Source organism: Salmo salar, chromosome ssa19 (genome assembly GCF_905237065.1).
Source record: "Salmo salar chromosome ssa19, Ssal_v3.1, whole genome shotgun sequence".
Lineage (NCBI taxonomy): Eukaryota > Metazoa > Chordata > Actinopteri > Salmoniformes > Salmonidae > Salmo > Salmo salar.
Genome location: NC_059460.1, coordinates 24,886,923 through 24,959,011, shown reverse-complemented (window position 1 = coordinate 24,959,011; position 72,089 = coordinate 24,886,923). Strand labels below are relative to the sequence as shown.

Below are 72,089 nucleotides of genomic sequence, written 5' to 3'. Positions count from 1 at the left end.
AAAGACACCTGTCCACAGAAGCAATCAATCAATCAATCAGATTCCAAACTCTCCACCATGGCCAAGACCAATGAGCTCTCCAAGGATGTCAGGGACAAGATTGTAGACCTACACAAGGCTGGAATGGGCTTCAAGACCATCGCCAAGCAGCTTGGTGAGAAGGTGACAACAGTTGGTGTGATTAATCGCAAATGGAAGAAACACAAAAGAACTGTCAATCTCCCTCGGCCTGGGGCTCCATGCAAGATCTCACATCGTGGAGTTCCAATGATCATGAGAATGGTGAGGAATCAGCCCAGAACTACACGGGAGGATCTTGTCAATGATCTCAAGGCAGCTGGGACCATAGTCACCAAGAAAACAATTGGTAACACACTATGCCGTGAAGGACTGAAATCCTGCAGCGCCTGCAAGGTCCCCCTGCTCAAGGAAGCACCTTTACATGCCCGTCTGAAGTTTGCCAATGGACATCTGAATGATTCAGAGGACATCTGGGTGACAGTGTTGTGGTCAGATGAGACAAAAATGGAGCTCTTTGGCATCAACTCAACTCGCCGTGTTTGGAGGAGGAGGAATGCTGCCTATGACCCCAAGAACACCATCCCCACCGTCAAACATGGAGGTGGAAACATTATGCTTTGGGGGTGTTTTTCTGCTAAGGGGACAGGACAACTTCACCGCATCAAAGGGACGATGGACGGTGCCATGTACCGTCAAATCTTGGGTGAGAACCTCCTTCCCTCAGTCAGGGCATTGAAAATGGGTCGTGGATGGGTATTTTGCATGACAATGACCCAAAACACACAGCCAAGGCAACATAGGAGTGGCTGAAGAAGAAGCACATTAAGGTCCTGGAATGGCCTAGCCAGTCTCCAGACCTTAATCCCATAGAAAATCTGTGGAGGGAGCTGAAGGTTCGAGTTGCCAAACGTCAGCCTCGAAACCTTAATGACTTGGAGGAGATCTGCAAGAGGAGTGGGACAAAATCTCTCCTGAGATGTGTGCAAACCTGGGGCCGACTACAAGAAACATCTGACCTCTGTGATTGCCAACAAGGGTTTTGCCACCAAGTTTTGCAGAGGGGTCAAATACTTATTTCCCTCATTAAAATGCAAATCATTTTATAACATTTTTGACATCTGTTTTTCTGGATTTTTTTGTTGTTATTCTGTCTCTCACTGTTCAAATAAACCTACCATTAAAATTATAGACTGATCATTTCTTTGCAGTGGGCAAATGTACAAAATCAGCAGTTGATCAAATACCTTTTTCCCTCACTGTACTTATGCCTGCATCAAGGCTACTCTTCTATGAAAATAAAGTTATTGAAGACCAACTTTTAATTAATTACCACATTGTAAATTATAGTGATTTAGAATGCAGCAACATGTGTGATAGAACATTTTAATATCATTATAAAATTAAGTGTCTGTTTCTTTGGTTAAGATAACGACTTCCAAATAATACTAAATCACTCTCCCTACCACATTTCTTTCCAATTCAGATATTGTTTCTTCAGTAGAGTGCAATATGCCACAGTAGAGTGTTATTCGTTGTTCTACAAATAATCTCCACTATCCACACAGCATAGGAAATGCTACTCATAATAGTTTAACCACGAGCACGATAAACATTTGTGCAACTTTGAATAACGTTATTAGAATGTAATATAATTTGATTCAAAATACAACACAATCACAGTTTAGTTTCAAATGTCAAACGTGTAGCCTACAGTTCAGGAATATTTCCTTTCCCCCTCTTGATAAGATTTTTTTTTAGACAAGTAAGGTCTTTAACGGATTACATAAATTGAAAATGAAAAATGTATCGTACACCATGAAAGTATCCAAAAGGGCTACTAGATATATCTTGTGATAAATTACATAAAATTACATAAAAATTCTGGTAGTTCGCTGGGAAACTTAGAAAGATAACCCCTGACATTCGTGTTATGGAGTGGTAAATCGGTGGTGGATGATGGTTGCCAGTGAGATCAGCTGTTCCAGTGATTTTAGCGCGTATTGATGGTTTAATGAGAACTCAGTTGGCGATAACCTAGTGGCCATCAGTGGTTGCAATTGGCTCAATATACTTTAGGGAGTGCCAGATGAAATCTACAGGGTTATTAATCTTCAAAAGTACTTTACAGTTACTGCGTAGTTAATTACTACAACAGAAGTAATTTATCTTTTGTACCTGCATTGGGTTTGGTTTTATTTGAATTAATTACACAGGTTAGATAAACTATGGAAGTCCGAATTTAGTTTCTCTTTTAAAAAAACACTCATTGGAGCCAGGAAATGTGCTTACATCTACACACAATCTACAGAAAATAAATTTTCTCTGTACAATAAAGAATACTAGGGATCTCAACACATAATGTACGGAAAATACTCACATAAGAAATGTCTTGACGTTTGAGGTGCTCCCCCTCAAAAAGGTGAAGGTTTCTCATTACTGTGTCTGATGAAATCACTCTCAACTCTCGTAAGCTTCCTTACTCTCCAAACTCTCATAGGCTTTCCTTATCTGTCAATTCAAGAGCTATAATTCAGAAACTTAAGTAAGCAAAGTAAGCATCCGAAAGATGACATTATACAAAGATTACAGTATACATGTCAGGAGATTCTCTACCACCTCAGATTCTTTGTCGACCTACAGTAGGATGTAAAACGTGCTTCATGAAATACATTTGATTGATTGATTGTCTGTCTGAACGTGTCCTGTTTGCTATTCAGCTTTTGAAGACCTTGCAGGCCTGGCTGAAGAGCAGCGGAGTGGTGGTACGCTCCAAGGACAGGAAAGTGGAGCTGGTGTCAAAGGTCATGCGTTGCCTGAGTGAATCTTGAGTGGTGAGGGTCACCTTCCAGACAGACACAGAGACGGTCATATTACACTCTGCAACATCACTGAGAACGAGCTGGTTTTAAGATCATTGATAGTGAGCTTTGTATTGCTATCATCAGGTTTCACCATGTACCTGTATGGTGTTCTTGTCATGGAGTTAGTAAGATGTTTCTGGCCTTGAGTTTAAGGTAAGAAAAAATGCTTTTAACTAATATATTTAGTTAACATATAAAGAGTAAGATATCTCTTATTTATATAGTTTTGTTTTGTATATGCGTGTTTTTATGAATACCCATTGCTTGCTTTTGTTATTGTTCAATAGATCATTTTATGTAGTATGTCTGAGCTTTATTCCAGAAAAGGTAAAAGCTAATGTTTGTTGGTGGACTTTTAATTTGCAGAGTTGTAATGCTTAGTCAGTATTTACTCAGATCCTTTGAAATTGTGCATACACATTGATTGCCATAATAAAACAAAGATGTTGTTTTACATTAAATAGACAGAAGAATTCCCCATCATATGATGCATTGCACTTTCTGTTTTCTGCAAAGTGAATGTTCTCTGACCAGACCTGAGTTCCATTACTATTAGAAATCTTTCAAAGACTTTGAGTATTTGCTTTAACGTGCATGGAGTGCTAGGTGGGTGGGGTTTGCACTTTGGGGACATTTCTATTGGTTCCATTGCAACAGGCAAGCTCAATAAAGCACAGATAAAGTATTTAAAATGATATCAAATAGAATTTTAACCCAGGTCTGCCATTGTCCACATTGAAGTGTGCTATGTTTACTGAGCCAGCAAGGCAACTCACATATTCTGTTCAATGCCTCTCTCAAAGACAGAATTCTAGAGTGTGATGGCTGCTGTGACAGCAGAAAAGTGTGGTCTAACTAAGTATGATGGAAAGCGCTGCGATGGTTGTTTGAGCCAGCTGTAATGATACCCTCAGTATGGATTGACGGCAGCAGAAAAATAAGCATTTGAGTGAAATGTAAATGAAGGATGCCAACTTTGATGGCGAGCGTCAGAAGCCAAACTGCATCACTTTCAAAGAGGAGACTTTAAGCTCTTTCTTTATGGTTTATTCAGACAAAAGCTTAATGATCCGTACAAATCTGACAGCTATGCATTTAGTTAGGGTTCACGACATGGCAAGATGCTACTTTTCTTTCAAGGTTTTTTAAAGCCATTATTTTTGAGGGCTGCTGGTTCATACATCAACATTTTTAATGTGAAACAGACTGGATTCATTTTTCCTCTTCCCTTTCTTGGCTTTAAGGGCAACTGTTAGTTATTAGAGTATATGGCCCCATGCATCATGGCCCTTTTATGGATGCATGTGCTCTTTGTGACAGTAACGTGATATTACTTTGATAATTAGCCTGTTAGTCATTACCAGCAGTACTGTAGTTTTGTTTCAATCTTCTTCTTAATCAATCCATTAGTCCAACATATCTTTTGTCAAATATGGGTTGCATATCTAATTTCCAATGCCTACCGGTACACAAAATGCAATATGGTGTGATTGGAGGCCAAAATCACGTCAAGCCTATTAGTCTTAAAGGTCCAATGCAGCCATTTTTATCTCAATATCAAATAACTTCTGGGTAACAATTCAGTATCTTATTGTGATTGTTTTCGATGAAATGGTCAAAAAGAAACAAATATAGCTTCTTAGTAAAGAACAATTTCTCAAGCAAGAATTTTGATAAGACTGTCTGGGGAAAACTGAATACTAGCTGTTTACATTTTAGTCATTTCGCAGACACTTTTATCCAGGAGCAATTAGGGTTAAGTGCCTTGTTCAAGGGCACATTGGTATACTTTTCACCTAGTCTGCTCGGGGATTCAAACCAGCAAACTGTTCCAATGCTCTTAACCGCTAGGCTACACGCTGCCCTTCTGTTACTGGCAGAGAGGTTTGTAAATCTCTTTCTTATTGGTCTAATAATTAATTTACTGCATGGTAACATCACCAGGCACCCCAAAACTCCATCTCACCAGAACAGGCAGACATTTTCAAACAGTTCTTATACTAAAAGGGAATTATTGTACTTTTCACAATTTCACAGTATTATTCAAAATTCATAATGTGGGAATATATATTACAGACAGGAATTCAGGTTTTTGATTGCGCTGGGCCTTTTAACAAAGCTGAGATTTACTTTGAAGTCCAAAATCTAGGAATACAGGTGAAATCAGTTATTGACATTGACATGGTGGCGTTGCAGAAAGATTGCAATGCCATGAATCAAGAGATTATGAATTCAAATCCCAGGTAAGAACATGTTTATTAATAATTACTGTATAAATAAGCATACAAAGTGTGTCAAATATCTAGGTTGCAACGCCTGCGACTGTGTGATGTTCCGGGTACATCCTTTTTATTTTATTTTATTTAACCTTCATTTAACTAGGCAAGTCAGTTTTAAGAACAAATTCTTATTTACAGTACAATGACACCCTACCCCGGCCAAACCCGGACGGTGCTGGGCCAATTGTGTGCCGCACTATGGGACTCCCAATCACGGCCGGATGTGAAACAGCCTGGATTCGAACCAGGTACTGTAGTGAAGCCTCTTGCACTGAGATGCAGTGCCTTAGACTGCTGCGCCACTCGGGAGCAAAATTACACACTTTTGTTTGCAGGGAATTACCTGTGAAATGTCATGTGAAAAATATCCACGTGAAACTTCCTGTGAAGTAACATCATATGTGAAGTATTCCAAAACCACATGGATGGATTCACATGATTTCAAATGTGAAAGGTTATTTTTGATCACGTGAATATCCACGTGAAACTTCATGTGAAACATCATCACATGTGAAGTGTTCCAAAACGTCATGGTTTCACATAATTTCACAAAATAGAATGTTACATGTGTAAAGCGTGTGAAATCATGTGACATAATGTAATTTCCATATGTAAAATCATGTGGATTTTTCCATAAGGGACTGCTTATTTAATGTTTACCTGTATATGCTTGGAGAAAAACTAGGACATGTCGACATGTTTTTACAAGGTCTTTCTCAAGACCAGTCTCAATGAAAAGTGCACTGTTTTCATTGAGACTGGTCTTGAGAAAGGCCTTGTTGTTTTTCTATATAGCCCCAGGGGATTCACATCCATTGTGTAGCACATATCTTTCTTATTTCTACCCATATACTGTATTCGGCCATTTCTATCCAGCCATTGATTTGAGAATAACTCACTCGGACAGCTCAGTAAGCTTTCTCTCACGGGTGGTTTTCCATGTGGTGGGAATTGCTAATCAGTTTAGAAGCAGTCTAGCTGCTCTCTGCTTAGCTGACACAGTTAGCAGGATATGCTCCTCGTGCTTCCTGCATGTCAGTATGGGTAACACCACCACAGGAAGATAAGCATTACCACGCTTTAGTCAGGCTGTGTTAGCGCTGTAGCAGGTGTCAGCTGGCTTCGTTCACCCACCCCGCTCCATCCAAATACATCTGATTAACCCTTTCTCTGGACCCTGAGTCTAGATGCAAGCTGGTAACAACAAGTTGGTCTTATGGGATACACAGTCTACCCTGAGGGAATTTTTCCAAAATGTGTCACCCAAAACATTCCCCCCTCACAGGTTGATCGATAATGTTGGAAGTCTTTTACTGAATCAAATCAAATCAAATCAAATGTATTTATATAGCCCTTCTTACATCAGCTGATATCACAAAGTGCTGTACAGAAACCCAGCCTAAAACCCCAAACAGCAAGCAATGCAGGTGTAGAAGCACGATGGCTAGGAAAAACTCCCTAGAAAGGCCAAAACCTAGGAAGAAACCTAGAGAGGAACCAGGCTATGAGGGGTGGCCAGTCCTCTTCTGGCTGTGCCGGGTGGAAATTATAACAGCACATGGCCTAGATTTTCAAATGTTCATAAATGACCAGCATTGTCAAATAATAATAATCATAGTAGTTGTTAAGTGTGCAACAAGTCAGTAACACAAGAGTAAGTGTCAGATGGCTTTTTCATAGCCGATCTTTGAGAGTATCTCTACCGCTCCTGCTGTCTCTAGAGAGTTGAAAACAGCAGGTCTGGGACAGGTAGCACGTCCGGTGAATAGGTCAGGGTTCCAGCAGGTCTGGGACAACAGGTCTGGGACAGCTGCAGGCAGAACAGTTGGAACTGGAGCAGCAGCACGGCCAGGTGAACTGGGGACAGCAAGGAGTCATCAAGCTAGGTAGTCCTGAGGCATGGTCCTAGGGCTCAGGTCCTCCGAGAGAGAGAAAGAAAGAAAGAAAGAAAGAGAGAATTAGAGAGAGCATATTTAAATTCACACAGGACACTGGAAAAGACAAGAGAAATACTCCAGATGTGACAGACTGACCCTAGCCCCCCGACACATAAACTACTGCAGCATAAATACTGGGGCTGAGACAGGAGGGGTCAGGAGACACTGTGGCCCCATCCGATGAAATCCCCGGACAGGGCCAAACAGGTAGGATATAACCCCACCCACTTTGCCAAAGCATAGCCTCCACACCACTGGAGGGATATCTCCAACCACCAACATACCATCCCGGGACAAGGCCGAGTATAGCCCACAAAGATCTCCGCCACGGCACAGCCCAAGGGGGGTGCCAACCCAGACAGGAAGACCATGTCAGTGACTCAACCCACTCAAGTGACGCACCCCTCCCAGGGACGGCATGGAAGAACACCAGTAAGCCAGTGACTCAGCCCCCGTAATAGGGGTAGAGGCAGAGAATCCCAGTGGGAAGAGGGGAAACCGGCCAGGCAGAGACAGCAAGGGCGGTTCGTTGCTCCAGCCTTTCCGTTCACCTTCACACCCCTGGGCCAGACTACACTTAACCTCTATGGGCTAGGTGGGACGCTTGCAATATTCTCAGTAGATAGCCCGGCATCACAGGGCTAGCTATTTAGACACCCAGCAAGTTTAGCACTCACCAAAGTCAGATTTACTATAAGAAAAATGTTATTACCTTTGCTGTTCTTCGTCAGAATGCACTCCCAGGACTTCTACTTCAATAACAAATGTTGGTTTGGTCCCAAATAATCCATTGTTATATCCAAATAGCGGCGTTTTGTTCGTGCGTTCAAGACACTATCCGAAAGGGTAAATAAGGGTGACGAGCATGGCGCATTTCGTGACAAAAAAAATTCTAAATATTCGTACCGTACCGTACTTCGAAGCATGTCAACCGCTGTTAAAAATCAATTTTTATGCCATTTTTCTCGTAAAAAAGCGATAATATTCCGACCGGGAAAGCCTGTATACGTACAAAGAGAGAGAAAATAAATACATCTCGTGCCCTCGTGCACGAGCGTGAGTCTCAGAGTACTCTGACCAGCCACTATCCAAACGTGATAATGTGTTTCAGCCAGAGGCTGCCTCGATATCATTCAGCTTTTTCCCGGGTTCTGAGAGCCTATGGGAGCCGTAGGAAGTGTCACGTTATGGCAAAGATCCTCAGTCTTCAATAAAAAGAGCCAAGATGAACAACAACTTGTCAGAGAGGGCGCTTCCTGTTTGGAATCTTCTCAGGTTTTTGCCTGCCATATGAGTTCTGTTATACTCACAGACACCATTCAAACAGTTTTAGAAACTTTAGGGTGTTTTCTATCCAAAGCCAATAATTATATGCATATTCTAGTTACTGGGCAGGAGTAGTAACCAGATTAAATCGGGTACGTTTTTTATCCGGCCGTGCAAATACTGCCCCCTAGCCCTAACAGGTTAATGGGGAGAACCGGTTGAAAGTTTCTGTCGGCTGAATAAGCGACACCGGTTGAGCATTCCTACAGCGTTTCCCTCCAGAAGCCATGAGAAAGTTGTCCGGCTACGGGGACCGTGCGAGGGGGTTTATACTAACGTTACTATCTGTACTTACTGGTGGCACAGACGCTGTTTCATCCTTTCCTACACTGAAATTACCCTTGCCTAACGATTGCGTCTGAAGCTGGGCTTGCAGCACAGCTATCCTTGCCGTAAGGCGATCGTTCTCCTGTATATTATGAGTACAGCGACTGCAATTAGAAGGCATCATGTTAATGTTACTTAGCATCAGCTGTTTGAAGTCCTGACGTACCATGTCCAGATAAAACCTCCGGGGTGAAAAAGTTGAATGAAAAAAGTTGAGTGAGGGAAAAACTAAAAATATACAGTAATGAAAAAGTAAAAACCGTGAAGTAGTCAGGTAGCAAAGTAACCGGTCTTGCTTGCAAAATAGATTTTATCTAAATGAGAATACATTTTATTAATAAAGGTTCAACAAAAACTAAGTAGTGACCATAATACTCACTGCATTTCTGTGGCTCTAGAACAAAAGGGTTGGACTTGAGACGATCATGAGGTTGCACTCATTGGGCAGTAGAGGGGAAAATAATAGATGGAGAAGGCTAGCCTAACATAAAGGACTCGAGTGTAACAAGCTTCTGCTCCTCTGTCCATTAAAACTGTTGCGCTCCCATGGTTTATGATGGGGATTTCACAGTGACTTGAATTATGTTATATTGTTGGGGAGAGAGCAGTTCATGTAATGTACTAGTTTTTGTTGTGTTAGCTGGAGAGTCCATTTCCACACTGCCATGGGAAGATAGTTGGATGTTGATAAAGGCCAGCTGCATAGGCTATGGAACAATTTTTCTGGTGCAAAAATAAATCCCTCAACAACAAAACACTGTCAAAACTGGTACTTATTTAGTTTTCTTAGGACTCAAATTATCGATGAGAAAAGATTTGTTACAGAATATTAATATCATTTTGTGACCTATAAATTCAGATTTTCATAGACAAATGTAACAATATTACTGTCATGATGGATTAATGTTAGTGTTCTGGGCTTTTCATTTGGGAAGTCCATACAGTACATTTACTAACCAAGTATCTGTTTTGCATTTACATCCAGCAATGCTGAATTTCTCAAACAAATAATGTAAAGAAAGACCGTTGCCAGTTTACCGCCTTTTTCAATTACGATCTTGTATCATCACTCCCCAATGGGCTCGGGAGAGCCTAAGGTCAATTCCTGCATCCTCCAAAACATGACCCGCCAAACCACGCTCCTTAACCCGGAAGCACCAATGTGCCAGAGGAAACACTGTTCAACTGACGACCAAAGTGAGCCTGCAGGCGCTTGGCCCACCACAAGGAGTTGCTAGAATGCAATGAGCCAAGTCAAGCCACCCCGGCCAAACCCTCCCCTAATCTGGACAATTGTGCGCCACCCTATGGGACTCCCAGTCAAGGGCAGTTGTGACACAGCCTGGGATCAAACCCGGTCTGTGGTGATGCTTCAAGCACTGCGATGCAGTGCCTTTGACCGCTGTGCCACTCATGAGGCCCAAATGCTGCCAAATCTGATTGTACAATAGTAAATTGGGTTTTTATGGCCCAAGTCACTGTGACAAAGAATCATCTATGGCCTTTAGAAATATTCCAGAATATTATGATAATGTTCCCTCTTAAGTAATGTTTCCAAATGAATGTTACGTTAAGGTTTGGATTCAATCGAAATCACAAAGGTCTTGCTCTGCAGCTCACAAAAGGATTCACGTGGCATAAATATTTCCATGATTTGTCTCATGGGGATATTGGCATTGTTCATTCAAGAGGTGGTTATGTCAATTCAACTTTAAAATACATTTAAATTACTCCTCTGCCCTCCCATTAATTACAAACATGTAAGTGCTCCCCGATCCCGGCTTACATTTCACTAGATCTTGTCGGCTTGTCTTTAGGCGACCACTCCCTCTCTTAAACCATCCTCGCTGTACTTTCAATGGAGATGGCTCAGCTAAATGTTGGGGCGTAGCCAAGAGGTACTTCCCCTAATCGTGTTATTTTCCCTGTGTGACATTCTTTGCTTCCTGACCTGGCTTTCCTCACCGGGAGATGAAGACCGTCCTGCCTCCTGAGATACTTCCCCTAATCGTGTTATTTCCCCTGTGTGACATTCTTTTCTTCCTGACCTGGCTTTCCTCACCGGGGGACGAAGACCGTCCTGCCTCCTGAAATAAAACAGTTCCCACCAGGGATGGGAATCTGTCCTTCATGGATACATGCTATCACTTGGATACATCTGACTGTACTGTAGAGGGACAATGTTTTACTGTGAAACGGATATGGAAGATGTCTCGGAAGCAAGGCATCATCGCAAGACAGCCTCACACCCTCTCTGATGTCTCAATGTCAGCTCACGGTTTACAAAGGCTTGGAACAGATAATCTCAAATGCTTGAAGGGAAGGAGTCACAGCTCTTTTGTCCTCCACAGACTGTGCAGACTCATTCTGTCTCTCCACACTGAAAAATAGCAGAACGATTTAGCTGCATTTTCCCTGTCAGAGTCACCCCATGGCCAGTTGTTCTACTCACAGCTGTAGATGAGGCTCTGTCATAAATGTGACTAATTTAGGGCCAGTGGGATTAGGCGGACCCTCAGGGCAAATAATCTGAGAGCTGAAAAGATAGTAGAGAAAGAGCACAACTCATAACACAACCTCTTTGAAGTCCTCTTCAAGCGGTTCTGCTTTATAAGCTAAACTTTTCACCTCAACCTAATCTAACATACTTGTCCCCTGAATGTACGGTCATTGGGTCTGACATTACTGATATTCATAATAATTAGCATTTCTGTATTTTCCTGAAGGGTTCAAACTATGATGATAAGGATGACAGACACAGTACCATTCAGAATACATGTTGTGACTTAGTATGTGACATTATTGGATATTGTCTGTTATCTACTGTGGAGACTACTACTGGGTTTCACGTTACTTGATCTAAAGACCTTTAACCGATTTTGAGAGCCAAAACCTGGACTCTTGGCTGCTTCCAAATCTCTTTAAAGACATGCTATGGAACATTGGCGACTACTAAGTATTTTTAAAACGTCCGGATTTGGGCTGGATGTGTCAATGTGTAGTTCATACATGCATAATCTATGAGCACAATTACTGTTTTACCTCAGTTAGCAACACAATTCCTAGTTTGAAAGTGAAAGTTTTTATGGATGCTGTGCAGTGACACTTTCCTAAATTTCCCCCCACATGGGCCAGCCCACCTAACAATTTCAGTTCAACTATTGAGCTTCAGCCCCTCGCCAAATGAGTGACAGATAGCAAGAGGCACATCAAGCACACAAAGCATATCGAGAGAGAGAGAGAGAGAGAGAGAGAGAGAGAGAGAGAGAGAGAGAGAGAGAGAGAGAGAGAGAGAGAGAGAGAGAGAGAGAGAGAGAGAGAGAGCAATGATCTGGTGCACAAATCTGCACATATGTGATGTAGTACTTAATTTTCGGGGACAACTTTTGGCTCGTGAGCACTACTTTCAGAATTACTGGCTAAAAACTACCGGAGAATCTGTTTAAGCGCCAGGCCTTGGAGCAAGTGGAAACTTGTCATCCCAAAAGCCTGCTCCTAAACTCAAAGCATTATATTGAATGCATGCTATTTATTTTAATTTCCCAAGAAGCTGACACCACGCCAGACACCACATTGACACCACAAACCTTTGTTTTTGTGAGATGGAAACTAGATCGTTGCAAGCCAAGTCTGATATTAATCGGAATATCCTTGTTAACCCTGATTGCCACCACACTGAAAAGGCTTTATACAAGCTGGTAAACAGAAGGATTGTGGGAAATCCTCTAATTGAGTAGAGCTTCAGAATCGCGGAGATGGCAGGACAGGTGGGGACAGGCATGGAGCTTCTGCAAACTTAATCCAGCCCCTGGGGAGTGATCAGCCAGGTGTTGAGAGAGCCCTGCCTCAACACAGGTGCAAAACATTGCCAGGGAACTGAAGAATTCGACACTGCTGTACTAAACACAAGAAATTGGATCAACTTTGGAGGAAATTATAACATTTTTCATTTTAAGAGTGTGCAGATGGAGATATAAGTGAGCTCACGCTTTCTTTAGCAAGTCGTGCACTGTGGCCTTCCTGCAAGATCTGAAGAAACAATGTTCCTTTTTTGGTAGGTCACTACCATTCAACATACTCAGGCATGGCTCATGTGGTTGTAGATTTTTTATTTTTATGCCAACTTTATTGTCTTCAAATGAGGTTAATGATAATAAATGAGGATGATACATACTGTATAACAAATGTATCAAATGAACACAATATATATATATTTTTTATTTAGCTACTGTAAATTGCCCATCTATCATCTATCAAGCTTTTTCCCTTCTTTTATTTGACTTTACAAAGGTTACACCGAGAAAGGACTCATTTGGTGTGTGGCTGACCTAGAAAGTAAAAAGGTATTGGCAAGCATACAAAAGTTTCACTCTGTCTGAGCTCACAGAGTCCAACTCCTGCCTTTGTTTGGTGACATTTCTCACACGTTGCTCCAATGGGTTGCCCTGGAAACTTACTGTTTTCACAGTTTTTGTGAGGCCAAGCTGTCCCTTTGGAGGAATCAGTTCACCTTTTATACTGAACAAACAAATATCCTCAAATTGCAACAATTTCTAAGTTTTTACTGAGTTACAGTTCATATAAGGAAATCAGTCAATTGAAATAAATGTGCTAGGCCCTAATCTATTGATGTCACATGACGGGGCAGGGGCACAGCCATGGGTGGGCTTGGGAGAGCATAGGCCTAACCACTTGGGAGCCAGGCCCACCCTCTGGGGAGCCAGACCCAGCCAATAGGAATTCGTTTTCCCCACAAAAAGGCTTTATTACAGACAGAAATACTCCCCAGTTTCATCAACTGTCCGGGTGGCTGGTCTCAGACGATCCCGCAGATGAAGAAGCCGGATGTGGAGGTCCTGGGCTGGCGTGGTTATACGTGGTCTGCGGTTGTGAGGCTGGTTGGACTGCCAAATTCTCTAAAACAAGATTTATGTTAGAGAAATTAACATGAAATTCTCTGGCAACAGCTCTGTTGGACATTCCTGCAGTCAGCATGCCAATTACACGCTCCCTCAAAACTTGAGACATCTGTGGCATTGTACTGTTTGACAAAACTGCACATTTTAGAGTGGCCTTTTATTGTCCCCAGCACAAGTTGCAACTGTGTAATGCGTAATGATCATGCTGTTTAATCAGCTTCTTGATATGCCACACCTGTCAGGTGGATGGATTTTCTTGGCAAAGTAGAAATGCTCACTAACAGGGATGTAAACAAATTTGTGTACAACATTTGTGAGAAATAAACTTTTTGTTATTCTGAAAAATGTCTGTGATCTTTTATTTCAGCTCATGAAACATGGGACCAACACTTGCATTTCTATTTTTTTGTTCAGTGTAGTTTGATTCTTCAACCTATTTCTCCCTGTGATGATAGTCAATGCCCTTTATCTCTGACTTTGAACATTGGTGCATAAGGTGCGCATTACCGGAGCAGTGAATATGGCCTCTTGCTTATCTATATTGGAATGTCAGTAGAGATTTCCCGGATACCCATCAAAGGTGTGTGTCTATGTTAACAGGCTTTTTGAGGTTCTTCTGTGCTGAGTACCCCATAATTTTATGGTGTTCGACTACACCTTTAATAAATTCCATTTAGAAATGCCTTTGGAAAGTATTCACACCCCTTTACTTTTTCCCCGTTTTGTTGTGTTACAAAATGGGATTAAAATGGATTTACTTGTCATTTTTTTGGTCAACAATCAACACAAAATACTCTGTGATGTCAAAGTGGAAGAAAAACTAATATAAAATAAAAAAACACTATCTTGCTTAGATAAGTATATAGCCCCCTGAGTCAATACATGTTAGAATCACCTTTGGCAGCAATTAGAGCTGTAAGTCTTTGTGGGTAAGTCTTTCTGGGTAAGCTTTGCACACCTGGATTGTACAATAGTGGCACATTATTATTTTTTAAATTCTTCAAGTTCTGTTAAGTTGGTTGTTGATAATCGCTAGACAGCAATTTTCAAGTCTTGCCATAAATGTTCATGCCGATTTAAGTCAAACCTGTAAATAGGCCACGGAAGAACATTCAATGTCATCTTGGTAAGCAACTCCAGTGAATATTTTGCCATGTGTTTTAGGTTATTGTCCTGTTGAAATGTGAATTGTCCCCCAGTTTCTGATGGAAAGCAGGGTGAACCAGGTCTTCCTCTAGGATTTTGCCTATGCTTAGCTCTATTCTGTTTATTTTTATCATAGAAAACTCCCTTGCTGATGACAAGCATACCCATAATGATGCAGCCACCACCATGCTTGAAAATATGAAGTGGTACTCAGTGATGTGTTGTGTTGGATTTGCCCCAAACATAACACTTTGTATTCAGGACATAAAGTTAATTTATTAGCCAAATGTTTTGCAGTTTTACTTAAGCGCCTTATTGCAAACAGGATGCATGTTTTGGAATATTTGTATTCTGTACAGGCTTCCTTGTTTTCACTCTGTCAATTAGTTTAGTATTGTGGAGTAACTACAATGTTGTTGATCCATTCTTAGTTTTCTCCAATCACAGCCATTGAACTCTGTAACTGTTTTAAAGTCACCATTGGCCTCTTGGTGAAATCCCTGAGCGGTTTCCTTCCTCTCCAGCAACTAAGTTAGGAAGGACGTCTGTATCTTTGTAGTGATGGGGTGTATTGATACACCATCCAAAGTGTAATTAATAACTTCACCATGCTCAAAGGGATATTTGATGTCAGCTTTTTTATCTTATTTTTTTTACCCATCTACCAATAGGTGCCCTTCTTTGCGAGGCATTGGGAAACCTCTCTGGTCTTTGTGGTTGAATCTGTGTTTGAAATGCACCACTCGACTGAGGGACCTTACATATAATTGTATGTGTGGGGTACAGAGATGAGGTAGTATTTAAAAAATAATGTTAAACAATATTATTGTTTACTCCTGAAGTCATTTAGGCTTGCCATAACAAAGGGGTTGAATACAATACTTATTGACTCAAGACATTTCAGCTTTTCATTTTCAATTAATTTGAAAACATTTGCGAAAAACACCATTCCACTTATAGGGTATTGTGTCTAGGCCAGTGACAAAACAATATATTGAATCCATTTTAAATTCAGGCAGTAAGTATATTTTTTGTTGTTGAAAATGTCAAGGGGTGTGAATACTTTCTGAAGGCACTACTATATTTTATTTTATTTTATTTAAAACCTCTTAAGGATCGGACCCTTTAAAAAAAGAAAGAAATCGCAGCAGTGTATGTGCAAAGTTTTAGACTGATCCAACCATTGTATTACTGTTCAAAATGTTGTATCAAGTCTGCCCAAATGTGCCTAATTGGTTTATTGATACATTTTCAAGTACATAACTGTGCACTCTCCTCAAACAATAGCATGGTATTAGCTACTATAAAGTGGACAGTGCAGTTAGATTAACAATAATTTAAGCTTTCTGCCCATATCATATATGTCTATGTCCTGGAAAATGTTATTTAAAAAGTCATGCTAATCACATTAGCGCACATTAGCTCAACCGTCCCGTGGGAGGACACCGATCCCGTAGAGGTTTTTAACCTTTATTTAACTAGGCAAGTCAGTTAAGAATACATTCTTATTTACAATGACGGCCTACACCGGCCAAACCTAGACGATAATTGGCCAATTGTGCACCGCCCTATGGGACCCCCAATCACGCCCGGTTGTGATACAGCCTGGATTCAAACCAGGGTGTCTGTAGTGATGCCTCAAGCACTGAGATGCGGTGCCTTAGACTTCTGTGCCACTCCGGAGCCTCAATCACCTTGCCAACAGTGAGTGACATGATCACAATGGACAGTGTTGGCAGTTGTGAGGAGCATCAACATCTGTGACAAGTTAGAGAAGTGTATCCATGGATCCCATGGATAATGTTTCATGTTCCACTGCTTTTCCCATCCAGACTATGCCAATGAGGTGATGTATAATTTGTGTACGCCTCTCCTCTCCTCCTCATATCCTGTACTGCACCACAGACAGACTGGCTGGCCTGTGGCAACAGAAGTGGGTTTGTCAATGAGGTCCAATATTTTCAACTTAATTTGCGGTATGTACAGTAGTGTGATTGACTGTGATAGAAGCTGGGTCTGCTGCACACCACAGGAATGTAATAATCTGCTGAGCTAAAGCTTAGGCAAGTCTCCAGGTCTACTCATTACATTAGTGTGGTTCACTGTTCCACCTACAGTAGCATAATGCGCATAATAAGATTTATAAACATTGGAAGGTATTTTTCTATGAAAATGTTATGAACTTGCATTCGCATCTGGGAAACCTACATCTGGGAAACCTACTGTAACAGCCACTGTTTGGGATCCATGGATATAGTTCTCTAACTTGTCACAGATGTTGACGCTCCTCACAACTGCCAGCGCTGTTCACAGTCACTCACTTTTGGCCAGGTGATTCCCATCATGGCAGGAGGCCAGTGAACTTTCCAAACCTAACCCTGGGAAAATACATGGAAGCTCGTGGTAACAGACTCTCAGACATTTTCCAAGAAAGTTGTGAGTTCTGTGGTTCCTGTTTTCCACTGAAATGTCAACATGCTTTCACTTACTGGTATGTGGGTGGTAAATGCCTCCATTGAGAGGGTTGTTGGTCAGTGATACAGGTCATTGGTTATTTGTAGTCTGGGTTAGTACTGCAATTCCTTGGCCTCCATATTGTCACATTTTGCAGGAACACTTCGTATAAGTACATTTCAGCTTTGGACCCTTTTGTAATTGTACCCCTGTTGTGCAATCACAAAATATTGTTTGCTGAGATGCCACATGATTGCATTGACCCTTTGATGTGAGCATGATCCCTTTGTAGTACAGAACATTTATAATTTGTGGGATTCCACACAAACACAACGGCAGTGTGTTTTCCCATGAAACACTCTGGATATTATGCCTTGCTTGGGAAAATGGACTGAATCTACACCTGATTTCACATATGGAAAATCACATGATTTCATTTCAAATTTCCACGTTTTGCACATGTGAAATTGTATTTGTGTTTTTGGTACACTTTACGTGATGATATTTCACAAGGAGTTTCAAGTGGATTTTCACATGATCACATAACCTTTCATATGTGAATTAAAATGTTCACATGTGAATATTTTTCACATGAGATTTCACAGGTGACGCCCAGCAAACAAAACTGAGATGTTAGGATACACACACAAACAGTGCTTTTAACATAGTGTTTTCAAGTTACATATTTGTCACTTTGACATAAACTATTATATTGTGCATGTGTATACTGTAATTATTATTCAAAATGTTGTCCTCACCTGGGATTTGAACTTACAAATTATTGGTTCAAGGTATTCAGATGTTCCTGCCACGCCACCATGTCTGTGTTGAAGACTGATTTCACTTGTATTCCTGCACTTTGGACTTAGGTAAAGTAAATAGCTGCTTTGTTAAAAATACACAGAAGAAAAACGATTACATTTATCATAATGATTCAGGAGTAACATTAAAACTGAATAATATGCCCTACCAACATTAGACAACTATACAGAAAACCCTCAAATTGCTGAAATAACTAAATTAAATCAATGATGAGAGAATAGTCAGATCAACTGATAACAAAAATAGCAGTGCAGATGGCACTCTTTTGCTAAGTGCAGAGATGTATTGTAGGTAATTAATGTGTAGAGGAATGCTACAGACTTGGCAGCACAACAGAAAGATCAGCGTACATGTTGAGCTGAAATTTACACATAAAAAAAGAGTCACGTGAGGTCAAATCTAACTAGCACATGTATTTTGTGAAAAGCTTTCTTGAAATTTTGCATCCCCATAATGTAACATATATTTCACGTTATCCCATGTTGCTTTCACATGTTGACACATGTTATCACATTAACTTCACATGCGATCACATGTTTTCCCATGCAAAATGTGTGTTTTTTTTTCTATAAGGGTAGACCTAATTCATCACCATCTCTCACTCAGCTCCTCTTAAGAAAAAAAACCATAAGTGCTTTAAGGTATATGTTCTCCCCCTCAAAGAATGCATGCTACTGATCATTTTACTCTGGCAAGGGTACATGTAGCGAATGACACAGTGGCAACCGATGAGATGATGACTGAGAAATTATCAGATTTTAAATGTTTACTTCAGCCAATTATTCACACTTACTATGGAATGCGAGTCTTTTGGCCAAGAATGTCATACATGAGCACTGCCTGGCTGCTGATATCCCTCCAATCGGATGTTATTATGCACTTTCCGTTGTCATTACTCATGTGGAATCTAATTCAGGGCCTTACAAACTATTTAAAGGAGCACTGCCTTTATTCTTTTATAACTCATTGCTGTTTTCATTGTTGAAAACTTCATCAAATTCAGTCAGGCTTGAGTGGAGGGCAGACCGTATGCATCAAATATTTGATCTATTTATGAATTTTGATTGACAATATTATTGTTAATTTTGTGACTACGAGTTAACTTCAACCAGATTCAATATCCTTCGATGACTAGGATCGTTAACTTTGCTCTTTACCGTTAATGTTTATGGTGGGTCCAAAATATTTTTTTTACACCCCATTTTGAAGCTCAATCCCAAAGTAGTGTTCTTGATTTCAGATGAATAATGTTGAAGAAGGTGAAAGATTTCTGGGCAGTTTTAGTTTCCCAGCAGTGGTGATCCTCTTTTTTTTTATACCTTGGACAGCTTCTCCGCTGTAGGGAAATGGTTGAGATAATGTGAGGCATATCCACATCTGTCTTGCACTACTCTTGAAATGGATCCCAGATTTCAATGTTCATACTCTTCTATCTTGTTCAAGAGGATTTGCAAAGATACGATAAGGTGTGATTTATGGTAAACTGGGCTGCATTCTCTCAGAAAATTAATTAAGAACCATGCAGATTAATGAAGTGACTGAAGAATTAACACATTAACATTTAATTTCATTCGCAGGGCTGTCTTATGAGTAAGACCAGACAAATTTGTCTTGCAGACAGCTCATTTTGGGCATCTTGATGAATTAGGGAAAGCTTTTTGACTTGATTACCTGATAAGGAACCATTTTCCTTTCCTGCATTTATGCCTTTCCCAGCTTTATGCCAAAAGGAAAGGGAGACATTCCAGCTAGCACATAACGTTCTGAGAACCATATGCTTCTTAGAGCTTTGCGAGAGTGTGATTGTCCTATGGTTATTTTGCATACAACCTTCCCACAGAGAGGAAATTCAAAAGCTAATTTGACTCATGCACTAACAAGGCGTTTCAGCATAACCAGCGTGACTACTGCTAGAGTACTGTAGCTTTATTGATCTACTGTACTTCAAAAACAGATGTACTCACATTGGATGGTTGATTAGAATTCAAACCTTCTCTCAAACAGCCTAATACAAACTCTTAGAGTAGGTTTACCCCATTAATGTACTTGGTATGGTAAACATGTTTTTACATGTAAGACATTATCCCATTTCACTCATTTAAACATTAAAATCAAATCAAAATTGATTGGTCACATGCAGATGTTAATGTGAGTGTAGCAAAATGCTTGTGCTTCTAGTTCCGACTGCAGTAATATCTAACAAGTAAACTAACAATTCCCCAACAACTACTTAATACATACAAATCTAAAGGGGTGAATGAGAATATGTAAATATACACATATGGATGAGCGATGGCCGAGCGGCATAGGCAAGGGGCAATAGATGGTATAAAATACAGAATATAGATATGATATGAGAAATGTAAGATATGTAAACATTATTAAAGTGGCGTTACTTAAAGTGGCAATGTTTAAAGTGAGATCCATTTATTAAAGTTGCCAGTGATTGGGTCTCAGTGTAGGGTGTGTAGGCAGCAGCCTCTCTGAGTTAGTGATGGCTGTTTTGCAGTCTGATGGCCTTGAGATAGAAGCTGTTTTTCAGTCTCTCGGTCCCAGCTTTGATGCACCTGTACTGACCTCACCTTTTGGATGGTAGGGGTGTGAACAGGCAATGGCTCGGGTGGTTGTTGTCCTTGATGATCTTTTTGGCCTTCCTGTGACATCGGGTGCTGTCATGGAGGGCAGGTAGTTTGCCCCCGGTGATGCGTTGTGCAGACCGTACCACCCTCTGGAGAGCCTTGCGGTTGAGGGCAGTGCAGTTGCCGTAGGCTAGGTCAAATGTGGGGAGGTTTTCCCAGAAACAGATTAAGCCTAGTCCTGGACTAAAAAGCAAGATCAATGGAAAATCTCCATCTAAAATTATTTCTAGTCCAGGACTAGGTCTAATCTGTGTCTGCGAAAACACTCCTTAATAAATCTTCTTCGGGTTCGGTGTCCCTTCCACGGGACAGTTGAGCTAACGTAGGCTAATGCGATTAGCATGAGGTTGTAAGTAACAAGAAAATTTCCCAGGACATAGACATATCTGATATTGGCAGAAAGCTTAAATTCTTGTTAATCTAACTGCACTGTCCAATTTACAGTAGCTATTACAGTGAAATAATACCATACTATTGTTTGAGGAGTGCACAATTTTTAACATGAAAAGTTATTAATTAACAAATTAGGCACATTTGGGCAGTCTTGATACAACATTTGAACCGGAATGCAATGGTTCATTGGATCAGTCTAAAACTTTTCACATACACTGACACCATCTAGTGGCCAAAATATAAATTGCACCTGGGCTGGAATAATACATTATGGTCTTTCTCTTGCATTTCAAAGATGATGGTACAAAAACAATACAGGAGAACGGTTGGTTTTTCTTTGTATTATCTTTTACCAGATCTATTGTGTTATATTCTACTACATTCCTTTCACATTTCCATAAACCTCAAAGTGTTTCCTTTCAAATGGTACCAAGAATATGCATTTCCTTGCTTCAGTGCCTGAGCTACAGGGAGTTAGATTTGGGTATGCCATTTAGGTGAACATTTAAAAAAAGGGGCTAATCCTTAACCCCACATTTTACCTAGCCTTATACATAAGCCTACTCAGACAAGGTAGTTGAGAGCATTTTAACATATTTTGGTTTATGTTCCGGTTATAAACAATGGAGTAATGCAACCTTATATTTTGGGATATGGTAGGGTAAAACAGTTGTGCTATGACTTTTATACATTCTAGTATTTAAAGGGTCAATCTGTGATTACTTCATAAATTTTTCTACTTTTAAATTATGAACACACACCCATTGATTCTTAAAGAATATAACTTACATGAAAAATGCATCATAAGTTTAGTCCAATTGTCATTCCCCATCAGAACCCAAAATATATTATTGTTCTACTCAATGGAGCCCATTTTGCCATTCCCACTGTCTTAAAGCAGCACAGCCGTCCCCTCCTGTACTCACTGTTCACCCACGACTGCATGGCGAGGCACGACTCCAACACCATCATTAAGTTTGCAGACGACACAACAGTGATAGGCCTGATCACCGACAATGACGATACAGCCTATAGGGAGGAGGTCAGAGACCTGGCCGGGTGGTTCCAGAATAAAAACCTAAGGCACTACAGAGGGTAGTGCGTACAGCCCAGTACATCACTGAGGCTAAGCTGCCTGCCATCCAGGACCTCTATACCAGGCGGTGTCAGAGGAAGGCCCTAAAAATTGTCAAAGACCCCAGCCACCCCAGTCATAGACTGTTCTCTCTACTACCGCATGGCAAGTGGTACTGGAGTGCCACGTCTAGGACAAAAAGGCTTCTCAACAGTTTTTACCCCTAAGCCATAAGACTCCTGAACAGGTAATCAAATGGCTACCCGGACTATTTGCATTGTGTGCCCCCCCCCCCCAACCCCTCTTTTACGCTACTGCTACTCTCTGTCCATCATATATGCATAGTCACTTTAACCATATCTACATGTACATACTACCGCAATCAGCCTGACTAACCGGTGTCTGTATGTAGCCTCGCTACTTTTATAGCCTCACTACTGTATATAGCCTCGCTACTGTTTTTCACTGTCTTTTTACTATTATTTTTATTTCTTTACTTACCTATTGTTCACCTACTACCTCTTTTGCCCTATTGGTTAGAGCCTGTAATTAAGCATTTCACTGTAAGGTTGTATTCGGCACATGTGACAAATAAACTTTGATTTGATTTGATGACTGCTGTTTACAAAACTGTTGTGCTGCCACCCTGTAGCACAGCAGTTCCACGTTGCTTTTCTTCTTGTCTCTGCAGACTATAACAGGTGACCTTCCCCAGCTTTTTTCATAGTGGAGAATGCTCAAAGTATGTTTTCAATTCAGTCTAGCAATCATAGGGTGAAGAAACTTCAAAGTGTCACACAGGATAATACGCATTGCAACAAAGGATGGTGCATTTACACCACAGAACCATGACATCAGCGGTTCTAAGCCCACCAACGATGAGGTGGGGAAGCTTCCCACTGGGCACACCACGTCATTTCAGTGTGGAGAATCTGGTAATATTTGGTAGATATGTTGAACAATGAGATTCCATCCTCTTTTTACCCACTCAAAAAGATAGCCAAAAGTTGGTTGAATTCCAATTGCGTCATCACTATGGTTTCAACCATCTAAAAGCACAAGCATATTCCAAATGAAAATCATTATCTGATTTTTGGTTTAGTTGTCACCTAAATGTGTTATCACTGCGCTTTCAACCATTTAAAAGCAAAATAAAGTTCAAATGGGAATACAATGTCAGATATTTTGTTTATTTATACAAAAACTTAATGTGTTAACACTGCTTCATCTAATAGCACAACCAAATGACTTGGATTTCAGTTGAGATTACATTAAAGTACATGGTATAAGTGATCAATGCCGTTTGAGATTCTGTGCAGATTATTCTAGCAATTGTGAAGATTTCCACAGACCTTCGACCCTGAACATGCACACTTTTTATGATTACGTAAGAAGGCATTTGTGTTACAGTAACATCAAAATGTGGCCATGGATGTGTTACTCATTTTAAGGTTGAATAAATACTGTTACATTAGTTTGTAAGACAGCCTTAACATTAGGCTATTTATTTATTATTATTTCAAAAGTATTATTGAATTGTGTATGATCAGTCGCGTGTATTCATGGATGCCAAGGGAAGCCATGCTTCCACCAAAAATTTACCACCAAAAAAACGAACAAAAAAATGTGTCTCTGTGTTTCTTAATTTTCCTCCGATTCGCATGAGGCTGAATAGATCTCACTTGAGAAAGCATTCGAGCGAGCGAAACAGTACCCCTCTGTATGTGTAGGCCATCTATCTGATGCTGTCTGGTCAAAACGAGTATGACATTGTTGCCGCCCCTAGCAATGAATGCAAGGGAAGCCACCGAGCATTTCCCCTCTCTTGATAAAAAAATCTACAAAATAATAGCAAATCAGCATTAAGCTAAACTGAGTGAGCTCAACTGTGAATGGTCCTGGTGCACAAAATAAGTGTCATGTGAAGCCAGTTTGGATTTGGCTTCTCACCAATCACATCAAAAGCCAAACATCATTGACAGAAAAAAATGGAAATGTTGCATCTCATTGTGTCATTATTCTCTGTTGGCTAGCTAAAATTGTCCTTTTCCTAAATTAGCGATGGATGGAGATAGAGATTTGGACTTGATGCTTTACTTAATTATCCGTACTGGCCAATGATTATAACAATGACTCTGATCCAACCAGAGACTCATACATTGTGCCACTGGCCTGAGAGGATGTAATTTCAATATGTATCTAGATGTAGTAGGCTAATGTTAACTAAAAGAAGTTAGGCTAATGAGCAAGCATTTTAGCCAGGTAGTTAAGGACAACAAAAAGTCATTCATCCCCCTTGGTGTTTTTCATATTATGTTGCATTACAACCTGTAATTTAAATAGATTTTTATTTAGATTTCATGTAATGGTCCAAATTGGTGAAGTGAAATTAAAAAAATTACTTGTTTAAAAAAATTCATAAAAATAAAAACAGAAAACTGGTGAGTGCATATATATTCACCCCTTTTGCTATGAAAACCCTAAATAAGATCTGTTGCAACCAATTACCTTCAGAAGTCACATAATTTTTTAAATAAAGTCCACCTGTGTTCAATCTAAGTGTCACATGATCTGTCACATGATCTCAGTATACATACACCTGTTCTGAAAGTCCCCAGAGTCTGCAACACCACTAAGCAAGGGGTACCACCAAGCAAGCGGCACCATGAAGGCCAAGGAGCTCTCCAAACAGGTCAGGGACAAAGTTGTGGAGAAGTACAGATCAGAGTTGGGTTATAAAAAAATATCAGAAACTTTGAACATCCCACGGACCACCATTAAATCCATTATAAAAAAATGGAAAGAATATGGCACCACAACAAACCTTCCAAGAGAGGGCCGCCCACCAAAACTCACAGACCAGGCAAGGAAGGCATTAATCAGAGAGGCAACAAAGAGACCAAAGATAACCCTGAAGGAGCTGCAAATCTGTCCATAGGACCACTTTAAGCCGTACACTCCACAGAGCTTGGATTTACAGAAGAGTGGCCATAAAAAAGTTATTGCTTAAATAAAAAAATAAGCAAACACGTTTGGTGTTCGCCAAAAGGCATGTGGGAGACTCCCCAAACATATGGAAGAAGGTACTCTGGTCAGAAGATACTAAATTTGAGCTTTTGGCCATCAATGAAAACGCTATGTCTGGCGCAAACCCAACACCTTTCATCATCCCGAGAATACCATCCCCACAGTGAAGCATGGTGGCGGCTGCTTCATGCTGTGGGGATGTGTTTCATTGGCAGGGACTGGGAAACTGGTCAGAATTGAAGGAATGATGGATGGAGATAAATACATGGAAAGTCTTGAGGGAAACCTGTTTCAGTCTTCCAGAAATTTGAGACTGGGACGGAGGTTCAACTTCCAGCAGGACAATGACCCTAAGCATACTGCTAAAGCAACACTTGAGTGGTTTAAGGGGAAATATCTAAATATCTTGGAATGGCCTAGCCAAAGCCCAGACCTCAATCTAATTGAGAATGTGTGGTATGACTTAAAGAATGCTGTACACCAGCAGAACCCATCCAACTTGAAGGAGATGGAGCAGTTTTGCCTTGAAGAATGAGCAAAAATCCCAGTGGCTAGATGTGCAAAGCTTATAGAGACGTGACCCAAGAGACTTGCAGCTATAATTGCTGCAAATGGTGGCTCTACAAAGTATTGACTTTGGGGGGGTGAATAGTTATGCACGCTCAAGTTATCAGTTTTTTTGTCTTATTTCTTGTTTGTTTCACAATAAAAAATATTTTTCATCTTCAAAGTGGTAGGCATGTTGTGTAAATCAAATGAAACAAACCCCCCCAAAAATCTATTTTAATTCCAGGTTGTAAGGCAGCAAAATAGGAAAAATGCCAAGGGGGTGAATACTTTCGTAAGCCACTCTACTGTATGGCAGGTTCATAGACCATTTCGTCAACATAAAAGAGAAGAGGATGGCATTGGCATTTTCATAGAAGTAGGGTGAGTCAACGGATGTTTCTCAATATGCATACTATTGTGCTCCACACTCTCATGCTCTGAGTGTATTCTCCTACGACCCTCTCTTTTTCTATTTAAAAAATAAACACATTTATTTAACCTTTATTTAACTAGGCAAGTCCGTTAAGAACACATTCTTAACAATGATGGCCTGCCCCGGCCAAACCTGGGCGACGCTGGGCCAATTGTGCACCGCCCTATGGGACACCCAATCACGGCCGGATGTGATACAGCCTGAGAAGCACTCACACTCCCCCTACTGTATTACCTCACTCTTCACCTCCCCATTCACTGATCCTTCTTCTAGCCAGGACAATGGCAACAATAGACGAAACAAGATGTACACAAAGCAAACATTCTACTTCATAATTATCAGCTAGATGTGTGAACCGTAATAATCTAGCTAGCCAGCTAGTTAAATGGGCACAAATGACCTAAAATGAATGTTACGCAAGGTAGATGTGCATTTTTCGTGGCTAGCTGGCTTGCCAGTTAGCCCTATTGACCTATGAACTTACCCATTCACTGAACCGTCTTTCAAACAGGACAACAGCAACAGAGACGAAACAAGATACACAAAACATCCATTTTACTTCATAATTATCAGCTACAGTAGTTGCAGTGCATTCGGAAAGTATTCAGAGCCCTTTGCTTCTTCCACATTTTGTCACGTAACAGCCTTATTCTTAAATTGATTAAATAAAAAAAATCCTCATCAATCTACACATAAAGCGAAAACACGTTTTTGGAAATGTTGGCACATTTATTACAAATTATAAACAGAAATACATTTTTTACATAAGTATTCAGACCCTTTGCTATGAGACTCAACATTGAGCTCAGGTGCATCCTGTTTCCATTGATCATCCTTGAGATATTTCTACAACTTGATTGGAAAGGCACACACCTGTATTTATACTTGTACGGTCCCACACTTGTCAGTGCATGTCAGAGCAAAAACCAATCCATGAGGTCACAGGAATTGTCAGTAGAGCTCAGAGACAGGATTGTTTCAAGGCACAGATCAGGGGAAGGGTACCAAAAATGTCTGCAGCATTGAAGGTCCCCAAGAACACAGTGGCCTCTATCATTCTTAAATGGAAGCAGTTTGGAACCACCAAGACTCTACCTAAAGCTGGCCGCCCGGCCAAACTGAGCAATCGAGGGAGAAGAGCCTTGGTCAGGGAGGTAACCAAGAACACGATGGTCACTCTGACAGAGCTCTAGAATTTCAGCAAATGTATAAAAATAACAGGAGGCGCCTGACCTCAATTTCTAGTCTCATAGAAAAGGGTCTGAATACTTATGTAAATAAGGTATTTCAGTTTTTAATTTTTAAAAATGTAAAAAATATTTTTGCTTTGTCATTAAGGGGTATTGTGTGTAGATTGATTAGGAAACAAATATATTTAATCCATTTTAGAATAAGGCTGTAACTTAACAAAATTAGGAAAAAGTCAAGGGGTCTGAATTCTTTCCGAATGCACTGTAGGTTGCAATATGGCTTTTTTGGAGGGGGTTCCTCTGTGATTTTACCCACACACCGCTAGTGTGTTTGGGAAAGGGAAAAGGGGATACCTAGTTTGGTTGACATTGTATCCAAATACCAACATTTAAAGGATATGCATCTACTGCTTAGATAGTTAGATCTGAGCCACTGGCTTAATCCTATTATTTTATTTCTTTAACAATTAATTTTGGTTGAGATGGAGACGTGAATCTTCATATAATTTGTTAACTTGTTGACAAATAGACTATTTAACATGCATCGCAATCAAATATCAACATTTGAAGGAGACGTTTCTTTTTCTTGGATATATCCATCTGTGCCACTGAGTCTGGCATTAATTCCAGTTTCTCTACAAATTAATAATTGATATGTTGGATTCAAGTCTCCTTTTCAACCAAAAAAAATGCACCATGTCATTTAGGTTAAAAGTTGGGTGAAAAAAATACAAAATGCCCTTACTTTGATGACATTTTGCAAATACAATTTGTTTTCACGTCCTCACAGATTTTTGGGGTTGAAATTACATGGAAACAATGTTGATTCAACCAGTTTTTCAACCATATCCCCAGTGGGATATCCCTAGGGTTTCAAGCTTTAGATGATTTTAAATGGAATCTACAAGTTAGTAATAATTGTGTTGTATTCACTTCTCTATCTCAACCAAAAATCAAAAGTTAAAGTCAAATCAAACTTTAAACAGTTTCACTTGATTTAATCCGATATTTTTACTTACGTTTTTGGTTGAGATGGAGATTTAGATGTGTTTTGCCCCCCCTCCCTCCCATCCCACCCTCCCTTCCTGTCCAAAGCCTGTTCTTCATCTTATTTCCTCTCCCTGTCTTGTGGTGAACCAGCTGGAGAACCTAGGGAACCAGATTTCTTTGGAAGCTAAGGCCACTGAAGAAAGAAGGGGAGTACTTGCACAGCAGCATCGCCATTTCCATTGGAACAGGCGACCAGGCCGGATGGTGGGAACCAAGCGCAGTTTCTGAAATATGCTTCTCCCCGTCCATTAGCCTGGAAAGTGTTGACATGTTACTTGAAACAAAAGGTGGACCTGACAACAGGCAGCTGTGGTTTCGGCTAGTGGATCACAAGCGGGTGCATGACTACAAACCTTTCGTTCAGACAGACATTGCGAAACATTTTCAAAAAGCTCTAGAGTGATCATGAGATCATAGGCCGACTGTACAAAAGGGTCAAAAGAAAGTTTCTGCATTTATTTGAGGTAAAGATGACTCAAATAGATTGACCACTTGCTTGATAGACCACCAATTATTGGCAGATGCTACAGTACTACCTCTGAAACTGCCATAGTCTGCTTACTATAGGTTCTAAAGGCACATAGTCAGTGCTACCACCATCAGTGCATCTTTTGTCACTTCAACAACCAGTATCATCCAGTCCTCAGGAACCACCTCACAAAATGCAAAACATCAAAACGTTAAATAAGTGTCTCATGAAGCCAATACAGTTGGTTTCTCCACTGTATCGTTTTTGTGAGGGTGAACAGTGCAATGCTTCAGAAGTTAAGAGCTGTGAGGGTGAATGCCCTCGCCATCTTCGCCCCCTTCGCCCCAATGCTCAGAGGATGTCCCCTGGTGGAGGAGGCCCGTGAGGAGGTCCAGCAGCCGCTTCTGGACAGCCCGGTCTTGCTCCTCGTCCTCACCCCCCACAGTCTTGACACACTCCTGCACCACCCGCTGGAGGTCCACCTGGAGGGGGAGGCCCGCCTTGGCGCCCAGCAGCGTGGGAGAGAACCAGGGCCTAAAGATCTTCTCACAGATCACCTGTCCAGAGCAGAAGAGGGGGTGACAGACCAGAATGGAGTGAAGAAAGGAGGAGAGAAGAGGGTGTGACAGTGAGAGACCCAAGAGGAAAGGGGCTAACAGAAAGTAGAGAGAAATGGTTCTTATTTAATTATCACTGGGGTCATTATCAGTCATATTCTTATTACACGCCAATTTGAAGGGGACAAAAGCCACCCAGACACAAATCCCCTCCTTGACCCCTGCAATCGTTAAAAGACAAAGCCTCTATTGTCTCCTGGATGGCAGGCAGTACAATGGAGAGGTAGGGGTCAGCGAGGGTTACGATAAGTGATCAGAAGTGGAGGAAAGGTGTCGCAGCAGCCACCTGTGGCCTTGAGGTGGACCTGGTGTAATCACGTAAACGACATTGTCTGGGAGCTATCCACTTCTCCAGTGCATCCGGCAGTGTGAGTGACAACAGTATGCCCATTTATCAATTGGATGCGCAGTATGTCAAAGACTAGGTATTGACTCAAGGCTGGTATTCAAACAAACTCAGATCTGCGAACTTTGTACTGCATTTACTTTTGGGTTGGGATTCAATCTGATTGCAGATGTGGACAATATGCCATTTAAAGGTAATTTCCGATTGAGCCTGACATGTGCAGCGTTCACCATGAATGTGGTCTCCACGAACACAGAAACATTGCCTTTATAACGTGCATTGCCGGAAGAATGCAATCGGATTGGATCCCGGCCTTAAGGGTGATATGCGTGTGATCTCCGCGAATGTCTGGGAAATTATATTTAAAAATGTATTTCCGTGTGCAAGGCATTAATAATCTGCATTAGATTACATCCTTTACAATTTGTGTTTTATTTGGATCTATGCCCCTTGACGCTAATGATACTTGTAATGTGTAAACGTAACTTGCAACAATTTCAAAGATTTTACTGAGTTACAGTTCATATAAGGAAATCAGTCAATTGAAATAAATTCATTAGGCCGTAATCTATGGATTTTACATGACTGGGAACATAGATATGCATCTGTTGATCACAGATGCCTTTAAAAAAAAAAGTAGTGGCATGGATCAGAAAACCAGTCAGTATCTGGTGTGACCACCATTTGCCGCATGCAGCGCAACACATCTCTTTCGCATAGAGTTGATCAGGCTGTTGAAATTGGCCTGTAGAATGTTGTCCCACTTCTCTTCAATGGCTGTGAGAAGTTGCTTGATAATGGCAGGAACTGGAACAACCTGTCGTACACGTTGATCCAGAGCATCCCAAACATGCTTAATGAGTGACATGGCTGGTGAGTATAAAGGCAATTGAAGAACTGGGACATTTTCAGCTTCTGGGGATTATGTACAGATCCTTGCGACATGGGGCCATTCATTATCATGCTCAGGCGAAGGAATGGCACAACAATGGACCTCAGGATCTCGTCACTGTATCTCTGTGCATTCAAATTGCCATCAATAAAATGCAATTGTGTTCGTTTTCCATCGCTTATGCCTGCCCATACCATAACCCCACCGCCACCATGGGGCACTCTGTTCACAACGTTGACATCAAGAAACCGCTCGCCCACGCAACATCATATACACTGTCTGCCATCTGCCTGGTACAGTTGAAACCGTGATTCATCTGTGAAGAGCACACTTCTCCAGTGTGCCAGTGGCCATTGAAGATGAGCATTTTCCCACTGAAGTTGGTTACGACGCCAAACTGCAATCAGGTCAAGACCCTGGTGAGGATAATGCGCATGCAGATGAGATTCCCTGAGATGGTTTCTGAGTTTGTGCAAAACATTTTGGTTGTGCAAACCCACAGTTGTTTCATCAGCTGTCTGGGTGGTTGGTCTCAGACGATCCCGCAGGTGAAGAAGATGGATGTGGATGTGCTGGGCTGACATGGTTACACGTAGTTTGTGGTTGTGAGGCCGGTAGGACGTACTGCCAAATTCTCTAAAACAACATTGGGGTCGGCTTATGGTATAGAAATTAATATTACATTTTATAGCAACAGGTGGACATTCCTGCAGTCAGCATGCCAATTGCACTCACTGAAAACTTGAGAAATCTGTGGCATTGTGTTGTGTGACAAAACTGCACATTTTAGAATGGCCTTTCATTTCCCCCAGCACAAGGTGCACCTGTCTAATGATCATGCTGTTTAATCAGCTTCTTGTTATTCCACACCTGTCAGATTGATAGATTATCTTGGAGAAGGAGAAGTGCACGCTAACAGGGATGTAAACAAATTTATGCACAAAATTTGAGAGAAATAAGCTACAGTTAAAAGTCAGAAGTTTACATACATACACTTAGGTTGGAGTCATTAAAACTCGATTTTCAACCACTCCACAAATTTCTTGTTAACAAACTATAGTTTTGGCAAGTCGGTTAGGACATCTACTTTGTGCATGACACAAGTCATTTTTCCAACAATTGTTTACAGACAGATTATTTCACTTATAATTCACTGTATCACAATTCCAGTGGGTCAGAAGTTTACATACACTAAGTTGACTGTGCCTTTAAACAGCTTGGAAAATTCCAGAAAATGATGCCATGGCTTTAGAAGCTTCTGATAGGCTAATTGACATCATTTGAGTCAATTGGAGGTGTACACGTGGATGTATTTCAAGGCCTACCTTCAAACTCAGTACTTGACATCATGGGAAAATCAAAAGAAATCAGCCAAGACCTCAGCAAAACAATTGTAGACCTCCACAAGTCTGGTTCATTCTTGGGAGCAATTTCCAAATGCCTGGAGGTACCACGTTTATCTGTACAAACAATAGTATGCAAGTATTGTCACGGCTTTCTTCGTCGGACGACGATATAGCGAAATCGTCGTCTGAAATGGTGGACCAATATGCAGCAGAGTTGGTGTTCATTTTCTTAATTTATTTTACGAACGTTGAACACGAAAAAAACAAGAAAACAATAAGCACGACAAATGACAGTTTTGCAGGCTATACATAAACACGCAATGCAAAAACAATCTCCCACAAATACAAGACAAACACACCCAACTAATATAGGACTTCCAATCAAAGGCAACACCAAACAGCTGCCTTCAATTGGAAGTCCACCCCAATTAACTCAACATAGAAACACACTCACTAGACTACACATAGAAATACATAAACATAGACCATAACTCAAAACCCGGAAATAATACATCAAACGCCCTCATAACTAACACACCACCCTGAACCACATAAAACAAATACCCTCTGCCACGTCCTGACCAAACTACAATAACAATTAACCCTTATACTGGCCAGGACGTGACAAGTATAAACACCGTGGGACCACGCAGCCATCATGCCACTCAGGAAGGAGACGCGTTCTGTCTCCTAGAGATGAACGTACTTTGGTGCGAAAAGTGCAAATCAATCCCAGAACAACAGCAAAGGACCTTGTGAAGATGCTGGAGGAAACAGGTACAAAAGTATCTATATCAACAGTAAAACGAGTCCAATATCGACATAACCTGAAAGGCCGCTCAGCAAGGAAGAATCCACTGCTCCAAAACCGCCATAAAAAAAGCCAGACTACGGTTTGCAACTGCACATGGGGACAAAGATCATACTTTTTGGAGAAATGTCCTCTGGTCTGATAAAAAAAAAAATAGAATGGTTTGGCCATAATGACCATCGTTATGTTTGGAGGAAAAAGGGGGAGGCTTGCAAGACGAAAAACACCATCCCAACAGTGAAGCACGGGGGTGGCAGCATCACAAAATAGATGGCATCATGAGAATGGAAAATTATGTGGATATATTGAAGCAACATCTCAAGACATCAGTCAGGAAGTCAAAGCTTGGTCGCAAATTGGTCTTCCAAATGGACAATGACCCAAAGCATACTTCCAAAGTAGGACAACAAAGGACCACAAAGACAACAAAGTCAAGGTATTGGAATGGCCATCACAAAGCCCTGACCTCAATCCTATATAACATTTGTGGGCAGAACTGAAAAAGTGTGTGCGAGCAAGGAGGCCTACAAACCTGACTCAGTTAAACCAGCTCTGTCAGGAGGAATTGTCAAAATTCACCCAATTTATTGTGGGAAGCTTGTAGAAGGCTACCCGAAACGTTTGACCCAAGTTAAACAATTTAAAGGCAATGCTACCAAATACTAATTGAGTGTATGTAGACTTTTGACCCACTGGGAATGTGAAGCTGAAATACATTTCTCTCTGTACTATTATTCTGACATTTCACATTTTTAAAATAAAGTGGTGATCCTACCTGACCTAAAACAGGGAATTTTTACTAGGATTAAATGTCAGGAATTGTGAAAAACTGAGTTTAAATGGATTTGGCTAAGGTGTATGTACATTTCCAACTGTATTTGTACGTATATATCATTTCTGGGATCTTTAATTTCAGCTCATTAAACATGGGACCAACAATATTTTTTTGTTCATTATAGTATGGAATACCGTTCATATTTCGATGCAACCATACATACCTGCAGGTTGCTATTTCTCCGCTTTGAGCTGCACTTGTTCGTCTTCATGTTGCATTTTGATATGCAGTCAAAGAAGTTGCAGTCATCGTCGTTAGTGCAGTTCTGCTCGAGAATGTCTCGCATTTTGGGCTCGAAGAAAGCCATGTCCACATCTATAGCCACCACCTGCAGAATGGCACAGAGAGAGGTGAGTAAGTGCCGGAGTCTCGTGAAGTTGCATTGCTGCCAACTCCGGAGCTCACACTGACCACAGAGGCAAGGTGTCACGGCTGTCTGAAGAATGGGACCAAAGCACAGTGTGTGTATCGTTCCACATTTTATTAAAACTGTGAAACTATGCAAGACATACTAATAAACAAAAACAACAAACCTTGACAAAGAGGTGCAACATACACTTACTCAAAATAATCTCCCACAAAACCTAGTGGGAAAAACAACAACTTAAATATGATCCCCAATTAGAGACAACGATGACCAGCTGCCTCTAATTGGAGATCATCCAAAAAACAACAACATAGAAATACAGAAACTAGACAAAACCCCATCATAGAAAAAAGAAACTAGAACCAATATAGATATAAATAAACTAGACAAAACCCCCTGTCACGCCCTGACCTACTCTACCATAGAAAATAAAAGCTTTCTATGGTCAGGACGTGACAGTACCCCCCCAAAAGTGCGGACTCCGAACGGACAACCTTAAACAAAAACAAAAACAGGGAGGGTTAGGGTGGGTGTCTGATGTCGGTGGCGGCTCTGGTGCAGGACGAAGAATCTTCACATCCCACGGATCCTCCTGCATCGGAGGCGGTTCTGGTGTGGGACGAAGAACCCTCATATCCTGCTTATCCGCCAGCATAGGAGGCGGCTCCGGTTCGGGGCGTAGCCCCCGCTCTGCCAGCTGATCACTCCGCTTTTGTGTCACCGGACCGTGGATCATCGCCGGAGGCTCCGAACTGCAGACCACCGCTGGAGACTCCGAACTGCGGGCCGCCGCTGAGACTGCGGACTGCGGGCCGACGCTGGAGACTGCGGACTGCGGGCCGCCGCTGGAGACTGCGGACTGCGGGCCGCCGCTGGAGGCTCCGGACCGCCGCTGGAGGCTCCGGACTGCGGGCCACCGTGGGAGGCTCCGGACTGGGAACTGTCGCCGGAAGCTCTGGACTGGGAACTGTCGCCGGAAGCTCTGGACTGGGAACTGTCACCGGAAGCTCTGGACTGGGAATGTGCACTGGAGGCCTGATGCGTGGGGGTGGCACAGGTGGCGCCAGACTGATAACACACACCTCAGGGCGAGTGCGGGGAGCAGGACACCCCGGACTGGGCAGGCGCACTGGAGGCCAGATGCATGGGGCTGGCACAGGTGGCGCAAGACTGGTAACACGCACCTCAGGGCGAGTGTGGGGAGCAGGAACAGGACACACCGGACTGGAGAGGCTCACCGAAGGCCTAGTGCGTGGAGCCGGGACAGGTGGCCCCAGACTGGTGACACGCACTTCAGGGCGAGTGCGAGGAGCAGGCACAGGGCGTACTGGGCTGTGGAGGTGCACTGGAGGTCTGGAGCGTAGGGCTGGCACAATCCGTCCTGGCTGGATGCTCACTTTAGCCCGGCAAGTGCGGGGCGCTGGCACAGGACGCACTGTGCTGTGAATGCGCACTGGAGACACCGTGCGTATCACAGCAAAACATGGTCCCTGACAGGTCACACGCTCCCTAAAGCGAGTGCGTGGAGGAGACACAGGACGTACCAGACTGGGGAGGCGCACTGAAGGCCAGATGCATGAAACTGGTGCATATGACACTTGACTGGTGTCATGCTCCTCAGCATGCCCGCTCTGCAGCGCTCTCAATGCCAACACCTCTCTTTGGAATCTTGCGTCGAGTTCCTCACTCATCTCCCTGACTGGCTCTGGTTCACCCCTCGGCTCTCCACGGTAAGCATGAGGAGTTGGCTCAGGTCCCAAACCTGACTCCACAAAACTCCCCGTGTGCCCCCCCCCAATTTTTTTGGGGGGGGCTGCCTCTCGTACTTGCCTTGATGGTATAACGCCTCGTAATATCGCCGTTCTGCTCTCGCTGCTTCAATCTCCTCCTTTGGACGGCGATACTCCCCTTCCTGCCTCCAGGGTCCTTTCCCGTCCAATATTTCCTCCCATGTCCATTCCTGTTTACCACGCTGCTTGGTCCTTTGGTGGTGGGAGATTCTGTCACAGCTGTCTGAAGAATGGGACCAAAGCACAGCGTGTGTATCGTTCCACATTTGATTAAAACTGTGAAACTACGCAAGACATACAAATAAACTAATTAACAAAAACAACAAACCGTGATGAAGAGGTGCAACATACACTTACTCAAAATAATCTCCCACAAAACCTAGTGGGAAAAACAACAACTTAAATATTATCCCCAATTAGAGACAACGATGACCAGCTGCCTCTATTGGAGATCATCCCCCCCAAAATAAACATAGAAATACAGAAACTAGACAAAACCCCCAACATAGAAAAAAGAAACTAGAACCAACATAGACATAAATAAACTAGACAAAGCCCCCTGTCCCGCCCTGACCTACTCTACCATAGACAATAAAAGCTTTCTATGGTCAGGACGTGACACAAGGATTCAATAGTCAAATGTATTAGGCCTATCCTTGCTTACATCCACTACTTTCAGTCTTGCTTTTGCCCTTTCATCCATCTCCCTATTCCACTGTCTGAAAAACACGTTTTTAAAGGGAGGGTAATAAATCAAGAACAACCAAATTGTAAATTTTCCTGTTGGATATATTTGGAATTTGTCATTGACGTGATCATAGAGAAAAAAACGTCTTAATTTTCTCTCACGTTGCTGTTTAAGGGAGTTGCTGTTTTATATGCATGGCTTGATATGTTCGTCCTCTTTGCAAGAGATGGCTCGTGAAGAATGACTCCACTGCAGCACTTCATGTCAGCTACAGCTGATTTATGGCAGAACACGCCACCAAATAAATAAAACCTGTCACTGTCGAATCTTGGAAGGTCTTAGTGATCAGCAAAAATAAGAGACAATAAGCATACGTAGCGTTTGAAGGAGCTGTAGATCTGACAGACATGATAATAAGTGCTATTCTCAAAGAAGTAAGCCAACCCAATATATACCCCAATATACTTTTAATATATACAATATAGCCCCTAATATACTGTTCACCCCAACATATGTTTAATCCCTCTCAATACCCCCCCCCATATATAACATAGACATTTCACTTCCTCTGTTTATTATCACATGAGAAAACGGAAGCAGGGATCAGCTGTATCCCCTGGAGCTACATACTTAGAAAAACAGAGAAAGGAGGGATTGAAAGTATACTTTGTTTTAATTTACGGAGCAGCTGAAACATAAACAATAACAAGTCTCCTTTGGATTCGTGTCCTTTCTCCTGGTCTTTGTCCACATTATCACATGAGCTCACGGTTTGTGTAAACCATGATAGGTACAATAATATTATGTTTAATTTCAAACAGTGTAATCTTTTGAACTTCGATGCTTTCAAAAAAGTGTAAATTTACCAGCAACTATTCAGGGAAAAAAACATGATGGAAAAAAGGTTTGCAAACCGGTTTTTCTTCCTAACATTCACTAGCAAAATTAAAGCTTGCATGTTACTTTTTATCTTCAAAGGGTAATTTGCATTGGCATTCTGACCAGCATGCACATTACACACTAAATGATGTCCATATAACAATGGTTATCTCATTAAGGGCCTCATCAAAATAATGTTTTCCAGTCACGAATGCCGCTGCAAAAATGGTAATATGGTGTATAACAATGACGTAATTTTCTCCATCCTAAAATAGGAATAATGATTTCCTTTCAAGCTAAATATGCGTCATAGATACATAATCCAAGCCTACAGACCCTGAAAATAATACATATGTTTTCATTGAGCGGACATTTTTGTTCTTGTGGAAAACAATTAAACAGCCTGAAGCCTCGTCATTCTTTAAACACCGTATTGCTCTCATTAAACTGTTTGCACTCTGCGGATGAATGTGTCGCTGTATTGCGTGGATAAATTAACTAATGCGGATGGGGGCAAAATAGGGTCGGTCTGTGTGTCTTAGTGTGAAAAAGGGAGCTAGATTTCCTAACCTTGTCTTGTTTACACAGGATGAATCTGAAATTCTCCACTAAAGAGAAACATATCTCAGATCTGTGACAGTTACCCAGCAGCCGTTTTGGGACTGTTTTAATGACAGCTTTCCCTTCACGCAAGGCTCCCCTGTTGTTTTGTGTGAGGGAGTCAGCAACTCTTTGCTTTGAAGTGTGTGAGTGTTAGTTGAATGTGTGTCTATGGCTCTACTGTGTGTGTGAGTGTGTGTTCCTTTGCATGCTCAAGTGTGTGTGCAAACGTAGTCGGCTCACCGTAAGGTCCTTCCGGATAGCAAAGTTCTCCGGCTTGATGTCACACAGGTGGAGGCGGTGCGAGAAGTCGTTGTCGAAGCGCCACGCCATGTCCAGGAAGCTGAGGGCGATGCGGTGCACCATGTCCCTCGCCGTCCATGGGCCCGCCGATACCTCCTCCAGCGAGAAGATGTTCTGGTCCCAGGCGTGGCCTGCCGACAGGTACTCCACGGCGTAGAAGTGTCCGCAGGAGCCCAACACCTTCGCTAAGTGGCGGCTGAGGTCCTGCAGCACCCTCAGGAAAGTGTACTCCTCCTGCTGGAGCAGGGACCACAGCGATGCCAGCTCGGCCCGCGAGTAGGTCCGCCCATGCTCCCTAAGCTTCTGGCCCCACAGCGGCGGCAGTGAGGCGTTGCCGCTTATGTCCAGCCCCAGGGAGTTCCTGATCTCCAGGGTGGCGTAGAAGACCACGTCCAGGGGAGAGAGCTCTTCGGCTGGGTCCTGGTACTCCAGGAGGCCCAGGCTTTCATAGGAGGAGAAGTTTTCCAGTTTGGACTTGAGCACCACGGGCGTGCCACGCCACCGGGCCTCGATCACCTTCTTACCATTCTCGTAGTAGAGGCAGCGCCTGTACTCCACCTGGCCGCTTACGCACAGGTCCTCGCACAGGTCACCGGTCAGGGCGCCCTCACGATACTCCTCACACTGGGACAGACAGACAGACAGACATAAACACACACACAGACAAAATGTAATTATTTTTGGTGTACATAATACGGTTGTCATGCGTTTGAGGTACCAACAATTTAGCAGAAAATAGTGGTAATTTTTCAACAAAATGTGATTTGTAGTCCATGTCTCATCCTAATAAGGGAATGGCACTGTGTGATTGTGCTACTGAACCTAAAATGGGCAATTCTGTAAGCATCAGTACATTTGATGCACATTTTTCAGTTGATGGTGAATTATATCACATCACACTTCAGACTCGGCCTCTAACCTGCTCTCAATGTCTCGGATTAGCGAGCAAATGGGATTGTTATAAATCTTGGTGCATAGATGTCGGTCCAGAGGTTGGAAATTATTAGTGTTCCTGGGGGATTAGAGAGAAAATCCCTCTCTGCCCACATTCCAAAGTAAACAGCTGTCATCTTGAGTTGGTCACGATTTCAACAAGATCAGATGCCTAATGGCCTTTACTGGGTGGCATGGCATTAGCACTTTAGCCATAGCCGTGTTTCCCTTATCACCAACCCTCACAATGGTTTATTGGTCCTTCCCCACCCTTTCGTCTGTGGCCTCTCTTACATGTTGCATTGAAATTGCAAGCCTACAAGCCTAGGTCATACTTTATACACAATGTAGTGACACTTTATACACAATGTAGTGACACAATTCATTTTTATTAATCGGTGAAATAACATACATGTAATTCCAAAGTAATTACACTGGTAGTAATTTAAAACAATGCCGCTGAGGACAATTTATTTTCATTACAATTAAGTGTTGTCCATATAGCATAATTATATTTATATTTCACAAAATAAATTAAGAGTCAACAATATTTAATGCACAATATAAATTCCTTGAGTTTCATACTATGGTTCTATTGGAAGACTTTATTGCACTCCAACCTTGCTCTCTGTTAAGCTGGGTGACATCACAAATGAAAGTGGCCTGTCTCAAGCTGTATCATATAGTTTGACGGCCACTGCAGCCAGCTAAAATACCTAAGTGTCCTCCCCTTATCTCCAGAGGGTTGAACTCAAGAGACCCCTGGAATTATTTTGAGTTCCCTAATGTGCCCCTAAAATCTCTCGGCACTATGTAGGCTAACCTGTGCTGTGGCCATAATGTTCCAGCCTAGGCATCTGGCCCCGGACAAATTTTTTTTTTTACCCTTTTCAGTGCGGCTGCCACGTTCCACACGTATATTTTAATTCCCTGTATTTCATGGTACTTGCGTCATTTCGGACTGCAGCTGTTTATACTGTAGCTTCTGTTTGCATGTAAACATTCCCACCATGGTGGTTGGACTGTGTGCAAGTCTGTCATGGTGTTTTACTTGCATTTGTATATGCGTTGGAGTTTACAATGTACATGTAATTGATTGTTGGAGAAACCAATGTATATAAAGACCCCTGTCTGTCTGTAAAGCGTTGAATTGTGATTAATAACGAAATGAATTCCAAATGAACATGGCTTCAGCTATAGTTTATATGTCATACTATCAGTTGTGGATATGTACAGACTAGCCAAATTACAGTACAAAAGCTAAAGTCAATAAATAGCCCTGTTGACGCCCACAGCATGTTCTTTTCGCGTTCCAAATTCTAGCTATTGACAAACAGCAAATTCTCCAGTGAACACTGAGAGTGTTATATCAACACTGAAAGTGTGAAGTCTGTGGACCCATATGCACACCAGAACAATGTTAAATTAACACATTGCTTAGTTTAAAGCCTTAATAAAATATTTCCCTTCTTTTCGAGTAAATTGTAGAGTTACCACCCATGGCTGTATTTGTTAGTGACAGAGACATGGCTGTTGCATTCATGCATTTTTTATCCTATGTACTTCACCAAGTGAGAACCTAAGCAAATATGTTCCACTTTTTTTTTTTTAACAATTAACACAATAACATACTTATTTCATAAGGCCTTATTTTGAGGGCCTAGTTTTACCCTAATACAGGGGCTTTAAACTCATCACTTTGAGCAAAAACCACAAACATAGATATTGAAACAAACTATTCTAAAAATTAATCTGCAATAGAGCAAGCAGGGAAATATGATGATTATAGTTTTGGTTTTGGTTCAAAGTGATGTGTATGAGTTCCAGGCCCCTGTATTAGGGTAAAACTAGGCCCTAAAAATAAGGCCTCATGAAATGTCATTGGTATTGTTTTAAACATTTATTTTTGAATTATAACATATTCACTTAGGATCTCACTTGGTGAATGCAACAACCATGTCTCTGTCACTAACAAATACAGCCATGGTGGTAAGTCTACAATTTGCTTCAAAGGCAAATATTTTAACAAGGCTTTACACTAAGCAGTGTATTAAATTAACATAGTTCAGGAGTGCATATGGGTCCACAGACTCCACCCTTTCAGTGTTGATTTAACACTCTCTGTGTTTATTTTGTTTTAATTAACATTGGAGAATTTTCTGGCAATGAATAAGTGGTTCAAGGGAAACAATACCCTCCAGACTTTGAAGTAGTCCATATCCTTAATGAACCTTTGGTTAACCAGGCAAGACACATCATCATGAATGTAGGGTTTGGATGAAGCAGTGAAAAAATCTGAGGTTTTGTTTGTTTTCTGTACTTTTCCTTCTTTTATATTTTATTTCTCGAAATCCTCAAAAAGACAATGAATAAAGCAAACATCTATTGGCCATCAATCAGAATCAAGGAAATGTTGGCTGAGCAAAACCTGAATTCTGTCTCTGGGGCACATTCCATATTCTAAAGTGCAAATACATTGACCTTAAAAGGCACAACAAAAGCGAATCACATAAGTTTCTGTTTACACCGCTGCAAAGATTGGTCCACTTTATAGGAGAAAATATTTCCCTTTTATTTGCACCATTTACATTGTATTCCTATTCTATGACTGGAATTCAATCAAACAGAAAGAGCCAATGTTTACAAACTACTGCCCATTTACACACACTTTTTACTCTGAAAACCGAAGGCATCTACCTATGAAGAGAGTCTACCTGGAAGTGGCAGTAGGCCTAGGTTTTTACAGTATTCATCATTCTGTAATCGTATTAGGTAATGGGAAATGGAGCTATAGCGTAAAAAATGTAAAATCCCTTACCATGTGTGTAATAACAAACAAATCACTTGGAATTAGATTAGTTTAAATGCATGTTGTACATTTTGTTAGATTCCTGTTATTCAAATAAACTTAAAAACATAATTATTTTGTATAATAAAAAAATTGCACTTTGGGTGCTTATTGAGCTCTCCCTTTGGCGAAGTAATGGTTAAGTCTGGAGTGGACCAGTGTGTCTGTGGTCTGTCGAGCGGAGCGCAGCCCGGCCCAAGCGTTGGTCAGAGTAGGCATGTGGGGAATGTCCTGCAAAAGTAGCCTTAGCTCTACTTAGATTTCTCTCCCTCACAACACTGGAAAACTGAGCCTGAAAACAAAGATCTGCTCAAATATGTTCAGAGAAGACCTTTTGTTCCCATTAGTCGACAGACAATCATATAAATATACGCCGTAGCCTAGATTAAATAGGCCTACATTTGGCTCGAATTGCCAAGCGGGAACAATGTGAGAATTATTTTGGCTCACTCATGGCCAATGTAAGCCAGTACTGTAAATCAAATCAAATCAAATTGTATTGGTTACATACACATGGTTAGGAGATGTTATTGCGAGTGTAGTGAAATGCTTGTGCTTCTAGTTCCGACAGTGCAGCAATATCTTTCAAGTAATCTAACAATTCTACAACAACTACCTAATACACACAAATCTAAGTAAAGGAATGTAATAAGAATATATACATATAAATATATGGATGGGCAATGACCGAGCGGCATAGGCAAGATGCAATGGGTGGTATAAAATACAGTATATACAAATGAGATGAGTAATGTAAGATATGTAAACATTATTAAAGTGGCATTATGAAAGTGGCCAATGATTTCAAGTCTGTATGTAGGCAGCAGCCTCACTGTGTTAATGATGCTGTTTAACAGTCTGATGGCCTTGAGATAGAAGCTATTTTTCAGTCTCGGTCCCAGCTTTGATGCACCTGTACTGATCACACCTTGTGGATGGTAGGGTGGTGAACAGGCAGTGGCTCGGGTGGTTGTTGTCCTTGATTATGTTTTTGGCATTCCTGTGACATTGAGTGCTGTAGGTCTCCTGGAGGGCAGGTAGTTTGCCCCCGGTGATGCGTTGTGCAGACCGCACCAGCCTCTGGAGAGCCCTGCGGTTATGGGAGGTGCAGTTGCCATACCAGGCGGTGATGCAGCCTGACAGGATGCTCTCAATTGTGCATCTGTAAAAGTTTGTGAGGGTTTTAGGTGACAAGCCAAATTTCTTCAGCCTCCTGAGGTTAAAGAGGCGCTTTTGAGCCTTCTTCACCACACTGTCTGTATGGGTGGACCATTTCAGTTTGTCTGTGATGTGTACGCCGAGGAACTTAAACTTAACTTTCCACCTTCTCCATTGCTGTCCCATCAATGTGGATGGGGGGTGCTCCCTCTGCTGATTCCTGAAGTCCACGATCATCTCCTTTGTTTTGTTGACCTTGAGTGGGTGGTTGTTTTCCTGACACCACACTCCGAGTGCCCTTACCTCCTCCCTATAGGTTGTCTTGTCATTGTTGGTAATCAAGCCTACTACTGTTGTCGTCTGCAAACTTGATGATTGAGTTGGAGGCGTGCATGGCCACTCAGTCATGAGGGAACAGGGAGTACAAGAGGGGGCTGAGCACGCACCCTTGTGGGGCCCCAGTGTTGAGGATCAGTGAAGTGAAGAACTTCATGATGAGCTTGGAGGGTACTATGGTGTTGAATGCTGAGCTGTAGTCAATGAACAGCATTCTTACATAGGTACTCCTCATGTCCAGGTGGGATAGGGCAGTGTGCAGTGTGATGGCGATTGCATCATCTGTGGACTTATCGGGGCTACACGCAAATTGAAGTGGGTCTAGGGTGACAGGTAAGGTGGAGGTGATATGTTCCTTGACTAGTCTCTCAAAGCACTTCATGATGACAGAAGTGAGTGCTACTGGGCGATAGTCATTTAGTTCAGTTACCTTTGCCTTCTTGGGTACAGGAACAATGGTGGCCATCTTGAAGCATGTGTGGACAGCAGGCTGGCATAGGGAGAGATTGAATATGTCCGTAAACACACCAGCCAGCTGGTCTGCGCATGCTCTGAGGACGTGGCTAGGGATGCTGTCTGGGCCGGCAGCCTTGCGAGGGTTAGCACGTTTAAATGTCTTACTCACGTCAGCCACAGAGAAGGAGAAGCCCACAGTCTTTGGTAGCGGGCCATGTTGGTGGCACTGTATTATCCTCAAAGCGGGCAAAGAAGGTGTTTAGTTTGTCTGGAAGCAAGACGTCAGTGTCCATCACATGTCTGGTTTTCTATTTGTAGTCCGTGATTGTCTGTAGACCCTGCCACATACGTCTTGTGTCTGAGCCTTTGAATTGTGAGTCCACTTTGTCTCTATACTGACTTTTCACTTGTTTGATTGCCTTGCGGAGGGAATAACTACACTGTTTGTATCCGGCCATATTCCCAGTCAACTTTTCATGGCTAAATGCAGTGGTTCGCGCTTTCAATTTAGCGCGAATGCATAGTGGTAACATAATTGATATTATTGTTGTGTGGAGTGTGAATTTGGGTGGACATTGTGTTTATTCATTTTAAAATGGAGAAGAGCAACAAATGCATACATTTTGAGGGCACTGAGTGGGTTGCCTGTTTTACAAGAAGTTCAGTTCACTGGGAGTAATAGTTTCCCAAAATTATGTTTGCACTATACACAACATCATTGCTGCTTGTTGGACTCAAACTAAACCAAATTATTCAGTGGCCTGAATAATGTTACATTAATTGATAGTTTAGCTCTGTGATTCAAGCCTTCGTCATATTGTTTCTAATCTCAAAAGGCTGGTTTACTAGCACATATATTTACAAATCATGAAAGTTACTACAGATATTATTAAATCATCAAAATCATATCAAAGCTTCTACATCTGCATTGCTTGCTGTTTGCGGTTTTAGGCTGGGCTTTTGTATAAGCACATTGTGACATCTGCTGATGTAAAAAAGGCTTTATAAATACATTTGATTTGACCACAGATATTATATTAATGATTTGTATGGCCTGTTCCATCTCCACAATTAACCAATCATGTTATTCACAATGGCATGACATAAAAGGAACACAATAGCATATTTACAGTTTCTTTACAGATGGTAGAATATATAATGTATACTTTTTCTAACAGTACTGCAATTATCCTATGAAACACAACCATCATTAGAATTCACATTGTCGTGGCCTTGGCAGCATTCCCTATCTCCAGGCAATGGCAATTTATGGCTGGCTAAATGCGTGAATAAATAATTTTAAAAAGCCAAGCTGTAGTGTAAGCGCCAGAGCAGAAAGCTATTAAGGTGTGCAGTAAAAAGCTTAAGGGATTTGTTCAATTAGTAAAGGCTGCCTAAACCACAAATTCCTATTGCCAGCTGAGAGTCAAGATCCCTTGCCATTGTGAGAAGTTGTTCCAAGCAGGATATATGCTTCATCTTTGCAAATCAAGAAACTGTAGATAATCATAGAAATATTGGGACAATGTTAGTCCCTGTGTCTATCGTCAGGATATGGAGCATTTCCATCAAAGTCCGCTCCCAAAGTCACCTACTGCCTTCCCTGTGTGTGGTTATTGTAATATGTTCACAAGGTATCAGTGTAATAGTTTTCATCTAGTAATTCAAAATACCATCAACTGATAAATAATGGTCCAGTGCAGTCAATAACGTGATATTCCTATGTTATATACAGTACCAGTCAAAAGTTTGGACACACCTACTCACTCAAGGGTTTACTTTTTTTTTGTAACTATTTTCTACATCGTAGAATAATAGTGAAGACATCAAAACTATGAAATAACACATATGGAAACATGTAGTAAACAAAAAAGTGTTAAACAAACTCGAGCTGTTCTTGCCATAACATGGACTTGGTCTTTTACCAAATAGGGCTATCTTCTCTATACCACCCCTACCTTGTCACAACACAACTGATTGGCTCAAACGTATTAAGAAGGAAAGACATTTCACAAATTAACTTTTAACAAGGCACACCTGTTAATTGAAATGCATTCCAGGTGAATACCTCATGAAGCTGGTTGAGAGACTGGCAATAGTGTGCAAAGCTGTCATCAAGGCAAAGGGTGGCTACTTTGAAGAATCTCTAATATAAAGTATATTTTGATTCGTGTTTGTTTCTACATGATTCCATATGTGTTATTTCATAGTTTGATGTCTTCACTATTATTCTACGATGTAGAAAATAGTAAAAATAAAGAAAAACCCTTGAATGAGTAGGTGTGTCCAAACTTTTGACTGGTACTGTATATATTTCCACACTATGAGGTTGGAATAATACTGCATAAGAGCTGTTTGAAAAGACTGCCTGACATTTCTGCCTGTTTTGGTTTCATGGAGTTTTGCCCTGTCTGGTGACATCACTGGGCAGTAAATTACTTAATAGACCAGTAAGAAAGAGAGTCCCAAACCTCTTTGCCAATAATAGCTAGTTTGACGTTTCCCCGACCCCACTCAGACCACTCCCAGACAGTCCTAGCAAAAGTATTGCTTTAGAAATTGCTCTTTTTTTAAGGAGCAATTTTTTGGGGACAATTTTAATTGAAAACAATCACAGTAAGGTGTTTAACTTTTACCCCAAAATGATTTGATACTGAGATAAATACAAGTGCATTTAATATACAATTTAGCCTCAAGCCTGTGTTCGCCTCAAGCCACATAATATATCAATTTAGCCCCAAACCTCCTATATGCAACGTCATTTAGATTAGAAGCTAAATAAACTATTAACACATTAATATCTGTACACTTGACCAGAATAAAGAGGTAAATCCTCTAAGTACTGTATGTGGGTACATATGAAACATATCATTGCACAAATGCAAATAAATAGTGATATAATAACTATAATATGTAAGTCGCTCTGGATAAGAGCGTCTGCTAAATGACTTAAATGTAAATGTAATGTAAATGATATATACTGACATCAGACAGAATAGGAACTATCTGTCTGAATGGGAATAAACGCTCAGAGAACAAAAACAGAGGTTGGGTGGTTTTAGTTCTGTCCAGTCAACCTCGGCACACAATGGTCAGTTTGACCTTAAAGAGAGGCTACTTTTTGAGGTTGGCCAACATTAGGTCCTGCAACAATGTCAAAACCAGAACCGACAGACTGTTGGCCTATTGCACTGGGGAGTTTGTCAAAACGGAGTCGCAAAAGCAACCACGGTTTGTCTATTTTGTGCTAATTTCTTGTCTGTCCACATGATATACTGGACTAGCTGCATTTAAAGGGGAATTTAAAAGCATGTTTGGGGTTATTTATGAGGTTAAACATTTAAGCAATTGGCAGAGTAAATGTTGATGGGAGACAATGTGGTTCATGTAATCATAATATGAAATCTAGCTATTATTACCTTGTGTATTTTGTCATATTTTGTGTCATTCAATTAATGGCTGGATAATCAGCAGTAGCTCATTGTGTCAGGTTAGATACTTGTTGTTTAATATTTAGAGGACAGAACATTCCATGGAATCAAAGGTCATTTATCTGACCAAGGCCTTCGCCCCGAGGAGACAGAGGGGTGTAACATTTCCTCTGTGAACTGTCACTGCACTCAAAACTCTGTCAAAAGAAAACACACAACTGTGTGTCATCCATAGAAATTAAAGTCAATGTTATTTATTGCACAGGTCATTTGGCTGGCATTAATAAATGTCAATTTCAAAGGGATGGTGTTCTTCTATTTTTGTTTCATCAGACCAGAGGACATTTCTCCAAAAAGTACTATCTTTGTCCCCATGTGCAGTTGCAAACCGTAGTCTGGCTTTTTTTATGGCGGTTTTGGAGCAGTGGCTTCTTCCTTGCTGAGCGGCCTATCAGGTTGTCGATATAGGACTCGTTTTTACTGTGGATATAGATACTTGTACCTGTTTCCTCCAGCATCTTCACAAGGTCCTTTGCTGTTGTTCTGGGATTGATTTGCACTTTTTGCACCAAAGTACGTTCACCTCTAGGTGTCACGACTTCCGCCGAAGTTGGTGCCTCTCCTTGTTCGGGCGACCTTCGGCGTTCGACGTCACCGGCTTTCTAGCCTCCACCGATCTATATTTATTTTCCATTTGTTTTGTCTGTATCTTACCCACCTGGTTACCATTTCGTTTGAATTATTTCCCTATTTAACCCTCTGGAGCCATCATGGTTTTGTGAGTGTTAATTGTTGTCAGTTGTCTCGTTTATGTGATTCTGGATTTTCGTTCTCCTTGTTGGAGGATTATTTTGAGTAAAGTTACATTTATTACTCATCTCTGTGTCCTGCGTCTGACTCCGCCTTACCCACATCACCTAGACTCTGACACTAGGAGACAGAGCGCGTCTCCTTCCTGAGCGGTATGATGGCTACGTGGTCCCATGGTGTTTATACTTGTGTAGTATTGTTTGTACAGATGAACGTGGTACCTTCAGGCGTTTGGAAATTGCTCCAAAGGATGAACCGGACTTGTGGAGGTCTACAATTTTTTTCTGAGGTCTTGGCTGATTTCTTTTGATTTTCCCATGATTTCAAGCAAAGAGGCACTGCGTTTGAAGGTAGGCCTTGAAATACATCCACAAGTACACCTCCAATTTGCTCAAATTATGTCAATTAGCCTATCAGAAGCTTCTAAAGCAATGACATCATTTTCTAGAATTTTCCAAGCTGTTTAAAGGCACAGTCAACTTAGTGTATGTAAACTTCTGACCCACTGGAATTGTGATACAGTGAATTATAAGTGAAATAATCTGTCTGTAAACAATTGTTGGAAAAATGACTTATGTCATGCACAAAGTAGATGTCCTAACCGACTTGCCAAAACTATAGTTTGTTAACAAGAAATTTGTGGAGTGGTGGAAAAACGAGTTTTAATGATTCCAACCTAAGTGTATGTAACTGTATATATTATATTATATTTTTTCAGTGCAAGTTGAATTGCCTTTGGAAAAAATGGTGCAAAGCTTTAGAAATCCAGCCCTTTCTGTCTTGTGTGGTTTTGGCAGTGAAGTGATGTTGGTTAGCCAGAATGGGATACATTACTCTATCGTCTTGTTATGATTTGGGTGAGAAATAACAACTTCAGTCTCGGTCTCCACCTACCTGGAAGAGATTTGTGTCTCACTTCCACAAGTGACACACTGAAATTAAATTGAATCACACACTCAATATTGTGTGTAATCTATTGGTTCAAAAGTGCGCTTTATGTGAAAGCTTTAGAACCAAGAAGTAATCCCAGAAAGAATTGCGATTCTTTTGTTTGAGGTTCAGGGCCACTTCTAGAAGTTAAACCCAGATGAGTATCCAATCGTAATTTTATTGAAATACAGCTAAGTCTCACTGTATTGTTTATCAAATCAAGACTTACTCAGGGGAAAAAAGCGTAGAGAAATAAAAACATGGAAAATGTCTAATGCACCATGTCTTACAGTTTTATTACTAACAGCAATCATTTTTGAGAAAATGCCCTCCCCATTAAATGTATTGTCGTGAAATGCCTTGAGGGCTACGGAAAGATGTTGGGGCTGAAACATTAGTCGGTGTACTTGGTAGAGAGCGTGGCAGTGCAGAAATAATTCTGTCTTATAAGTAAACAGAGGGATGGATTGTGGTCTCAGCGCTTCCCTTACGAAAAGAGATTGCAGTCAGAGTGCAGTTGAACTGCAATACACTGTAGTATAACTATCGTTAGAATGCAATATAACTGTAGTAGGCTGCAAATACTTTGTTCAAAATAACACAGCCGACTGCAGTTACTGCACTTTCACTGCAGTTTCAAAACTTCAATATTTTTTGTAAGGTTTAGAGCAAGTTAATTAAAAGGCATATATCTATAGTACAGAGGTTAAGAGTAAGAGAGAGAGAGAGAGAGAGGAGCAACTGAAGGCATTTTTATGTCTACTACTGCTTAGGAAATGCTTCTCAATTGAGTTGTGATGTTTTATTGTTTTTTCCGCTCTACATTCTCATGGTATCCTGTCAATTCGGCTGAATTCCATCAGTGTGTTACTCTGTGAGTGTTGGTTGGTATAATTCAAAAGGTATTTGTCCAAGACAGATAGATGTCAATTGATTAAATAACTTTACCTTGAGAAAATATTTTGAATCTGTCTACTCTACATTATCTTCATGTGTAATATTGTTTGGCTTAGTGTGTGGTTTGTGTTATGTCATACACACACACATTTTACGTTGTGTTTATCAGTATTCACACTAACCTCAAGTTCAGTGTCAACATCAAAATGGAAGTGTGAGTCCGCCGTCTCCATGTACTGTACTCACCACTCTCTGCAGGATCTTCTTGCTCTTGTCGTCTGTGCAGTAGTCGGAGAGGATGGTCCGGTGCACAAACACCAGGCCATTGAGGAACACCCAGGAGCCGAACCAGAGCAGGGCGAACACCAGCGTGCTCCTGCGGCACACCTTCAACCCGAGCCACCTGAGCAGACAGCGCCCCCGCAATGGCTCTGGCCCCATGGCCCTCCGCAATGACCACATCTGTTGACCGCAACCCCCCTTCAACCCCTGGTTAAACCGCTCAGGGGCGAGAGCTAATTAGTCAGCATCCACTCAGCCCGCTTGTCTTGCATCTCTGGTAGAAGTGGTTGTCTGGTGTTGGGGAGCTGCAGGGCTGCTGGTAGGGTCTGTCCTGCTGGGTACATGCTCTTCTGGTTTCTCCTCTCTCTCTCTGCCGCCTGGCAGCTCCCCATGGCTGGCCAGTTGACTGGCTGGCTGATGCTTGTCTGGAGGCCCCCCCCTGCCCCCCTTGAGACAGCTGCTGGTTCTTAAACTCGGGCGCTCTGCCCCATTTGGTTTCCATCTACTGGGCTGCCTTCCCAGCTCCCAGCTCCTTCCTCTTTGTGTGTGTTTTTGTATGTGTGTGTGTTTTTCCTGAATAAGCATAGCCCAGTGCACTGATTGAGAGGCTGTTTTGTGAGAGCACGCACGGCCAGTCAACTGCTCTGAGCACCTCTTCTACGCTACGCTCTTCCTATCAAACTGGAGAGACTCCCCTGCAGTTTTTCTCTCTCTCTCTCTCTCTCTCTCTCTCTCTCTCTCTCTCTCTCTCTCTCTCTCTCTCTCTCTCTCTCTCTCTCTCTCTCTCTCTCTCTCTCTCTCTCTCTCTCTCTCTCTCTCTCTCTCTCACCCCACCTCTTCCCCCTTTCCTCTGCCTCCCGCCCCCTTGTTATGAGATCGCCTCCTTTCGGGTTGCAACCCTCTTTTTTTACCGTTACCACGGCAGCCGGGACTTTGCTAAGACACAGTCCCTGCACAGTTGTGTCTGCCGAGTGTGCTGCCAATTCTTATTATTCTCTCTGTGTACTTTCTCCTGTGTCACACATAACAGGCATAACTGTAAAAACAGCCCAGGTGTTCTTAGGCTCTGTGATAATTGCTCTATTTGTAAATGGGGATAAAATATGGTAAGTGTAATACAGCCCCCATCAACAGATTTTATTTTTTAATTTATTTTTAACAACAAATAGTTCACCGGAAGGATCATGTTTGAGACGCCTATAAAGGATTGAATCTTCAAATGTTGGTTCTGCTGCCTCAAGGGAATAAATTATTTCCCACTCTCTCCATTCTCTCTTCGCTCTCTCTCGGAGCAAGAGTAGCAAGTGCCCAGAATGTCTAATGATTTCACAGAAAAGGCGCCATAGCCCTTGCGAAGCTCTGTGCACATTTATACATTTAGTGAAGAGTTTTGTGTCATTTTAATTGCCAATTAAACAGTCTTGTGTACTTTGTGTAGCTCCTCAGCATTGGCATGATCTAACACTCTTCTTCTCTAAACTCATTAATGCTATCCACTCATCAGAGATGCCAGGCTGATTTGAATGGTCTGACACCATTTCTAAATTGCGGGATAAGCATATATTTTAAATTTGGTTATACCCTATTATATCTAATCTTGAAATTTACAAATTTCATGTAAAATGTACAAAAAAAGAACGAGTAAACACTCCAATACATATCTATTTACACTTATGCAATGCAACATATGTATTGACAGCACAATGAATTGTTTGTATGACATATGTTTGATCAACACCATACGTATATGTATTTTCACATCATTCAGTTATTTTGTTGGGAACTTGGTGAATAATCTGATCACTTGATCACTTGATCACTTGATTATAACCTTTCCAAGTCTATAAATATACATCTACTGAGTTCTGTGTATAACCTCCTTAAAGCTGTATCACAGCGCCATCTAGTGATCATAAGTACATGTAACTATAACAGGTTAATAACAGATGAGCAGGCCCTGTTTCCATTCACCTTCACTTAGGATCTTGCTCTCTCATAAACAATTGCATGGTACAATTCTCCAACGTGCATACAACTGAATTCCTGAATTCTAGATGATGAACCCTGAACCTTGTGTATTCGGTGAACATTTAGATGAATATAACCCATCATTACTTAAAAATAATTATTTTGTTTGGTTGCATGGTGAATTACACACAACCCAAACCAAAATGTGACTCATTTTCACCCATTGCTTGGAGTAGATTTTTTTAAATACATAAACAAGAACAATGGGACAAATACATTTTCGGTCTGTATACATGTAGTTAATTCCTTTTTTGTGTTAAAACAGAGCAACGGAAAAATAGAAAATGGCTTGTTTTGTTATCTATTTTTTGCATATAAACTAAAAAAAGATCTTGATGTTTCGATTTTCACATGTGGGTGGGGTTAAATGTGAAATGCCTGTTATTGGCCAAATGCACAGCCAACACTTCCAATCCCTTCAAAATAGGAGTTCACCAGTGGAAGCTGCTGTGGGGGGGACAGCTCATAATAATGGCTGGAACGGAGTTAATGGAATGGCATCAAACACATGGAAACCACGTGTTTGATGTATTTGATAAAATTCCACTAATTCCACTCCAGCCGTTACCATGAGCCCGTCCTCCCAAATTAAGGTGCCACCAACCTCCTGTGGAGTTCATAGCTCTGCCTATTCTATTAATCTATTATCTATTACTTGATAGTTAATAGTTAATCTATTGAAGCTAGAATCCTTAGTTGGACTTACAAATGAATGAAGAGTATAGCTTTTGACTCAAGAGCTTAGTTCTGTCACACCCTGATCTGTTTCACCTGACTTTGTGCTTGTCTCCACCCCCTCCAGGTGTCGCCTATCTTCCTCATTATCCCCAGTGTATTTATACCTGTGTTCTCTGTTTGTCTGTTCGTCTTGTCTTGTCAGGTCTTACCAGCATGGTTTCCCGTCTCCTTGCTTTCTCAAGTTCTGTTTCCCCGGTTCTGACCATTCTGCCTGCCCTGACTCCGAGCCTGCCTGGCATTCTGTACCTGCCTGACTCTGACCCGTTTACGAACCTCGGCCTGTTTTGACCCCGAGCCTGCCTGCTGTTCTGTACCTTATTGATTCTGCCCTGGTTACGGTCAATGTAAACAACAACACTGTATAGACTCAAAACACGGTTAAAACTATAATTTTGATATCATGGACGGTCCCTCCTTGCATCCATAGCTCTGCCTATGAATGTGAGAGTGGTTAAATATCTCTCAGCTGTTTACCAAAACAGAGGTGGGGATCCAACTGTGTTATTGTTCCAACTACGGATTCTCACTTTAATGCCAAGATAAGGTGATATTTCTCGATTTCTACTTTAGATTTAGGGTTAGTTATGTGAGCTAGCCACAACAATGATAGTGTTTGTTGGCTTATCAATGAGCTGCTGTTATTGTAAATTGTTAGCTGCTAACGGATATATCCCAGCTAACCATTGGTAATCTTATTCAATTATGGCATACAGCCAAAACAACAGTATCTATGGCTAGACTAGAGATATACCATATTATTTCACTGTTTACAGCAGGTCTCCAGCTATTCACAAAGATACTCTGAGGAGGAACCAGAACAGCTCTGCTTCACTATCAGCCTGATAGGGTGCTGTGGGTGTGTCCAGAAATTGAATGAAAAACCCAACCAATTCCTCAAGTGATAAACAGTGTTAATTTTGGCAGCCATTTTAAATTACATTTTAGTCTGTCTTTTGACCAAAATACATTTTAGTCATTTCATCCTTCGTAGTTTTAGTTAGTACCAATTGACTAAAACTCTGGAGAATTTTAGTGTTACGCTCTGACCTAGGAGAGCTGTAATTTCTCTGTTTAGCTAAGCCAGGGTGTAATAGGTGGGTAGGCATTCTATGTTTTGTGTTCTATGTTTTGGCCGGGTATGGTTTCCAATCAGAGGCAGGTGTCTATCGTTGTCTCTGATTGGAAGCCATACTTAGGCAGCCTGTTTTTCCTTCGTTTTTTGTGGGTAGTTGTTTTCTGTTTAGTTGTAAGTACCTGACGGAACTGTCAGCTGTCATTTTTGTTTAATTTGTAAAGTGTTCATTTTTCATTAAACCACAAGATTAACATATTCCACGCTGCACCTTGGTCTACTCATTTCGATGCCTGTGACAGAACTACCCACCTCAAGAAGACCAAGCAGCGTGGGCAGGATGACTGGACCTGGGAGGAGATCCTGGATGGGGCAGGACCCTGGACAAGGCCTGGGGAGTATCGCCGTCCGCAATGGGAGATCGAGGCAGCGAAAGTGGAACGGCGATACGGGGAGGAACGGCTAGGCAAGCAACAGGAGGCCGAGAGGCAGCGGCAAAATTTTTTTTTTGGGGGGGGGGCACATGGGTAGATTGGCTAAGGCGAGTTTAAGACCTGAAATGAAATGATCAGTCTATAATTTTAATGGTAGGTTTATTTGAACAGCGAGAGACAGAATAACAACAAAAAAATCCAGAAAAACCCATGTCAAAAATGTTATAAATTGATTTGCATTTTAATGAGGGAAATAAGCATTTGACCCCCTCTCAATCAGAAAGATTTCTAGCTCCCAGGTGTCTTTTATACAGGTAACGTGCTGAGATTAGGAGCACACTCTTAAAGGGAGTGCTCCTAATCTCAGTTTGTTACCTGTATAAAAGACACCTGTCCACAGAAGCAATCAATCAATCAGATTCCAAACTCTCCACCATGGCCAAGACCAAAGAGCTCTCCAAGGATGTCAGGGACAAGATTGTAGACCTACACAAGGCTGGAATGGGCTACAAGACCATCGCCAAGCAGCTTGGTGAGAAGGTGACAACAGTTGGTGCAATTATTCGCAAATGGAAGAAACACAAAAGAACTGTCAATCTCCCTCGGCCTGGGGCTCCATGCAAGATCTCACCTCGTGGAGTTGCAATGATCATGAGAACGGTGAGGAATCAGCCCAGAGCTACACGGGAGGATCTTGTCAATGATCTCAAGGCAGCTGGGACCATAGTCACACTACGCCGTGAAGGACTGAAATCCTGCAGCGCCCGCAAGGTCCCCCTGCTCAAGAAAGCACATATACATGCCCATCTGAAGTTTGCCAATGAACATCTGAATGATTCAGAGGACAACTGGGTAAAAGTGTTGTGGTCAGATGAGACCAAAATGCATCTTTGGCATCAACTCAACTCGCCGTGTTTGGAGGAGGAGGAATGCTGCCTATGACCCCAAGAACACCATCTCCACCGTCAAACATGGAGGTGGAAACATTATGCTTTGGGAGTGTTTTTCTGCTAAGAGGACAGGACAACTTCACCGCATCAAAGGAACGATGGACGGGGCCATGTACCGTCAAATCTTGGGTGAGAACCTCCTTCCCTCAGCCAGGGCATTGAAAATGGGTCGTGGATGGGTATTCCGCATGACAATGACCCAAAACACATGGCCAAGGCAACAAAGGAGTGGCTCAAGAAGAAGCACATTAAGGTCCTGGAGTGGCCTAGCCAGTCTCCAGACCTTAATCCCATAGAAAATCTGTGGAGGGAGCTGAACATTCGAGTTGCCAAACGTCAGCCTCGAAACCTTAATGACTTCGAGAAGATCTGCAAAGAGGAGTGGGACAAAATCCCTCCTGAGATGTCTGTAAACCTGGTGGCCAACTACAAGAAACGTCTGAGCTTTGTGATTGCCAACAAGGGTTTTGCCACCAAGTACTAAGTCATGTTTTGCAGAGGGGTCAAATACTTATTTCCCTCATTAAAATGCAACATGCGTTTTTCTAGATTTTTTTGTTGTTATTCTGTCTCCCACTGTTCAAATAAACCTACCATTAAAATTATAGACTGATCATTTCTTTGTCAGTGGGCAAACGTACAAAATCAGCAGGGGATCAAATACTTTTTTCCCTCACTGTACTGTATACTATATATATTTCCGCTAACCCTACCATCCCTCCCCTAATTGGAGTAAATTAATGGACTCATAGGCGTCTACTTCCAGCTTATACATACTATATACATTTTACGGACACAGTATAGGTTACAATAGTTATCTTGTTGTTTTTAGTCTCATTCATCAGCTCCACTCAACCCCTCCCATCTGTCTGTTAACACCATCCAGTTTGTATTTGTATTTGCCATATATTTTTCAATTGTGCTGTGATGTTTCACAAAAGTTCTGAACATTTCTATTCTGAGGTTCTACAGATTGGAAATTAAATTAACATTTTTGCTAAGAGTGTTATTATAACTGCTCAAAAAAATAAAGGGAACACTTAAACAACACAATGTAACTCCAAGTCAATCACACTTCTGTGAAATCAAACTGTCCACTTAGGAAGCAACACTGATTGACAATACATTTCACATGCTGTTGTGCAAATGGAATAGACAACAGGTAGAAATTATAGGCAATTAGCAAGACACCCCCAATAAAGGAGTGGTTCGGCAAGTGGTGACCACAGACCACTTCTCAGTTCTTATGCTTCCTGGCTGATGTTTTGGTCACTTTTTAATGCTGGCGGTGCTTTCACTCTAGTGGTAGCATGAGACGGAGTCTACAACCCACACAAGTGGCTCAGGTAGTGCAGCTCATCCAGGATGGCACATCAATGCGAGCTGTGGCAAGAAGGTTTGCTGTGTCTGTCAGCGTAGTGTCCAGAGCATGGAGGCGCTACCAGGAGACAGGCCAGTACATCAGGAGATGTGGAGGAGGCCGTAGGAGGGCAACAACCCAGCAGCAGGACCCCTACCTCCGCCTTTGTGCAAGGAGGAGCAGGAGGAGCACTGCCAGAGCCCTGCAAAATGACCTCCAGCAGGCCACAAATGTGCATGTGTCTGCTCAAACGGTCAGAAACAGACTCCATGAGGGTGGTATGAGGGCCCGACGTCCACAGGTGGGGGTTGTGCTTACAGCCCAACACCGTGCAAGACATTTGGCATTTGCCAGAGAACACCAAGATTGGTAAATTCGCCACTGGCGCCCTGTGCTCTTCACAGATGAAAGCAGGTTTACACTGAGCACATGTGACAGACGTGACAGAGTCTGGAGATGCCGTGGAGAACGTTCTGCTGCCTGCAACATCCAGCATGACCAGTTTGGCGGTGGGTCAGTCATGGTGTGGGGTGGAATTTCTTTGGGGGGCCGCACAGCCCTCCATGTGCTCGCCAGAGGTAGCCTGACTGCCATTAGGTACCGAGATGAGATCCTCAGACCCCTTGTGAGACCATATGCTGGTGCGGTTGGCCCTGGGTTCCTCCTAATGCAAGACAATGCTAGACCTCATGTGGCTGGAGTATGTCAGCAGTTCCTGCAAGAGGAAGGCATTGATGCTATGGACTGGCCCGCCCGTTCCCCAGACCTGAATACAATTGAGCACATCTGGGATATCATGTCTCACTCCGTCCACCAACGCCACGTTGCACCACAGACTGTCCAGGAGTTGGCGGATGCTTTAGTCCAGGTCTGGGAGGAGATCCCTCAGGAGACCATCCGCCACCTCATCAGGAGCATGCCCAGGCATTGTAGGGAGGTCATACAGGCACGTGGAGGACACACACACTACTGAGCCTCATTTTGACTTGTTTTAAGGACATTACATCAAAGTTGGATCAGCCTGTAGTGTGGTTTTCCACTTTAATTTTGAGTGTGACTCCAAATCCAGACCTCCATGGGTTGATAAATTAGATTTCCATTGATTATTTTTGTGTGATTTTGTTGTCAGCACATTCAACTATGTAAAGAAAAAAGTATTTAATAAGATTATTTCATTCATTCAGATCTAGGTTGTGTTATTTTAGTGTTCCCTTTATTTTTTTGAGCAGTATATTATTAATGGATTGACTATGACTTTTTAAATCACCCAGCAGTGCTATTTGCAGAGATAGCCCCATGTAAATGTTGCAATTCTTCAGACATTCCTGAACTTGCGACCAAAAACCAGCTAAATTCAGCAAAAATAGAAACGTTCTCTCACTGTCAACTGCATTTATTTTCAGCAAACTTAACATGTGTAAATATTTGTATGAACATAACAAGATTCAACAACTGAGACAAACTGAACAAGTTCCACAGACATGTGACTAACAGAAATTGAATAATGTGTCCCTGAACAAAGGGGGTTCAAAATCAAAAGTAACAGTCAGTATCTGGTGTGGCCACCAGCAGCATTAAGTACTGCAGTGCATCTCTTCCTCATGGACTGCACCAGATTTGCCAGTTCTTGCTGTGAGATGTTACCCCACTCTTCCACCAAGGCACCTGCAAGTTCCCGGACATTTCTTGGGGGAGTGGCTCGAGCCCTCACCCTCCGATCCAACAGGTCCCAGACGGGCTCAATGGGATTGAGATGGCCAAGGCAGAACACTGACATTCCTGTCTTGCATGAAACTATGCCCAGAACGAGCAGTATGGCTGGTGGCATTGTCATGCTGGAGGGTCTTGTCAGGATGAGCCTGCAGGAAGGGTACCACATGAGGTAGGAGGATGTCTTCCCTGTAACTCACATCGTTGAGATTCTCTGCAATGACAACAAGCTCAGTCCGATGATGCTGTGACACACCGCTCCAGACTCTGATGGACCCTCCACCTCCAAATCGATCCCGCTCCAGAGTACAGGCTTCAGTGTAACGCTCATTCCTTCGACGATAAACGCAAATCCGACCATCACCCCTGGTGAGACAAAACCGCGACACTTCAGTGAAGAGCACTTTTTGCCAGTCCTGTCTGGTCCAGCGACTGTGGGTTTGTGCCCATAGGCAACGTGTTGCCGGAGATGTCTGGTGAGGACCTGCCATCCAACAGGCCTACAAGCCCTCAGTCCCGCCTCATCAGCCTATTACGGACAGTCTGAGAGCACTGATGGAGGAATTGTGCATTCCTGGTGTAACACGGGCAGTTGTTGTTGCCATCCAGTACCTGTCCCGCAGATGTGATGTTTGGATGTACCGATCCTGTGCAGGTGTTGTTACACGTGGTCTGCCACTGCGAGGACGATCAGCTGTCCATCCGTCTCCCTGTAGCGCTGTCTTATGCGTCTCACAGTATGGCCATTGCAATTTATTGCCCTGGCCACATCTGCAGTCCTCATGCCTCCTTGCAGCATACCTAAGGCACGTTCACGCAGATGAGCAGGGACCCTGGGAATCTTTCTTTTGGTTTTTTTCAGAGTCAGTAGAAAGGCCTCTTTAGTTTCCTAAGTTTTCATAACTTTGACCTTAATTGCCTACCGTCTGTAAGCTGTTAGTGTCTTAACGACCATTCCACAGGTGCATGTTCATTAATTGTTTATGGTTCATTGAACAAGCATGTGAAACAGTGTTTAAACCCATTACAATGAAGATCTGTGAAGTTATTTAAATTTTTTCTATTTATCTTTGAAAGACAGGGTCCTGAAAAAGGGATGTTTCTTTTTTTGAGTTTACATATTGACAGTAACAAAACAAATGATCTAACGTTTCTGTCTCTTCGCAGCAAAATCTGCAGAAAATCTTCGGGAAGTATTCAGACCCCTTCACTTTTTCCACATTTTGTTACATTACAGCCTTATTCTAAAATGGATTAAATTAATTGTTTTCCTCATCAATCTACTCACAATACCCCATAATGATGAAGCAGAAAATGTTTTAGAAACATGATTTGGAAAGGCACACACCTAAGGTTCCTCAGTTGACAGTGCATATCAGAGCAAAAAAATCTAAAAACCTGTTTTCGCTTTGTCATTATGGGGTATTGTGTGTAGATTGCAGAGAATGTTTTTTTTTCAATTCATTTTAGAATGAGGCTGTAACGTAACAAAATGTGGAAAAAGTCAATAGGTCTGAATACTTTCAGAAGGCACTGTATCAGCTAACCACATCATACGTTGTAGTTATCTGTCATGTCTGAGCAGGAGAACCTTTCTGTTTAGCGGGTGGAGTCTTCGCTAGTCGTATTAGTATATTTTCTCATATATCTCCCCCAGAACCTAATCGAGCATCTGATGCAGTTACACTAGATTCTAGTTCTGTGCTTCAGAGATTACGTCAATCGTTGTAATCTTCTTCTGCCCAGGACTGCACAGCTCCATATACATTAGACGCACAGACACAGACTTGGCTCAAAAAAGCATATCCATTTCGTACTCATGACCTGGCATTTGGGTTGTGTGTCTGACCCATAGAGAATGATACAGGCCATAGTGGCCAAAAACCTGTTTTACACTGAACAAAAATCTTAACGCAACATCCAAGAATTTCAAAGGTTTTACTGAGATACAGTTAATTTAAGGAAAACAGTAAATTAATATACATTCACTAGACCCTAATCTATGGATTTCACATGACTGGGAATACAGATATGCATTTGTTGGTCACAGATACCTTAAAAAAAGGTAGGGGCATGGATAAAAAAAGTCAGTATCTGGTGGCACCACCATTTGCCTCATGCAGAGCGACACATCTCCTTCCCATAGAGTTGATCAGGCTGTTGATTGTGGCCTGTGGAATGTTGTCCCATCCTCTTCAATGGCTGTGTGAAGTCGCTGGATATTGGCGGGAACTGGACCACACTGTCGTAGACGTCGATCCAGAACATCCCAAAGAGGCTCAATGGGTGGTGACATGTCTGGTGAGTGGGACATTATCAGCTTCCAGGAATTGTGTACAGATCCTTGCTACATGTGGCCATGCGTTATCATACTGAAACATGAGGTGATGGTGGCGGATTAATGGCATGACAAGGATCTCGTCACGGTAGCTCTGTGCATTCAAATTGCCATCGATAAAATGCAATTGTGTTCGTTGTCTGTAGCTTATGCCTGCCCATAAAATAACCCCATTGCCACCATGGGGCACTCTGTTCACAATGTTGACGTCAGCATACCCCAAGACCACACTTCTCCAGCATGCCAGTGACATTTGCCCACTGAAGTCAGTTACGACGCCGAACTGCAGTCATGTCAAAACCCTGGTGAGGACAAAGAGCATGCAGATGAGCTTCCCTGAGATGGTTTCTGACAGTTTGTGCAGAAACTATTCGGTTGGGCAAACCCCCAGTTTATCAGCTGTCCTTGCCCCTTATTGTCCCCTGTACAAGGTGCAACTGTGTAATGATCATGCTGTTTAATCAGCTTCTTGATATGCCACACCTGTCAGGTGGATGGATTCTCTTGGCAAAGGAGAAATGCTCACTAACAGGGATGTAAAAAACAAAATGTGTACAAAGTTTGAAAGAAATAAGCTTTTAGTGCGTATGGAAGATTTGTGGGATCTTTTATTTCAGCTCATGAAACATGGGACCAACACCTTACATGTTGCATTTATATTTTGGTCCAGTATTGCGTTGGGCAGCACTATTGAGGATTTTCACTATTTTTAAGTAGTCAACTGGGTTGGACTTTCTTTGAGTTAAGGATGGACCACATAATTCCAGCCAGGTCATCAGGAGGGATCAGCCAATGAATTATATAAGCAAATATTCCATAACTGCAAGTGGCAGTTGTCACGGTTTTCGTCGGTAATGGAGGACCAAAACGCAGCAGGTATGTGTAAGCTCATCTTGAGGTTTATTAACTTCCCAAAATGAACACCAAAATAACAAAAACAAGAGCACGAACAATATACAGACAGTCTGGCAAGGCACAAGGCTAAACACAGAACAATCTCCCACAAACACACAGACAAACACACCCAACTAATATAGGACTTCCAATCAAAGGCAACACCACACAGCTGCCTTCAATTGGAAGTCCACCCCAATTAACTCTACATAGAAACACACTTACTAGACTACACATAGAAATACATAAACATAGACCTTAAACCAAAAACCCGGAAATACTAAATCAAACACCCTTTTACCAAAACACCACCCCGAACCACATAAAAAAATACCCTCTGCCACGTCCTGACCAAACTACAATAACAATTAACCCTTATACTGGCTAGGACGTGACAGCAGTAAATCGTCAACCTTGGCTTTATACCAGTTCAAACAACACACTCCAGATGGCAGTAGGTCTAAGCATCCTTTCTGTTTGTTTACCAACTCATAGAAGTAGTAGAAGAAAATTGACTACTTCAAAATGGAGATTGCCTCAATGGCGTTGCCCATGCTCTTACAGACGCCATAACGGGACAGATATGATGTTGTGCCCTCTAACTATCTCTTTGGTGTGACCCTTGCAACCACTTTTAAGGTTTGTGAAGTGAAGGGGGGGGGGGTTATAAACAAGTATGTATTAGAAAAAGTCACAGTATCCTTAAGCTATTTGTTCACTATTTAACCACAAGAGCGCACCATGCATATATCTCCCTAATGCAGTACCAATGTCCACCTTCCATTCATCTCCATTAAGTACACTAAGTCACTCGTCCCCTTGTTTGGCAATATTTCATAACCCAGTCTGAGAGCCAGTGCACAGTCCTCCTTAAATAGGCAGTGGGGTTCTGTAAGACTGTAGAGCGACAATGAAGTGTTTCATGGGGTCTTCAACAGCTGCATGTGCTGTCTCTTGTGGTTATTTTTTTCCTCAAAGTCACACAATTTTTTCCAATTGTAGGGAAATGTTTATTCATGTTTGATTCACAAACTATTCAGACTGAAGTCCTCTGCCGTAGTTGCAACGTCTTGCTTACTTGCTAAAGCAAAATAATTGGCTCGTTGTTGGATGTGACATACTGCAATCCAGCATGTCTGGTTCCGGTTGTCATGCAAGAACAGCTTTTTATAGAGTTAAATTGTCTTTATTTTTTTCATATATTAGTTTTGCTATCAAGGATCCATGCTGTGACTTTCTGAGGAAGTAAATCCTTTACCAGGATAAACACTTACAGTATCTGCTAACACTTAAACAATCACTATTAACTGCCAAGATCATTGCTGGATAGATGTGCTCCCAGGGGTAATGCCTTGGCTTTAGCTCAGTGAGATAACATTGTCTTCAAAGATGGGGGCTTTAAGCTGTTGGTCTTCAAGGTTCCATTCCCTGTTGGAAACAGGATACAGTTAACATGCATCAATATCAAAGGGTGATAAACAGCCGGCTCTTAATAATGTAATAATAATGTATACATACAGTGCACATTCATACCCACCCACCCACCCACCCACACTGGAGTTGTTCTGTCACGACTTCCCCCGAAGTCGGCTCCTCTCCTTGATCTGGCAGTGGTCAGCGGTCGACTTCACCGGATTTCTAGCCATTGTAGCTCCATTTTTCATTTACCCATTTCTTTTGTCTTGTTCCCTGCACACCTGGTTTTCATTCCCCAATCACACTACATGTATTTATTCCTTTGTTCGCCCTCACGTTTTTGTGTGTAATTGTTTGTGTTACGTGTCAATTTTGACGTGCTAGACTGGTGTTCGTTTGTTCCGTGTTTTATTCACAAGGTATGTTTATTTGGTTTAACATAATTATTGTGCCTGTTTGCGCATGTTGCACTTTTGCCAATTGGCTGGAGGATTCAACGCATTGGCGTCCGTCTGTTGGTTTCTCCTGCCTAAATAAAAAGTGTGCGCCTTTTCACAACTCTCTGCTCTCCTGCACCTGACTCCGCTCCCAGTATGCACACCACTGACAGAATTACACACCACCCATGGAGTCAGCAGGAGCAGGTACCCCGGTCAGAGCAGTCGAGGAGCGCGTCCAGGAACACTCGGCAATACTGCATCATCTCGGTGCCATGATGGATCAAGTTGTCCAGACCATGGACCGCTGGGAGAGACAGGAAGTTTCTCCAGCACCTCGACTAGCGCAACCGGGGTTACCTCTACTCGTCCCGTCTGGATCCAGTTCCAGTGGGATGCGTCTCTCCCTTCCCAGGGAGTATGATGGGACGGCAGCACAGTGCCAGGGGTTTCTCTTACAACTGGACCTATACCTGGCCACCGTTCACCCAGCTCCCTCGTGAAGGGAAAGAGTGTCCGCCGTCGTCTCATGCCTCTCGGGGAGAGCTCTGGAGTGGGCAAACGCCATATGGGGAGAAGGAGCCGCGGCGTTGGACCACTTCGAGGAGTTCACCCGCCGCTTCCGGGCCGTCTTCGACCATCTGCCCGAAAGAAGAGCGGCGGGGGAATGGCTCTTCCATTTGAGGCAGGGGACGAGGAGCACACAGGAGTTCGCACTGGAATTCCGGACCTTGGCCGTGGGAGCCAGATGGAACGACAGGGCCCTCATCGACCACTACCGATGCAGCCTGCGCGAGGACGTCCGACAGGATTTAGCCTGCAGGGATACCACCATCACTTTTAACCTCTTGGGGCTAGGTGGGACGCTAGCGTGCCACCCGTGGTGCACTCCATCAACAGCAGGTGCATTTCAAGAGCGGCAAATTTGAATCCAAATAAATGTCAAAATTCAAATTTTTCAAAAATACAACTATTTTACACCATTTGAAAGATAAACATCTCCTTAATCTAACCACGTTTTACGATTTCAAAAAGGTTTTACGGCGAAAGCATAAATTTAGAGTATGTTAGGACAGTACATTTACAAGAGTTGTGTGTAATGTTTTGTCAAGTCAAAGACAGGGTCACCAAAACCATAAAACCAGCTAAAATGATGCACTAACCTTTTACAATCTCCATCAGATGACACTCCTAGGACATTATGTTAGACAATGCATGCATTTTTAGTTCTATCAAGTTCATATTTATATCCAAAAACAGCGTTTTACTATGGCATTGATGTTGAGGAAATCGTTTCCCTCCAATAACCGGCAGTCAAGTCAGCGTAACAAATTAAATAATTAAAATTAGAAAACATTGGTAAAATATTATATTGTCATTTAAAGAATTATAGATTTACATCTCTTGAACGCAATCAACTTGCCAGATTTAAAAATAACCTTACTGGGAAATCACACTTTGCAATAATCTGAGCACTGCGCCCAGAAAAATACGCGTTGCGATACAGACTAGACGTCATGTTGGGGAGATCTAAAATCGAAAATACTATGTAAATAATCCATTACCTTTGATTCTCTTCATCAGATGTCACTTCCAGGTATCACAGGTCCATAACGAATGTAGTTTTGTTCAAAAAAGCTCATCATTTATGTCCAAAAATCTCCGTCTCGTTAGCACATGATGTAAGCCAGCCGGACTTCTCGTCATGAACGAGGGGAAAAAATATATTTCCGTTCGTTCAAACATGTCAAACGTTGTATAGCATAAATCATTAGGGCCTTTTTAACCAGAACATGAATAATATTCAAGGTGGACGAATGCATACTCTTTTATAACGTATTGGAACGAGGGTACCCAACATGAACTCGCGCGCCAGGTGTCTAATGGGACATCATCGTTCCATGGCTCTTGTTCGGTCAGATCTCCCTCCAGAAGACTCAAAACACTTTGTAAAGGCTGGTGACATCTAGTGGAAGCAATAGGAAGTGCCAAAATATTCCTAAACCCCTGTGTTTTTCAATGGGATAGGTTTAAAGTCAATACAACACATCAGGTATCCACTTCCTGTCAGAAAATGTCTCAGGGTTTTGCCTGCCAAATGAGTTCTGTTATACTCACAGACACCATTCAAACAGTTTTGGAAACTTTAGAGTGTTTTCTATCCATATATAATAAGTATATGCATATTCTAGTTACTGGGTAGGATTAGTAACCAGATTAAATCGGGTACATTTTTTTTATCCAGACGTGCAAATGCTGCCCCCTAGACCCAACAGGTTAACCAACTGGTGGATCTGTTCATCCGGTTGGATAACCTGCTGGTCACCCGCGGACATCAAGAGGGGGCTCTGTCAGCTCCATCTTCCAGCACCCCGGCTCCAGTGCCCATGGAGTTGGGAGGGGCTGCGCGTAGGGAGGCTGGAGCAGAGGCCTTCACGTTCACCATCTGTGGCCTCAGAGGGCACACTGCCGGTCGGTGCTGGGTTGGTCCCTCTGGGAGTCGAGGCAGCAGGCAGGCCACTCTGGCGTCACCCCAGGTGAGTCTGCGCCACTCTCACCCAGAGTCCTCTGTTGTCCACCTGTTTGTACCTGTTTGTTTTCCTGAGTTTTCCCCGCATTCCCAGCATAAGGCGCTCGTCGATTCAGGCACAGCTGGGAATTTTATTGACAGAGCGTTCGCCGTTAGTTTAGGGATCCCCATTATTCCTGTGGTTAGACCTTTCCCGGTACACTCTCTGGATAGTCAACCATTAGGGTCCGGGCTAATCAGGGAAGCAACCATCTCCCTGGACATGGAGACGCAGGGGGGTCAGTCTCTTCCTCATTGACTCTCCAGCGTTTCCTGTGGTACTAGGCCTTCCCTGGTTGGCTCGTCATAACCCCACCATTTCCTGGCAACAGAGGGCTCTCACGGGGTTGTCGCGAGTGTGCTCAGGGAGGTGTGTAGGGGTTTCAGTTGGTGCTACCACGGTGGAAAGTCCAGACCAGGTCTCCACCGTGCGCATTCCCCCAGAATATGCAGATTTGGCTCTCGCCTTCTGTAAAACGAAGGCGACTCAATTACCACCCCATCGACAGGGGGATTGTGCTATAAATCTCCTGGTAGACACTGCACTTCCCAGGAGTCACGTGTATCCCCTGTCGCAAGCGGAGACATATGTCTCTGAATCCCTATGTCAGGGGTACATTCGGTCCTCCACTTCACCCGCCTCCTCGGGTTTCTTTTTTGTGAAGAAGAAGGATGGAGGTCTGCGCCCGTGCATTGACTATCGAGGTCTCAATCAAATCACGGTGAGGTACAGTTACCCGCTACCTCTTATCGCCGTGGCGATTGAGTCAATGCACGGGGTGCACTTCTTCACTAAACTGGATCTCAGGAGTGCGTACAACCTGGTGCGTATCCGGGAGGGAGACAAGTGGAAGACAGCGTTTAGTACCACCTCAGGGCATTATGAGTACCTCGTCATGCCGTACGGGTTGATGAATGCTCCATCAGTCTTCCAATCCTTTGTAGACAAGGTTTTCAGGGACCTGCACAGACAGGGTGGAGTGGTGTATACCGATGACATTCTGATATACTCTGCTACACGCGCCGAGCATGTGTCCTTGGTGCGCACGGTACTTGGACGACTGTTGGAGCATGACCTGTTCGTCAAGGCTGAGAAATGCCTGTTCTTTCAGCAGGCCGTCTCCTTCCTAGGGTATCGCATTTCAACATCAGGGGTGGAGATGGAGAGTGGCCGCATTGCAGCCGTGCGTAATTGGCCGACTCCCACCACGGTAAAGGAGGTGCAGCGATTTTTAGGGTTTGCCAATTACTACCGGAGATTTATCCGGTGTTTTGGCATGGGTGGCTGCTCCCATTACATCACTGCTGAAGGGGGGTTCTGTACGTCTGCATTGGTCGGTTGAGGCGGACAGGGCTTTTGGGAACCTAAAAGCTCTGTTTACCTCGGCTCCCGTGCTGGCCCATCCGGATCCCTCTTTGGCGTTCATAGTAGAGGTGGACGCGTCCGAGGCTGGGATAGGAGCCATGCTCTCTCAGCACTCAGGCACGCCACCAAAGCTCCGCCCCTGTGCTTTCTTCTCGAAGAAGCTCAGCCGGCGGAGCGGAACTATGATGTGGGGGACCGGGAGCTGTTGGCTGTGGTTAAGGCTTGGAGACGTGGAGACATTGGCTTGAGGGGGCTAAACACCCTTTCCTCATCTGGACTGACCACCACATCCTGGAGTACATCTTGGCAGCGAGGAGACTGAATCCTCGTCAGGCAAGGTGTTCTTTACCCATTTTGTGTTTACCCTGTCCTATAGACCAGGTTCCCAGAATGTGAAGGCAGACGCACTGTCCCGGCTGTATGACACAGAGGATGTGTGTTGTATGTTCTCTATACTTATGTACTTGAACATTTTGGCACAATTGGGCTTCTGTCAGACAAATATTGTGCAGTAATGTAATTCTTCACTGGATCAGTCTGAAACTATCCACACACTGCTGCCACCTGGTGGCCAAATTCAAAATTACACCTAGACTCCTATCTGAAAGTATGGCCTTTCTCTTGCGTAAAAATAAATAAATAGCAAACGCATGTTTTTTTGTATGTATTATCTTTTACCAGATCAAAATAAGTATTATTCTCCTACATTAATTTCACATTTCCACAAACTGCAAAGTGTTACCTTTCAAATGGTATCAAGAATATGCATATCATTGCTTCAGGTCCTGAGCGACAGGCAGTTAGATTTGGGTATGTCATTTTAGGGAAATTGAAAAAAAGGGTTTGATCTTAATAACATATGTGTCAGAAAAATGGCAAATTTCCTCACTACACGTAAAAATGAGTGTTTCTGCATCTGCCAGCTCCATTGCCTGCTTGTAAGCAAACCACACAGCGATTTCAGGAAGTGGAGTACCGCCCCGTGGTGTGAGAAATATCTATATGTCTGTGTTTGTAGCCAGCACGTTCAGCCAGAGGATTTTGAAACGGAACTGAAGTCTTAACTGATCAGGTTGCCATGTTGAAAAGTGATGCCATTCTATCAATTTTCCCCTTCCCTTCAAAGAGGGGAGCTATCCGGTCAGTCAACACCAGCGCAGCAGAAAACAAGTCAAGCTGAGGTAACGTGGCTAACGTTACCTAGATACAGTGCCTTGCAAAAGTATTCACCCCCTTCGCATTTTTCCTATTTTGTTGCATTACAACCTGGAATTTAAATAGATTTTTATTTGGATTTCATGTAATGGACATACACAAAATAGTCCAAATTGGTGAAGTGAAATGGGAAAAACAACTTGTTTCAAAAATAAATAAAAAATTACAGCGGAAAAGGGGTGAGAACATATGTATTCACCCCCTTTGCTATTTGCTATGAAGCCCCTAAATAAGATCTGGTGCAACCAATTACCTTCAGAAGTCACATAATTAGTTAGATTGCACACAGGTGGACTTTATTTAAGTGTCACATGATCTGTCACATGATGTCAGTATATATTAGTTAAATAAAGTCCACCTGTATGCAATCTAAGTGTCACATGATCTATATATACACCTGTTCTGAAAGGCCCCAGAGTCTGCAACACAACTAAGCAAGGGGCACCACCAAGGAAGCAGCACCATGAAGACCAAGGAGCTCTCCAAACAAGTTAGGGACAAAGTTGTGGAGAAGTACAGATCAGGTTTGGGTTATAAAAAAATATCTGAAACTTTGAACATTCCACGGAGCACCGATAAATCTATTATTAAAAAATGGAAAGAATGTGGCACCACAACAAACCTGCCAAGAGAGGGCCGTCCACCAAAACTCACGGACCAGGCAAGGAGGGCATTAATCAGAGAGGCAACAAAGAGACCAAAGATAACCCTGAAGGAGCTGCAAAGCTCCACAGCGGAGATTGGAGTATCTGTCCATAGGGCCACTTTAAGCCGTACACTCCACAGACCTGTGCTTTACGGAAGAGTGGTCAGAAAAATGGTATTGCTTAAAGAAAAAAATAAGAAAACACAGTTGGTGTTCGCCAAAAGGCATGTGGGAGACTCCCTAAACATATGGAAGAAGGTACTCTGGTCAAATGAGACTAAAATGTGTCTGGCGCAAACCCAACACCTCTCATCATCCCGAGAACACCATCCCCATAGTGAAGCATGGTGGTGGCAGCATAATGCTGTGGGGATGTTTTTCATCGGCAGGAACTGGAAAACTGGTCAGAATTGAAGGAATTGAAGGATGGATGGCGCTAAATACAGGGAAATTCTTGAGGGAAACCTGTTTCAGTCTTCCAGCGTGTTGAGACTGGAACGGAGGTTCACCTTCCAGCTGGACAATGACCCTAAGCATACTGATAAAGCAATACTCGAGTGGTTTAAGGGGAAACATTTAAATGTCTTGGAATGGCCTAGTAAAAGGCCAGACCTCAATCAATTTGAGAATCTGTGGTATGACTTAAAGATTGCTGTACACCAGCGGAACCCATCAAACTTGAAGGAGCTGGAGCAGTTTTGCCTTGAAGAATGGGCAAACATCCCAGTGGCTAGATGCGCCAAGCTTATAGAGACGTGACCCAAGAGACTTGCAGCTATAATTGCTGCAAATGGTGGCTCTACAAAGAATTGACTTTGGGGGGGTAAATAGTTTACTGTTCTTTTGTCTTATTTCTTGTTTGTTTACAATAAAAAAAAATTGCATCTTCAAAGTGGTAGGCATTTTGTGTAGATGAAATTATACAAACCCCCAAAAATCTATTTTAATTCCAGGTTGTAAGGCAGCAAAATAGTAAAAATGTCAAGGGGGGTGAATACTTTCGTAAGCCACTGTAGTTAGCTAGCGAATTACATTTGTTTATCTAAACCAACATCTAGCTAGCTTTCATAATATGCTGCCTAGACATTCCATTGCATATCAATGTAATTAAGCACCTGCTATCTGGCGATGTGATTTGTAACTGATTTGCAAGCTTTGTTAGGTTACGTTATTTAACCGTTAGCTAGCTAACTACCGCAGAGGCTAATGTGACTGTGTTCTATTTAGAGTCCGATCAACATCTGCAGAGACGTCAATATCAAGCTCAGCACCAGGAACTACTGTAATTTGCCTTCAAAAAGGTTACTAAAATCCATTAAACCTTTCCATGACTCCATGATGAGCAAATAAATATACTGGAGCCAGGCAAAAACAAGATCTGCACATGTCTTGCTGTCATAGTTGGTGTGTTTATAAGTAGGCTACAACTTCTACTGTAATTTTCTCTGTATTATGAAGGTTTAGTTGATTGTTCTTGCAAGGTTTGAAGTCTCAATTGGAGAATAGTAGGTATTAGTGAGGAGGGGATGGTGTGGGTGACTGACTGGTGTGGGTATTATATGTGAAGGTTAATATGCATGATCTATTGACATGAGGGCAGTGGGTGGATATAGTACATTGCTTGAGTGTATATTAATGGGGGCAAAGTAGTAAAATGTTGGCTACTGTGTGTCCTTCAGACTAATGCTGCTGCTGATGATGACCTGGACACTAGCTTTAGTAGTACAGAGCCTGTAGACCCATTGGATGACCCAAGCTTTCAGCCTGGAGTAAGCTCAAACTCAACATCATCTGACTTTGAAACAAGCCAGGACAGCCAAATACCCTCTTGTGGAATACCAATACACTGAACTGTCTACAAGACAAGTGCTCCTCAAACTTTTCACACCTTTGCAGTAAATTCTTTGGCATGGGGTGTTTTACACACTTTATTGTTGGTAGCATACCTGTAGGTAATACACAATAATACACTGTCTACAAGTCAAGCCCCCCACAAACTTTTCACATCTTTGCTAACAGCCCCATTATTGACTGAGTAACAAAATACATATCAGTCTACTATACCCTTTGTTGTTTACAGATGAACATGGTTTATTGTATGGTTAACACATCCTCTGGCTGAAAGCGCTAGCTACAAACACAGATATTTAGATATTATCTCACACCTCCACGGGGCGGTCCTCCAGGTCCTGAAATCACTATGCATTCTGGATATTGTGGTTTGCTTACAACCAGGCAATGTAGCTGGCCCGTTTCTACCGGTGAAATGCAGAAATGCTCATATTTGTGTGTAGTGAGGAAATTAAAACAGATTTTTACACATGCGATATAGCGGTGAAATTTCCTATTTCAACACCATGGAGCCAGAGCGAGATATGGGCCAGAAAACATACCTCAATGAGGTTGATTTTGGAATCACAGTGTCAGCTAATTTGTTGTTCAAC

At 42.3% G+C, this 72,089-nt stretch overlaps 1 protein-coding gene across 1 annotated transcript; it reads right to left on the bottom strand.

Annotated features, from left to right (window-relative positions):
- Positions 1–28,889: 28,889 nt before the first annotated feature.
- On the bottom strand, positions 28,890–51,184 carry LOC106578587 (divergent protein kinase domain 1C). Its single transcript, XM_014157573.2, has 4 exons — positions 50,437–51,184; positions 38,332–39,015; positions 33,928–34,092; positions 28,890–29,474 (listed from the first exon to the last, which is right to left on the bottom strand). Exons 1-4 carry the CDS (start codon positions 50,650–50,652, stop codon positions 29,214–29,216), a joined length of 1,326 nt encoding a protein of 441 aa, XP_014013048.1. The 5' UTR covers positions 50,653–51,184; the 3' UTR covers positions 28,890–29,213.
- Between the last annotated feature and the right edge of the window lie 20,905 nt (positions 51,185–72,089).

What these genes read in the sequence shown, in the direction of transcription:
- LOC106578587 (XM_014157573.2), bottom strand. Translation starts at nt 50,652, where the DNA reads ATGTGGTCATTGCGGAGGGCCATGGGGCCAGAGCCATTGCGGGGGCGC. An exon ending in AGAAGATCCTGCAGAGAGTG is followed by an intron (nt 39,016 to 50,436) that starts GTGAGTACAGTA and finishes TGTCTGTCCCAG; the next exon opens with TGTGAGGAGTATCGTGAGGG. An exon ending in GGAGAAATAGCAACCTGCAG is followed by an intron (nt 29,475 to 33,927) that starts GTATGTATGGTT and finishes TGCTCTGGACAG; the next exon opens with GTGATCTGTGAGAAGATCTT.